This window comes from Dipteris shenzhenensis, chromosome 26 (assembly GCF_047967505.1).
Source record: "Dipteris shenzhenensis isolate YYH24624 ecotype China chromosome 26, Dip_SZ_1.0, whole genome shotgun sequence".
In the NCBI taxonomy this organism is placed as follows: Eukaryota; Viridiplantae; Streptophyta; class Polypodiopsida; order Gleicheniales; family Dipteridaceae; genus Dipteris; species Dipteris shenzhenensis.
In genome coordinates, this window is record NC_141621.1 from 13,825,326 (window position 1) to 13,886,273 (window position 60,948).

The window sequence follows — 60,948 nt, forward strand, 5'->3', positions numbered from 1 at the left end:
GATGAGATATTCTCTCCGGTTGTGAAGATGACCACACTTAGATGCATGCTTGGACTAGTGGCAGTAGAGGATATGGAGCTTATGCAGATGGATGTCAAGACAGCTTTCTTGCATGGGGATTTGCATGAGGAAATTTACATGGTGCAACTGGAAGGCTTTGAAGAAAAGGGCAAAGAGCATTTAGTTTGCAAGCTGAAGAAGAGTCTCTATGGTCTTAAGCAAGCGCCTAGAGAATGGTATCAGAAGTTTGATGCTTTCATTCGGTCCCAGGGTTTTAGGAGTGAAATTGATCACTGCCTCTACATTAAAAGGGCTAAGGATAATAGCCTGATAATCTTGGCACTATATGTGGATGATATGCTATTGGCTAGCAAGAATACTTATGAGCTAGATGCATTAAATGCCAAGTTGCATGAGGCCTTTGATATGAAGGATTTGGGACTTGCAGGTCATATTCTTGGTATGCGCATCATGCGTGATTGGAGTAGGAAACTCCTTTGGCTTTCACAAAAAGAGTATGTTACAAAAGTATTGCAACGTTTCAATATGGAGGGGGGGAAGGCAGTGAGTACTCCATTGCCTCCATATGTGAAACTGAGTCATACAGATAGTCCCAAATCAAATGAGGAAAGGGCCATGATGGCCAAGGTTCCTTATGCATCAGTAGTTGGGAGTCTTATGTATGCTATGATAGCTACTAGACCAGACATTGCATTTGTAGTGGGAGTTGTTAGCCGGTATATGGCTAATCCAGGAAAGAGGCATTGGGAGGCAGTTAAGTGCATCATGAGGTACATGAAGGGTACTAAGGAGATGTGCATCTGCTTTGGTAGAGGAGACATGCATGTACTTGGGTACACAGATTCAGACTATGCAGGGCATGTGGATAGTAGGAGATCCACTTCTGGTTATGTGTTCACCTTTGCAGGTGGTGCAGTGCCGTGGATGTCTCGCGCACAGAAGTACGTTGCTTTGTCTATCACAAAGGCTAAGTATGTTGCAACCACAGAGGGTTACAAGGAGGCTATATGGCTTGATCGGCTAGTGGGATATTTGGGGATTCATACAGGTGTACCGACATTGCATATGATTCCATGAGTGCTATTCAGCTAGCATGGAATCCGGTCTTTCATGCAAAGACCAAACACATTGAGGTCAGGTACCATTTCATCAAGGAGGTACTTGAGGACAAGCGCATGGAGCTTGTCAAGGTTCATACAGATGATAACCCTACAGATATGCTGACGAAGAGTCTACCTAGTCAGCGATTTGAGTATTGTCATGTACTAATGGGCATTGGTAGTATGCTCACTGGTTGTTCTCCCTTAAAGGCACATTGTCCTTTAAGTGGGAGGTTGTGGGGGTTAAAGGTCATTGTGCCTTTACCCCGGTTATGTACAATACTCAAACACATATATAAATGAATGAAAAAGAAGATTAGGGTGGTTCTGCACCCACCAAAACTTGTGTGGCTCTCTATTTCTCTCTCTCCTTCTTCCGTTCTTGCTTCCGTTGAGAGCACTCTCAGGTCCATTATGACAGGGGATTTAAAATTCAAGGCCTTACGGGTTGTTTATGAATAGGATGGGTTTGAAAAAATAGTTATCTAATGTAGCTATGATATGTACGTGTAAGGAGGGGACTTTTAAATCAAAATTACAACATGCATATGTATGGAAGAAGGGTATTCTCTCTAAATATTAGGGTTTTAATATAGGGTTGTTTAAATATGTGCTTCTTTGCACATGTTTTATGGACTTTCACATAGTGACCACCCCGAGAGAGAGTCACACAATCACCTCTTTTTTGTTGAATCTCTCTAGTCGACATGCTCTCTCTGGCTGATGTGCACTTGTCTTCTGTCTAGAAAAAATAAAAGCTTGAATTGATGTGCACTCTCTACTAAAAACAAAAGCTTGAACCATTATTAGAACTTCACAAGACTAAGAAGCATCAAAACTTGTATCGATTTTACCCTTCAAATGAAAAGATTTGGTTTTAAAAGTATTTGAAAAGATGTCTTATGTGTGTTCATGAGGATCTATGCATGCATTAATTTGACTTCCAACTGAAGCAGACTATTAGCATAGTACTACATGCTTACCAATACTACATACACTATAGTGTGCTTAGATCCATACACATGAATTGTTTTTGCAAGTTCTAATACCTTTTCCTTTTAATACTTGAAAGTTCTACCTATTAAAGATCTAAAAGCCTAATCATGTAACTCTTGTAATGAATTGCTATGAGTGATACGACCAAGATGAAATCCCACTTTGACTCCTTCTCTCTGATCAGCGGCTAGCCGTTCATTACAAGAGAGAATGCCATCCTCCCATTGTAAGCCTATGTTTTGCATCCGTTGAGAACACATGCAATACAAGCATGTGAATTGCATCTATATCACAACCATATAAGAAGTTGAGTTTCTTCAAATCACCATCAACATGCCATTCAACTTGAAATGTTCCATGCCTATCCACTAATAATGTTTACACTCTCTCTTGCATTTGAATAATTTGTGGGATGCATGTTCTCTCTGGAGCCCCCTTCAATGTCTCATGGCACTCTTTTGGAGTCTCAAATGCTACAAGCAAAAATATGTGCTCAAATTGGACTAAGAAATCTTGCACATTTTCTCATCCCCTTGAACAAAGGGTAAGTTTTTGTTCATAATACAAATGCTCACCCTCTCTAGCTTGTGCTCTTTAACCAATTGAGCTTCATCCATTTTGATAACAAATACTAGCTAGCTATTACACTTTATACAATGAATGAGGAAAATAGTTAGGATATAGAAAGTGAGACTATAGAAAATTAGGATATAGAAAATGAGACTAATTAAAGTGCAATGCAAAGATGGAGTTCTTCTTACCATCTCTCATCGATGGCTCTCTATAGATTCTCAAATGTAAGTTAACATTATTGAAATCATTCATCTCAAATGATTGGATACAAGATTTATTTTGACTCTTCCAATTCATTGTGCCGCTTACACAATTGTATCCTCCAAGCAATTCTCTAGAATATCGATTTGTTTCTTGCCATGCAAGCTTTACAACCAAGGTGTTGGTAGTGGCACTACAACTTTCCTATACTCTCCCACAATATCAAAAAATAGATATATAAGCTTCATGACTTACACAACCAACATCACAAGCTCAAAGCATCTCCTTTGCATCCATGGTATAAAGAGTCGATGTCATCTGTGTCCATTGTTCACATTACATCCTCTATAAAGTTTCTTAAGAGAGCACAACTAAATCTTAGCAAAAAAAAATGTAGCACCATGGATATTCCAAAGTAACAAATTTCTTTGAAACATTGGGGAATCAGCCTTGTAGCCCAAATCCTTCTCTTTCAAGCACCACTAGGGGTGTCAATGCATCCATGGATTGTAAGCATCTTTTTCTATCCTTCAATTACAAAGGTGTTTCCTTTGAACTCGTTCTCATAATGTAAGATTGTGAGATGTGTTGGGTGATCAAATCAATGGGTTGAATATGATTTTTCAAACAAGACATCCCCAAGGCCCATTTCTTTACTTTGAAACACTAGGTAACTAGCTTTGTAGCCCAAGTCCTTCTCTTTCAAGCATCACTAGGTGTGTCAATGCACTATCATGGGACATGTATACATACATATGTGCATGCATATACATACATAAATATATGTATATTGTTGAATATGCATGTGTGCATGTGTGTGTGCATGTGCACGTGTATACGTACATATGTATGTATGTATGTATGTGTTTTCTAAAATTTTCTCAAAGTTTGAGATTTTTAAATGAAGCCTTAAATTTTATTCCTCTAAACTAAAGGCAGTCTATGATCCCAACTTTGAGACACAATAAAGTGGGTCTCTAACCTGTCGTAGAGGGGCGATGTTACTTGCTTATACAAAAGAGAAAGATTGTGGTCCTTATCCTTAACTTTGTACACCCTTATCTCATTGGCTAGTCCTTCACACATTTATCTATTCTCCCACCCATGCATTTTTCTTGCTTAGGTTACATGGAGATGTACCAACATCCCATCTCAATGCCAACATGTGGCAAAAGCATGATAGGCATTGCACTTGCCTTCAATCTTGCAAGATTACATTGCATGCGTACACGTGTTCCAATGCCAAATGATTCAAGATTACATTCTTCTCTTTCCACTTAGAGAAGTTCATGTACATTATCTTGTGAAACAAAGTTCAAAATACATAAGGGATTTTATTATCCCCTCTTGCTACCTGAATAACCCTCTTCCAATTAGAAGATTTTGACTCTCTTATTTCTTTGCTATGCATGACAAAAATCTCTTTATCATGAAGAGATTCTGAATACATATTTGCCATGCTTGGAAAAAGCATTTGCCAATAAGAATTTCCTAGGACTTGAAAACCAAAGGACAAAAGAACAATAGTACCAAAAAGTGCCATAAATCTAGTTGCCTTTGGACTAAAGCAATCAAGAATGGCTAAAAGTTAGTGAACTTCAAGGTTCACCTGCACATGTCAATCTTTGAAAGAGAAGATAATGTTATCCAAAACCAATTTCCCATATTAGAAAGTTCACTTGGGAGATTCACAAGGGGAAACTTATGATATCATGTGAGTGTACAATAGGGGAGTTTTTTGAGATGAGGCATAAGCTTATACATTAGGGGTATGGGGGCTTTTTACTTTTTCCCAATCTTAAATTTAAGTTAGGGGGGCCTTGACATTTTGGGGGGGTGGGGAGAGGGAGGGATGTATTTTTTACCCCCTAAACATAAAAAGTACACACACATACACACTTGACTAGTGGCAATTGGTCATGTACCAAGTGTGCATGAACTAACCCTGAGCTATGGCTAGTTTTAGGCCATGGTAGGGAAACAAATGAATAATACCCATTGGTGAATATTTGAAGATAGTCCAATCTATATCATTTAAATTTTCTTATGATCTAATCTAAGTAATTGAGAAAGATTATAGATTTAAGGAAAGGGGGGACATAGTGCACTTTTGGTGGTATCCTTATAAGCTTAAACAGGGGTGCTTAATTATGCTACATGGACTGTATATATGGGGTTTTCTTGAAGTTCATGCATGCAGGTGACGCCCCCATTGTATTAAGAGTGAATCCTCTGAGAAAGTTCATAGAACCTTAGCCCAAACAATGGAAAATGTGCAAATTTGAGAAGGGAAACGAGTCATCGATGTCCCAAATCTACAGAGTAGCATCACAGAAATGAATGTTGCTCTTCAAACTTATATTTTGAGAGAAGTCGATTCTGAAAAGTGTATCAACACTATTTGCAACCTATGGCTATTGCGAGAGTCCCCTCTTTCTATGTAAATGTATCATTGATATCACAGCCAGTAGCGGCCAATTTGTGGGAGAGAAACGTTCCAAGCTTTAGTAATCAAAAGACCACGACATACGCCTTTGGATTATCACTCACCAACGAGATGAACTATTCCAATTGACACGTAACTAAAAAACAAGCTTTTTTTATAGGCAAGGAGGCATGGTGTCATTTCTTCACATCAGTGTGATCAGATCTTTTGTGGGGAGAAACATAGTTGGTGTTTACACAAATCTTAGACTCCTTCAAAGCCTTGGGTGTGAATCAATGGATGTGGAATCGACACGCAAATTAGAGATAATTGCATCCGATTCTCTAAGAAAGTCACCAAAATGGATGGAGGGATATTACTAGCTACCCAAAATTCGTATCTATCAATCTAATCATGATTCTGAGCTCCAATCACTTCGATCTGATTCCTAATTTAGTGAACAAAATTCTGTGAGGTTCAACTGAGAGCCTATGTGAGAAGTTTAAGTGGGAATGCATGGCAACAAGACGGCCAATTAATTTATGCTCAATTAACATAAGTAATTTAAAACCAATTGATTTCTCCCCTCCCTACCTACCTTCATCCTCCTTCCTTCCGTTGATCCATCTCCTTCCTGCCTTCGTCCTGCCTGCCTTCCTGCCTGCCTGCTTCCTTCCTGCCTTCCGCTGATTCGTCTCCTCCTACCTTCTTCATGTCTGCCTTTCATTGATTTGTTTTTTTTGCTTTGACATAAATCCCCTTCTTTAATCTCTCCGTCAATGGCTGGGGTCGGCACAGCAGCGATCCTGGCCGTCGAATCTTCCATCTTTTTGAATAGGAATCTGCAGACTGCTGCAAACTGGCAGAATATCTACCACCCGATCAAAAGTTACCGGATAGTTATTATGCACTGTACCATAGGCGGGCGCTCGATTCCAAATCGTTGGATGGAATCCCAATCGAAGGGTCATAATTTATCACGATTATAGACCATTAGATCTTGATCTCGATTGTAGGGTCAAGAAAAGGTGCTTTTCGTGAGCCGTTCGATCATCTTCTTGATCTTACGGTGTATGCGCGATGATACTTGTGTGACCTTCAATTAGCTTTCTCATCCTACAAATGAAATGTGGCACTGCTCGTGTGCCCTTGGATCATCTCTCGCTTCAAATCTAACATCCCATATCAATCCACGTGTCGTCGACTGCACCTCCCACGCCATTGACGTTCGAAAATCGTCGACGGCCATCCTTTATCGGTTGAAAACCAGGCCTTTATTGGTAATCCTAAACTTCAATTTCTTGGAAAAGTTTGTGAAGCATGTTATTATGGTAAAGAATCAAGAGCTAGCTTTGAACACTATTGTGTATTAAATGAGAACTATTGCGCATTACCCACTTTCAAGATTCCCTCGATTAGTACTAGATTTTAACTAAATTTTAAAATTGTGATGAAATTTAAATACATTTAAAGGCATAATCGTTTTATGTAGATTTTTGTTTTGGGGATAATTTTAGAAATCCTAAAATTAAAAAAATCATTGCTTTTTAATATGGGAGATTTATAATCTTAAATTCCTTGATAATTTATCAACCAATTTTTTAGAGAAGATGTACTTTGTGATGCATAATTATTTATTGTAGATCAATATTTATGACTTTGGGTAGACGGTAAGATTGTTTTTTCAAGTATTCCTATTTTCATTAATTGGATGACCTAGTATAATGAACATTTTAATGAAGATAGGACTACATAATGAGATAATATACAAATACTCTCAAGGGGAAGCTCTTTTTGAATAAGAAGCAATATATGATTCAAAGTTATTTTCATTGAATTTACAGTAAGTGCTACTTCAGTCTCTTTTCTCTCCTACAGAGTGAGTTGATTATATTACTCTACTTTAACCTTTCATAATTGCAAACTTTACAGACTTTATATGTGGAACTTTCATCAGTTAGATATTTTAAGTATGAGTTTAAACCCAAAGCATCAATTAGGGTCAAACAGGAGACATCTTACCTAAAAATGATAGAATAAAGATGAATATGAAAGTTTGAAGACAAACATTCTTATTTAAATAAAATATTTTTAAATAATAAATTAGAGTGTTATTTATTGATATATTATTAAGAAAGTACATAAAACATTATTATTTTTATCTAAGCAAAATAAAAAATATTCAATAATCAAGATTTGTAAAAAACTTGATTATAATGACACATAGACAATATAAAAGAAAGGAAAAGGAAGTATTATCTAAAAAATTAAAGCATATAAACTTAATACATTTATGGATAGACGCTAATTTATTATCTTCAACTTATTAAGAACAAAGTGAAATAATAATAATTGAGCAAGAATCTCAAAAATTTAATTTCCATGACAATTGAATACTATGAAAGAAAGAAAAGAGAGATCATATCAAATAAAAGTGTATACTATCATTACATCAAATATCTGTACAAAATTTATGACTTTGGGTACACGCTAAGATTGTTTACTGAAGAATTCCTATTTTCATTAAATGCATAATGAATATAGAACTACATAATAAGATAATATACAAATACTCTCAAGGGGAGACTCTCTTCGAAGTGAGAAGCTATTATGTTTCAAAGTTATTCATCCTTAACTTTGGAGTAAGTGCTACTTTAGTCTATGTCCCTCCTACAAATAGTGAGTTGATTATATTACTCTACTTCAACCTTTCAGAATTGCAAACTTTACAGACTTTATGAGTGGAACTATCTAATTAATCCCCCGAATAAAACTCATCGGGGGCCCCTACTAGCTCAACATTGTGCAAGCGTCAAGCTAATCATGCTATAACCTGCGTTCCCATCACAAGCGTTGCAAGGGAATATGATGACTAATGCATGAATTTATAGATTTGCTTGTAATAAGGCAAACGAGATCGGTGTAATAAAGAAGCAGTTTGATCTACGAAGGCGTTCTCTAATTGATTACTCATATCCACGCTATTCCAAAGGAGAAAAGCCAAGGCGATGGAAAGGGGATCGTATGATTTAGTAGCAGGGCAACAACTTGATTTCAATACAATACTTACAATATCCCACCGCATTGCAACAAGGGCAGAGAACGTTGTGAAATAGGCATAGCAGAGGTTGTGGAATAGCCCATTCAAAGGCTTGAGTTTCCCGCAGCTCTTGTGGAAATGTGCAAGAACAGAGATTCTACACAGCCTTCATCGACCCCGGATAGCCTACTATCAGTAGCTTACTGTTGCGAGGACAACCCACTATCAATAGTTTGCTGCATGATTTACTGGAAGAAGCATTGGATTCGCGACGTAATTTACGCAGGCAAACCAGAATGACCATGTCATCCTAAGGTCCAACGACCTTAGTAAAAGACACATCAGCAAGGCTTCTACCCCTCTCCAAATTTTAAAGCCCCCTCTCTTTCCAAAGGTCCTAAGGTCCTTTTCACTCACTCTCTCTCTCCAAAGTTAATTATATTGGAAACTACACAGAACTATGACTTCCTACAAAAGCATGTACAGAGAATTGTATATACGAAAGTTGACACAGAAAGCTTCAAGCTATATTCCATGAACTGAAAGGACTACATCGATAAAAGATTGCACACAAAATAGCATTGAGCCATCGAGCAATATAGTGTAGGCATCAAGTGACACTGGCATGTACAAAATCAGCTGCAAGAACTACTCCAATCATCTCGCCTTGAATCACGATCAAACCACCATGAGACAGAGCTAGAACCTTGTTACATGGTGTGATTGTAGTTGAACTCTTGCATTCTTGAGACATGGCAAAGTCTTACCATCCACCTGGCCCCATCAAAGCTTTTTACCCTAACACATTACCCATAACCTTTCCAACTCTTAGCCTCGCCAACCTAAAAGAAAAGGACTGGAGAGTGGAATTATGGAGATCAAGGTGGAAGGAAGCGAATTCAAAAGCGGAACTAAAAGACAAGATCGTGAAGTAAAAGAGCAATCCGACTTTAAAGACAAACTCAAGGCCTCGAACAAATACCTAGGGAAGTGGGCATCGCATTTTTCTCTCTGTTATAAAGCTCTTTGCTTATATTTCCAAAAAAACCTCATTTTAAAATGACAACTCTAAAAAGAGATAAAATGATTAGCGACAAGTTAAGTGCAAGAAAAGGAAAGGCTATAGTCAAAGAAGTACATGAGGAAACACAAGAGGAAGCTCACAAGGATACTATGGATTTGAAAGACGTGCATTATAATGGTTATGGAATTCCGTATTTGAAATTCACAAAACTATTTAAAAACATAGAATTAGTCGCTCATTAAAGACTCTAATTGAAGTCGATTCCAAATTATCCGTTACTCAATTGGTACTTCTTGTAGTAAAATCACCAACTCCTCCAAGTCAAATGAAGGCAACTACCTCTCATCTAAATGAAACCTCAAATATTCATAAAGGACTTTAAACCACCAATCTTCAACATGAAAGAAAAAGAAAGAAACAAGGATTCCATAAACACACGCAAGACTTCCATCGACTGAAAGATACCCCTCCTGAAAATCAAGTCGTGAAGCACGCCTTTCCCTTGGAAACAAAGCATATAATAATAGTGGATGAGCCTCATAGAATTCCAAAGTATTAGGCTACAAGATTTTCTAAAAAAATTCTTACCTAAGAATGAGCTAGAAAGGCATGGGAACCATAGGATAATTGTAGTATGGACAAAAATACTTTAGTCTAGTACATAGCAAATTATAGGAAGGCATTCCTTAAGTTGAAGGGAATTGATGAATTCCAAAATATAAAGGGTTTCATAAGGGATCGAATATATACGTACAAGGTTGAGATTCTTCCAAGACGTTTGACAAAGCCATCAAACATGCCCAGATATATGACAATATTATGGGAAAATTCAGAGCTGGAACTTTGAAACAAACTAGTTTTGTTCCTCAAGCAATTGAAGAAGGAGGTTTCTCAGGCGCCATCCAAGAAACCTCAAACACAAAAATATTCCCCTTTTTAAAAAAGAGGATTATAAGAAGGCCAAGCAGGTAAATCTTTGCTTTAAATGTTTAGGCAAAGATCATGATACTTTGAATTGCCCTAGAAACAAACAGCCGAGAGCTAAAGCCCCAATTCAACCTCCACAAAAACAAATACATGCAATGCAAGTTTTACCGCTTAAAGGTACTAAAAAGTACACCGAGGTAGAGGTTTATCATGAGGATAGCACCCAAATCTGTTGCCTATCATTGGCACTATGGCAGCTCACTTTTGGTCCTCATGATTTAATGAGGATGCATGGAGAAATTAAGGGGCAATTATGGTCGATGATAGTGCCACACACAATTTCATTTATTATTAATTAGTTAAGAATTTGAAGTTGCAAGTGCCCATAAATATGTGGTCTCTCTGGCAAAGGGCAATGAGAAAAGGTTTAGGACACCATGATTCATGATGTGGAGGTGGACATTTAAGGCTATCATGATATCGGATTCCAAATGCGAAATTATTTAAGGCTATCAGGATATCGGACTTCCAAATGCGAAGTTAAGGTTTGATCCATGATGTGGAGGTAGACATTTAAGGCTATCACGACACCGGACTTCCAAATGCGAAGTTATTTAAATAACTCCATCATTTTGGAAAAAGATAATAGAGTCCTCCAGATTCATGGAGAACATGATGTATTTTTTGGATGGAATTGGAACGGCTTACGAAAAATACGAAGTATATCTCTGTGAGCTTACTTTTATTAATGATTTTATTTTTGTTACATCTAAAAAGAGTAAATTTTCTCTTGATGTTATTAAAAAGCATAAATCTTCTTTTCATGATTTAATGATTTAATTTAAAGACGTTTTTTTGTTTGATTTGCCTGATGATTTACCCCACGAGAGAGAAGTAGATCATAAGATAGACATAATTCCTAGATCTACCTCTATTCGTAAACCTCCATATAGACTTAGTCAAACAGAAAAACATGACTTTAAGAAACTAATAAATGAGTATCTTAGAAAGGGCCAAATTCAACCTTAGCCTTCAACGATTTTATCAATAAAGAAAAAAGATGGTACTATGTCTTTATGCATAGACTACCGAGCATCACAATAGATTACCGAGCATTAAATATCACACAAAAAAATAAGTATCCTATGCCTCGCATCGATGAGCTCTTTGATCAGTTGCAAGGAGAAAAATATTTATCTAAATTTGACTTAAGATCGGGATATCATCAAGTATGAATTAGAAAAGAGGATGTCCCTAAGACATCATTTCATACTAGGTACGGGCATTACCAATTTACAATAATGTCATTTGGTTTAACAATAATTCAAGTTACTGTAAAAGGTTTCTTTTAGAATAGTCTGAGGCTTTCAACTTCTTGCAAACATGTATGACAATTGGTGTTTGGACTAAGGAGTGTTCTTAGGCTTTCATATCATTCTGTATGTTCTAATTGGTTAGAGATAACTCTATTTTTCTAAAAGAATCCAAGTGTAAATTCTTTGCAAAAGAATTAAAGTACTTGGGACATATTATATCCAAAGAAGGGATTCGTATGGATCTCGATAAGATAAAACCCATATTAGAATAGCCACATCCTACAAACCTACAAGAGTCGAAGACATTCTTAGGTTTGTTTGGATATTATAGGAGATTCATCCAAGACTATGCTAAAATTGTTGTTTTGATTATGAGTCAGCTTAAAAGGAAAAGAGAAGTACCTTCATATGAGATTAATCTCAAAAGAAAAGCTTTGAGAAGTTAAAATTAGCTATAGCATCCGCTTGTATCTTAAAGGGAGTGGATCCCAATGAACCATTCGTGGTTGAAACAAACACCAGTGATTTTTTCGTTGGGATGGTACTTTTACGAAAGTATCAAGCAATGGCTTTTGAAGGCAAAACGTTAGACGGTGCCCAACAAAATTACTTGGCATATGAGGAGGAGTTGTATGCTATAGTCTATGCCTTGAAGAAACGGAGGCACAATTTGTATGGTGTCGAATTTGAGATCATTTTTTATCAAGAAAGCATCAAGTGGATTTGCAATCAATAAGAGCTTAAAGGATGAAAAGCTAAGTAGACTAAAATAATGCAAGAGTTTGATATCCAATTGACATATCGAAAGGGAAAGTTTAATGTGGGAGCACATTCCCTAAGCCGAATGCATGAATGAAGCTTTACTCACTTCAAAATGATCCTACGAAAATGTAAGTTTGATCCTCAATTTTTTGAAATATGGAAAGCAATTATTATAAGGGATCCAACAAATCGAGGGGCTTTACAAAGGAGTCACATGGAAGTGGTGACACACCACAAGTTGGTAATAAAGGACTCAAGTGAAAAAATTAAAGTATTAAAGATGGTGATAAAGGACTCAAGTGAAAAAATTGAAGTATTAAAGATGACTACCTACTCTACAAGGGTAGAATATGTGTCCCAGATCATAATGACACTAGGCGCCAAATTGAAATAGTCCGAGTGCTCGATACCCAGAGGCAATTCTTTTTTCCTAAAATAGTTAAGGATGTCAAAGACTATGTATAGAAGTGCCAAAAATGCCATGTCAATAAGATTGAACACCTTAAGGTAGGAGGTCTCCTACATCCATTGAAGATCCATCTAGCAAATGAGAGAGTATCTCCAAGGAGTTTATTGTTATATTACCTAGGAACAAAGGGAGACATGACTCTTTGTGGGTAATTTTGGATTGGTTGACCAAGACCGCTCACTTTATTCCAATCAATGAAGAGACTAAAACTCCATAATTAGCTAGGCTATTTATCGAGAAAACCTATAAAGTGTGTGGACTACCAACAAATATTGTTAGTAATTGGGATAGCAAATTCAACAACCATTTTAAGAGGACTGTGTTTATGAAGTTGAAAGCTACGATAAATATGAGCACCGCAGAGCATCCATAGAGTGATGGTCAAACTAAAAGGATCAATCAAGTCATTGAGGATTTGCTTCAAGCATATGTAAGTAAACGACAAACTAATTGAAATCAGTACTTGCCCATATTAGAATTTACATATAACAGTGTCAAGCATTTAGCTACAAGCTATAGTCCATTCATAATGATGAATCTAGAGCCCCAATTGCAATGGGACTCCAGAACGAGAAGGTTCACACGGCCAAAGGCTTTCTTAAGGATGTGAATAAAATGCTTAAATTAGCTAAAGATAGTATCAGAAGGACTCAAGATAGAGCAAGAAGTTATGCAAACCCTCACCGTAGAAGGTTGTAGTTTGAAGAAAATCAGAAAGTCTATCTCAGGATACCTAAATCTTCAAAATCCCTAAAGACAAGTAAATGTCCAAAGTTCTCTACTAGGTATTATGCACCATTCATAATACTTAAAAGAATTGGAGAACTTGCTTATAAATTATCCTTACTAGAGTAATATATAGTACATCCAATTTTTCATGAAAATAGGCTAAAAAGAAAGTTAAGAGATGATATCTCCTTGGAAATGAAGTCCTAGTTAAACTCATTGAACCTGGCACTTTCCCACATGAACCAAATATATATAGAGAGAGAGACACACAAGAAAAACGACAAGACGTACCGTGTATCAAGAATGTCTGGTTATGTGAAAAGATAGACCTAAAGAGAGTTCCAACATGGAAAAGCATAAGCAATCTCGAAAGGAGGTTTCCAATTTTGTTTTTAAGAATAAACCATTCTTAAGAGGAAGGGAATGTTACGTCCGCCATAATCGTGAAGCCTTGCAATTCTATTATGGTGAGGCGGGCAACCTGAGGGCTCGACAACACTTGCATTGTAGTGGGACCACAAGGCTTGGGTCTACGTTCATGCCTATGATTAGGCATGAATGAGAAATGCTAAGGAGAGCCCATCAGAGGGCTTAAATTGTAAGGTACCTTTGCGACACATGGCACCAAGAATCAAGACATTCGGCAACTCCAGAGAGCTCCACATCCCTCAAGGGAACACGAGCAAAGAGACTTTTCATGAGAGATGCAAGATGCGGAGCAGGAGAGTCCAGCTTGGCTGGGTGGAGAACTAATTTGGATCCCTCTTTCTATGTAAATGTATCACTTTGCCCATTGCAATACAATTTGAGTTACACTCAAAAAGGCCCATATAAAGGCTTTAATCAAATTCAAAAAACCATATATATCTTTGTGAATACGTTCAGTATTTAGTAATGTACAAAACAAAGAAAAGCAGAGGATCAGTGCTGCAATTGGGGTTCAAATTGGAGGCACAGTTATTGGCGTGTCACATCCTCCTAGGGTGGCCTTAAGATGCTGTGAAGGTAAAAATACACCATCTGTAACTTTTCCAACACACTGTCAGGATGAATCTAGAAAGACATCATTTGTAACATCTCCAACACATTATGCATAGCAATAACTAGATACTATCACCCTCACTAGGTTCGTTGCATCATGTAGGCATACAAGCATTTAGATGCTATCAATTTTTGCAAGTTTTCCTACATGCAGGGTAGACTGGAACATCACAAGGCTAGCATAAAGGAGAAGGCTAATCATCAATCAGCAAACACTTTGTTCATCCTAGCCTATAACTAATTATGAAATTACAGTTATTTAGAAATTCAAAGCAGCTCCAGGAATTCAGGTATTCCACTAACGATAAGATTGTCCGAGCAGGCCATTCAATACAGTGAAGTGACCTAGTCAACAAAATGCTACACTAGGGTTTCTTTGAGGAATGTGTGGTAGTGCCAGTGCATGAATGCTAAAAGGTTACCATGGCATAGTCACTGAACTGTAAGGCACCAAACAAGGGTGAACTCTCTAAGCCAAATGGGCTGAACTCTGCATGGCCATTGGCAAGATTTATAACCACCACAAAACGTCTCAAAATCAAATTAAAATCACTGAAATATAAACATTGCATTTCATTTTTGCACCCTGGCAAAATGCTCAGGGGCTAAACATTTCCAAAACCTCCCAAGAGATTCCACAATGTATGTGACTTATAATTAACAAAAAGAATTAGAAAAGCTTTGAAGTCAGTAAAAGGCCTCCAGGAGGAAGTAATTCATGTCACTTGGGGGCAGATGGACAGGAAGACAATGTGTTTTCTTTAAAAATAATCAACCTGCAGGCAATCCTGAATTATAAACACATTTTAGTACCGGTAACTGTGTCACCATGACTAACAGTTTAAAAACAGCATAATATGTTCTGCTTCTCAACACCAGCATGGTCATACATAAATTGCTATCCTTTGTAGCTAATCACGACAGCATCCAGTACATAATTATAGCTCAACTCACATACTAGATGTGGCATGTCTCTTCTTATCCACAGGAAGGGTAAAACTGGCCCTCAACTGTCCTCGCCTGCATAGGAGTGGGTAGGCTATGGGTTCAAAGTAGAGGTTGGGCATCACACACACACACACACACACACACACACACATTACATGCAGGTTACCGGCCAGAGGCAACAGATATATTCGCATATTAAATTGTCTAATGAACATCCTTAAGACAGTTGAATGTCAAATTCCATTTCATATGATGGAATCTAACAAAGACCGTCTTCCTTTGGAATTACCTTGGTATTTACAAGAATCAACCCAATCAAGGAAACAAGGAACCAGAAAATGCTGGTGAGAACCTTGTTATGGTACTCAAGAATGATAAGCACACCACTAACATTAACAGGAACACTGATCTTTGATGCAAGGCCCATCTAGAGATATGGGTTAAGTCAATTGATAATGAGTAAGTTTATTAATGAGGTTGTCTCCCGAATAAAAAGGGCTAAAAATGTTACAATTGATTTACCACCATTTCTGTCGAGATGTTCTGCACTCTTTCCATAATACCTGTCTTTTTGGTTACCATTACCCGAGCAGCCTTTACCAACTCTTCTTTAATCATAAAGAGGACAGCTGCCGCAAAAACACTCTGCAAGATCTTGGTACCCATGCCCTTGTAAAATCCAGCAAAGCCTTCAAAACGAATCATCTTTATTATAGCATCCAAGGTACCTGCCCAAATCAATGAACTCCTCAACACAACAATCATGATACTCCTCCATGGCATCAAAAAATTACTTATAATACCAAGAATATCTCAGAAGCATAAAACAACTGTGGAGAAGTTTATATGGATCTGGGATAGCGGTCAAAAAGGTGTACCTCCTAGCCTGCTTCAGCTCACTAGAAACCCCTTCCTGCCCCATCATTTCTCCCTCAGTCCCTTCACCTTTTCCTTGCTACTCTCTTTTCTAATCCTACCCACTGGGAAGGAGGAATGATGCACCCTCTTCTCTCATACCTCCTTGCTACCCTCCCTCCCTATCCTCCATTATCGCCCCTCCCCTTTCATAGGTTATGTGCTCTTATAAGCTATGTGAGAAGTTGGGTAGGTGTCCAATTCAGATAAGAGGCAGATATCACGGTCCTTTTACAAAGACACTTCTGTTACATGCCACCTCCATTACATATCTAGACTCAGGCGTCTTGCACTGTTCAGCACACAAGACTGACAAGCACTCATACAGTCCAGCAGGAGATGCTGCCTAAGGACAGTGACTAGACTGCTTTCATTGACAGTCCAGCGGACAGCAAGGTGGAACAACAGAACCAGAGGAGCTGGCAGGATGCATCCACTTTCATCATATACATCTCAAGGGTTACTCAGGAAATTCACTGTCATTCAGGCACATCAAAGACCTGATCTTAAGTTACAACACCTTCTCTACCACAAATGTTATGAAGGATCCAAAGCCACCAGTATTCAATGAGGAAGAGCAGAAAATAAATCAAGATGCCATTAATATGTTTATCCAATATGGTAAGACCTACATCAATTGAAAAATACCGTATCAGGATAACCAATTGCTTGAGGCTAGTTTGTCTCTTGGAAGTGAAAACATCAAAACTCCTAGGAAGTTTGAACAAGCTCTTCCTCAAAAGAATCGAGAATCGAGAATGGGAACAAATTATATCCAAAGATGGAATCTGTGTGGATCTTAATTAAGTCTGGGCCATATTAGAATAGCCACATGCTAATAGCTTAGAGCAATTGCAGATTCTTACCGGTGATTCATTATGGATTATGCTAAACCAGTTGTTCCAATGATGGATCAGCTCAAGGGAAAGGGAAAGACCTTCATTTTGGAAAGAAGCCTTAAGAAAAGGTAGCTGTAGCTCCAGTGTTAATAGTAGTGGATCCTACTGAATTGCTTGAGACAAACTCACCCAGATCTCTCAACATGGTATTAAAGCCCATGGTTGTTGGAAATACTGTAATATTTAAGGCAGCAGCAAATGTAATAATTACTAAGAAGGATCAGGGGCACTTTTTCCTTCTCTAAGATTTTTCCTCCTGACCATAGTTAGTGGTTGAGTTACGGTGTGTGGATTCTAACCCTAGTTTGGGTTGCCCTAGGGTTTTGTCATGTTGACAACCCTTCAACTTTTTCATTCTTGCAACTTCAAATCTGTTTTTCTTCACAACTGCTCACTCCACTCTCGAGGCTGCCCCCGTTTCTCACATTTGATATCAAAGCAGGCTGCTCTAGCCTCCCCCATCTACCCAAACCCCTCTCCAAGCTTTGGGAAGTAAAGTTGCATGAAACGTCTCCATGCAGGAAACGTGGTAGTTTTGAAATGTTTCTGAAACGCCATTTGAATTAATGGAAAACAGCGAGGGTAGGGTGAATAAACTATATTTTGCTCACATACAGAAGCTAGCAACTTAAAAAAACATGCACCATATAAGCTAGACATGTGTGCGAGGCGAGCGTGCATAAGCAATCATAGAAAGCACATGCCATCCAATTGTTGATGGATTGAAACGGGCAATCTATTAGAAAATCCCAGCAAATGGGCTGCAAAATGCTTCCAAAAAGAGCTCCAAGATGAACTGAAAATGATCTCCCACGAACTATAAGTGCTTTCCTTCAAGAATGCTTGCCCTAGAAGGCAATAAATGACCAGCTTTTATCCCTATTTTGAAAAGAACAGCAAGTCCCCAACTGTATGGACTGACAATGCACCTAAGGGTGCAAAATATGAGCTGTCCTTGCACACCACTGCGTGAGACATATTCAAAACAACAAGGAGAAGTTTCTGGAAGCTCCAAAACAGTCGCGAGAGTGGTAGAAAGCTGCAAAACAGTCCTGAAAAACACCTCGAAAAGCGTGTCCAGCCCTGAAAAGCACCTTGAAAAGTGTGTCCACCTCTCCAGAAATAGGCGCCCAGCCTAGGAATGATTGCTGCATTCTAAAAACAGCAACAAATCCCACAAAGAACAGGTTCAGCTGGTCGTTTTTGTCAAAAACAGGTTCAAAATGAGATCGTCCAGCCCAGAAGAAGCTCCTAAAGTGCTCAAAAAGAGACGCCCAGCCTTGGACTTGCAGTAGGAGGCGGTGCCTGGTCCAAACCAGCTCGAAATCAACAAAAAAACCTCCAAAAACTGGTCACCCAGGTCTAGAACAGCGCTAGAACTTCTCCAGAAATGGCACCCAAGCAAGAGGACCCTATAGGAGGTGGTGTATAGCAAAAACGAACTGTTTTGGCCAAGTTCTTCACGACAAAAGTGAAGTTTTTCGCGACAAAATCGAAGCTAGAGGGCCCTACTCTGATACCAAATGTTGCAAATGGAAGTGAGAGGACGCCAGAGAATGAGCTGAAGCAAGTTGGAATGAAATTGTAGCAACGACAATGAACTACAAAGCTAGGGTAGTCATAGAGATGAAGCCCTAGAATGAACCCTAACTAGGATTAAAAGATGTGGGGTAGACTCAACCTCTAACTGAGGTTAGGGGTTAAAAACCTTAATAAAGGAAAAAAAAGCCCCTAGCCCTACATAATATTGGTCACTGCCTTAAGAAATATAAATATTTCTAACAAATGTCACAATGTATAAGATAAACATCATTCACCAAACAGATATAAGCTCAAACCTTTGCGAAAAGCCTCAAACGTTGGACGAGGTAGTGCTTTGCTGAAGAGATCCACCACATTCTATTGTGTAGGACAAAAGACCAACCTCATATCCCATGCATGTAGCCGCTCGCGAACATAGTGATAATGAATTTCAATGTGTTTCATACAAGCATGAAACACAGGCTTATGCGCCACTCTAATGGCACTCCGACTGTTAATGAGAATTTGAAGGCTCCTCCAATGATGCCTGAAGATCGGCCAACAAATGCCTCCGCCAAATAGACTCGTTTGTGGTTGTGAAGCAATGCTGCCCTATACTTAGCCTCACAGGATGAGGTAGCCACCATAGACTGCTTCTTGCTTAGCCAAGAAATGAATTGAGTGTCCAAGAAAGAAACAGTTACCATTGGTTGGCTGCCGAACATCAAAGTCACCAGCCCAATCCGAATCATTGTAAGCATATAAATGAAAGTCGCCCCCTTGGGAAAGAGCAAACCAAGAGATCGGGTGCCCTGCAAATATCGGAGGACACGCTTTACAGCCTGCCAATGAGAAGTCTTAGGGGTATGCTCACAACAAGCTCGAAATCACTCAGGCATCTCTGCCAGACCTATCAAGACCTTCCAACAATTATCAGGCTCTCAATCGACCCACTCTGATACCATATGTAGGAATTTAATACTCCGTGTTAACGTAAAATGTCCCAAAATATAGACTATTATCTTTATTACACCGAGATACAGATAATCACTATTATCTTCAACCTTCTTCTTGCTTTATCACATGAATTCAACTAGAAGATGTGGCACTGAAAATCAACAAAACAACCTCTTTATTGGTGGTTTACAAAGGTAAGGTGGACGAAAGGGACTTGACTATGTAATGACTGCACCTCTACGAGCAACTGCCCTTACAAATCTACAACCAGAAGATGGGTTGCCAAAAGCCGACTCTCACTGAGGCATCATCTAGTATTTCTGAACAAGCCCGAGGCCAAAAAGAAGGAACGTCAACCGCCCTCCATACAATTATATAGGAGCCATCAACGTTGCTTTGCTCTACCACGCAAGTGTTCACCATGCTTTAGTTGACCAACCACAAGCGAACAACCACCATGCACACTGGAACCCTCACAAGTATCACGAGCCACAAAGAAACCGTGTCAACCAACCAATCACACCTCCAAGTCACAAGGTCCTATCACACTCTCAAACCTTAGTCATGTACCAAGCCCCCAATGAGGCTTACTGCCAACAAATACTGGCAACATTTCATGGGTGAGCAAGAAGAAAAATACTTGGCGATTTTGGCAAAGCACAGAATGCAATTTCTAAGAATCAAGCCAAACTCCTACAACTATTTTGCATTATGGGGGGGGATTGTTGGGCTTGTGCTCTTCATGGATAGAATAATGCCCTCATGGGTTGTAAACAAGTTCAGATAAAGAATCGAAGTCCAATTCAGTAGGTTACCGGCGAGAATGGTGCAATAATGACATTTTGCAACGTACTATAGGACTTAATCTAAATCTAGGGTTTAGGGTTTTCTACAAAACCCACTATTTCTTTGTGTTCTAAAGTTATGTGCAATTCATTTCAGCTTCTCAAGCTTTCTCCAATGTTGTGTGTCTTCTCCCTACTAACACTCACTTCACAGTGCAAAGCCTAGCCCATAGTAGACTATGGTAGAAAATGCACATGAAACAAAATGCAGGAAAAAGAAAGATACAGGAGCATGCAACCCGACATACCAGAATATTGATGTGCCTTATCTCCCCCAATTTCTTGTTTTGCTTGAAGTCGTGACTGCAAATAGCACAAGACCATATTAAAAGGAGAGAGGCATAATTCTATACAAAAAATTACCACTTGACATGGAAAAACATACCTAAAGATTAAAAATGATCTAGTATGCCACAAAGGAACAAAACCACATTGTGTCTAATCCATCACCATTGAAGATGTAGGTAATAAACGAGATACTATCATCATAGAATAATCATCTTAATATTTTGCAAATATAGTAATATAATATCTTAAGAATCAAAACCAACCACTTTGCAGCTGACCTATGGTGGCTGGCATCAACATTGTCAATTAACGTACACTGTACTTATCATAATACACATACTAAAATTATACAACTCCAAACATGCTAATTGGTCGCGTTTCAATATTGCAACAAAGCATAATAGATAGAGACAGCAGTGGTGACTGTGTTCATGGCTCTAGAATTCGGGATGAAGGGTGAGCAAGAAAGTAAGATGCAAATCATCTTCCAAGCAACTCGGGCTCAGGTGTTCCTCATGCCATCCGACCCTACCCATAAGAAATTGCGCACCAAGTGCGTAAGCTGCCCTATACAACCTCGGTGAAAACACCGCAGGAGGCTATATACCAGGCCGTAGCGAGAAGGACCTAGTTTGCCACTAGAACACGGCCTGCTAGGGAGAGTTTGGCAAAGCTCCAGTAGAGAAGCTTGTGCCGAACACTCTCTAGAACCAGAGCAATCTGTTGCTTTGCTGTGATATCAATACCCACCTGACATCCAAGGTACATCGCTATCTATCCCTGCAATATCCAGTGAAAGCCAAAGGCACTCCCCCAATCTCGTATCTCCTATGTCTCCTCAACCCTTGTGAAGAAGCCCATAGACTTGGCCTAGTTGATTCTTGTGCCAAAGGCCTCACAGTAAATAGCCAAGGCCACTCTGACTGTCTCTAGGCTCGTTGTGGTTCCCTCCACATACATGACCGTATCATCTACAAACTCTGAATCAAGTAGCTCCTCGTCCTGCCTGATTGGGAGCCTCATCCCTGTGACACCTGCGGCTTGCGACCTCAAGAAGTATCCCAACGCCTCTGCCACGACTAGGAAGAGGAAGGGTGCAAGAGGGCAACCCTGCCAAACTGAGCGGGAAAGAGTGAAAGTCGCGCATGCATGGCCTCCGCTGAGAACCTGGCTATCGCTCCCTGATAAAATGCAAAGACCCCTCTGTTCCATATGTCTAAGAAGCAACTCCTTCCATGTTAATAGAGACTAGTCTCTAGGAAGGGTTTCATTCGGCATCAAAGCACCTCTATGTGTTACGCGTTGATACAAGATTGTGTTTGCTTGGAAACAGCCGCGTAATAAAAGGGGCATCAATGCAGTAGGATCGAGCACCCACCCGGTTCAAATCCTCCATTTTGGCTCCACAAGGGTGGAGAAGTGGACACCAAAGCTCTTTGACGCGATGATGGAGCACCAGATTTACCAGATGATGGATGAGTGGATGGGACCTCAGGGCACGGACCTCTAGCTTGCTCACGGAGGTTCAACGTACTTCCATCTTGGCTTCTCTCCAGCGAAGCCAAGGTAAGGCTTGGCTATAATAGTGATCCGCCCGCCACCAGAGACGGTTCTCTCACAGCCTACTACTGGACCCTTCAGCACTGCATGGACCTCTTCAGCGTAATGTCTCCTTCATGCAGTATTGGGCATGTAGGGTAGGGATCGAGCCAGTGGCGACTCTAGTCCGTTGGCGCAAGGACACAGATTACTCTCCCTCCAAACCCCCGGCGAAGTCGCTGAAATCAAGTTTCTTAGAGCAAGCTCCCACGCACAAGCGAGCCTTGTTTACTGCCACTCCTTCCCCATGAGTTTGACCGGGGTGAGATGGAATGTGCATGGCCTTCATGACCGTGCGCGCACTCAGCCGCAGCACCTCATTCTCCGTAAGGAACTGCAGCGGGCTCTAGTAGGTGGACCAGTTGATTTTCTCTTGATTCAAGAGCACATGTTTTCCGCAGCAAACATCACCCGCCGTCACCGTCTTCTCCATGGGAGGGACCCAGAGGTTTGGTCCCTAGCAGTTGATAGGAGCGAAGGGGTCTACTTCTCAGTATCCCAAGCGGTAGCCCCATACATTTTTGCACATGGCGAGCTCATCCTAGGCCGCGCAGTATGGGTGGGCCTTCAGATGGGAGAGGCTCCGATTGGTGTCTTGAGCCTGTACGCACCCAATTTCAGACAGCACTGCCCGGCTTTTTCGCAACAGCTCACGGACTGCCTCCCTGAGGCGGACTCATGGATTGTTGGAGGGGACTTCAATAATCTTGAGTTCTTGGAGGATAAGCAGGGAGGAGCCTCTTTCATAGAGATGCCAGCAGGAGGGCTGCCCACTGGCCCCTTATCTTTTCCTTTTTGTGGCAGAGGCCTTAGGTTACTTCCTGCGCTCCCAGACACTTCGCATTACAGAGATGCAGCTTCCGATCAGGCAAGAGGAGAAGCTCCTTGACTCTGAGTTCGCAGATGACACAATGCCCCATGTGGATGGCTCTGCAGCCAGCCTAGAGAGGGTCAGAGGGGCCTTAGCCATTTATTGCGAGGCTTCCGGAGCTCGCATAAATTGGACCAAATCCGTTGGTTTATGCATAGGCTTGGACGATACCCAGGAGGTTCGAGATTGGGGAGTGATTTTGGCTTTCGTTGGATCCTGAGAGGGGAGACGGCGCATTACCTGGGCTGCCAGGTAGGCATTGACATTTCAGCAAAGCAACAGTTCAGCCCATTCCTAGAGAGTGTTAGGCGGAAGCTCTTATACTGGAGCTCTACCAAACACTCACGTGCGGGACGTGCACTAGTGGTGAACCAAGTACTCCTAGCCACAACCTGGTACATCACCTCGTGTTGGTGTTTTCATCAAGGCAGCATGAAGCAGCTACTACGCTTAGTACGAAACTTCCTTTGGTCGGGTTCGGATGGCATGTACAACATCAGATCCAAGGTGGCCTGGCAGACAGTGATTTTGCCACAGATGCAAGGGGGACTTGGTATTATTGACCTAGAGATGTAGAGCAGAGCCCTCTTGGGCAAGTTGGTGGTGAGAGGCCTTACCCCGACTGCGGAACCCTGGAAGCTCCTACTCCAACAGGGGCTTCTTGGGAGCACGCCTCGCACTCGAGGATAGTGGCAGCAGTCCTACAAGTGGATCTTCTCCGAGGCTCAGTTGACAGGGAGGGGCTCTCTATTGATGCGGAGTCTTTACAAAGTATGGCAGAGATTGGCAGGAGGACTCATACGAGCTAGGCCGTCTTGCAGAGAGGAATTTGAGAGGCAGCCTCTATTCAAGCACCCAGATGTCAGAGACCTGGAGGGGCACACGCAGGAGTAGTAGACTCAATAGGATGGGCGCAGTGGGATAGGGGACCGGCCAGATCCTTTGGGACATGGAGACGACTTCCTAGGGAGACAAAGGCCCGCAGGCAGGCCCTCTATCACCTCTGAGGAGCAAGTATCAGGATGCAGGAGATTGAGGAGGCGACCCCGGACTCCTGGTGGGAGGGACTACAGAGCCCCTGGACCCCCCATTGATGGTCAGGACAGTTCTCACAGACAGGGGTACGGCTCCGGATAAGCTTTTTTAGGGAGTCTTTTGGTGCCCCCCAGTCTTGTTTCTATCGGGTGGGATCGAGAGGCTCATTGCATGATGAGTCGGAGATGGGGGAGGAGACAGAGTTGGACCTAGAGGACCTGGAGTGGCAAAGGGTCAGGATTGTGGGTCGCTTGGGCAGGACTTGGTACATTGGTCCATCCATCATCTTATCGACCCCAGAGGGGGCGATGTGGCGCCTTTGGATTTGGGAGGGCAGACCCTTATGTGACATTCAATGGGACCTAAGGGAATGGTTTTGGCCCGCTCGAATAAGGTCTCCTCGTATACCACGCGCATCGAGCGTCGTCTACAACTGGAGGCAACAAGATGGTCCCCTTCGAGGAAGCGTCACTGACTAGAACAGGATGTCCCGAGAGAGGTCATAGGCCTATTTTGGCCAACCTCTGGACGAGTTTGCGCTCGCAAAAGATCTCGTACTTCTTTTGGCTGTTGGTGCATGGGGGTCCGCCCATCGGCCCCTTAGCTAGAGCAGATGCGGATTAATGGCAGATGCACTCCTTGTGGGGATGGAGTTTTGGAGACCATCCCGCATTGTCTTTAGGGCCTCGCTGCATAGAGGATTTGGCTGGCGGCCCTCAAGATTTTTGCTAGCATCCAGAGTCTGAGCAGGGACTTCACGTGGGGGATGCCAGCCTGGCTCACGGAGGGGGGCCACGCCTTTGCGATCGACCATATCACGCCGGCTTACAGGATACATGGCCAGCAAGTTTCCCCAATTGAGATCCATGATGCAGCTCAGCCCACCCGCTCATGCCTTCCAGCTCTCTCGGAAAATAGTGTTTGGGAGACCGTCTCTAGCATCACGGCCTAGAATATCTGGGTGGCCAGATGCAGCAATCGATCTCTCCAACAGCTACTCTAGATGTCATCTTCACATTGCGCGCCATTTGGGAGTGCGAAACTCCAGCCTCGAGAGCAACCGTCGAGAGGCGGGAGCGCTTCTGCCAGACATGGCTGGTAGGAGTTTTCTACACCCTTTCCGAGAAGGGTATTCGCTCGGCATATAGACCACTAGCATGGTCGCTAGCTCCCGTTTCGGAGTCTCTATAGGCGATGAGCCATGAGTTCCGGAAACGGATGGTTGTTCTTGTAGTTGGCAACCATTCGACAGCTCCTATTGGAAGCTAGTTGTATGGTTTTCTCAAGCATTAATAGAATTTACTTCTTCTCCACATTTTTTTTTTTTAACTTCTCTTACTTTATCTTCTGCTTGAAATCAGCTGCCACCTAGAATATGTCAATCTCTCCTACAAGAAAAATTTGTATTTCCATCAGCCGAGATTCAACGTCCTGTGGAAGCTGGTCTTTCACCTATAGGTCTTTGGGTCAACAGCTATTCGGTACCTTACTTAGGTTGGTTTGAATTTGGTTTCAACCTGTACCTCTGTATATACCTAGATGAATCCAGGAACATTCCCAAACTCATCCTCTAAAAACACAACATAGTGCAGTTTCAATCTCATGATAGTCACTCACAAGGTTGAAAACCATAAACTCCATCATGCATAGCAGGGACTAGCTACTATGACATCCCCACTGACGTCATCAGCGCCCAATAGTGGGTGTAGACCATAGTATAAAAATATGCTCACACACATACAAATCCACACACCCACTTTGAGCATCCATTTATACAAAGTCTTCGTACTGAGTTTCTATCGGCACTCCGGAGGTGAAGGGCAGACTCAGCCATGATGAAGGCTAGCACTAAAGGAGAAGGCTAATCAAAAGGTAGTCCAAAATCTCTTCATTCAAGCTGCAACTGCTTGTGAAGTCTAAACATTTTCATTTTAGTCTCTACAATCTTGATAGTCATTATCTCAATACCCCCATCACGCAATACTTTGACACTTTTCAATCACAATCTACCGAATAGCAAAGGGCAGGCATTTTCTTCCATCGGAATAACAATTAGACTGACTGTATAATGCCCCCAATAGTGATTACAACATCTGGAAGCATACATGTTGGCTCGACTGATCTTTGATCCGCCATGGGTACTTGGAATGGAGCCGCCATCTACTCCAGAGACATTCTGCCTCTTAATCTTGATGGTGATGACTAGAACTTTCTCATCCATCATCATTGTGTCTATGATGCATATAGTTACAAGAGCGTCCACTTCCTTGGTGGGCTTCTGCTTAGCTCGAAGTTGCTATAAGAAGAATTATCTACAATACGGGGCAGTCTGAGGCAATTCTGCAATTGTAAGGCTAACCTTCATAGCACGAAAGGTTTCCCATGCTTTGTTCACTTATGCACTCAGGTACTCGGTGGCACTCAGCATAGTCTGAGACTGGGTTGTTGAAGCTTCACCTGGCACAGTAGACTGCAGAACCAAAGGTGGTGCTATCGGGAAGTCCATTGCACGAGGTTTTCCTTTTAATGCTTTGGCCAATTTCACAGCCACTTGTTTTTATGCCCTCCAATCAATGTCCTTTGTTGGGGGACTCATGTCTTACAGCCTTCTACTAGACCTTGGGATCTAGTGGCTGCATCAGCATCGATCGAGTCTGCTATTCCTACCAGAGCAACTCGGCACTTGGGATCACCTTCCCTTCGCGCAGCATTGTTCTTGAGCATCTTGAGATGTTCCTGCCATAATTTGCACTCAGCTTTTTGCTGTGATTCTCACCACAAAAATAACCGGATCTGTAATGGTCCTTGACTTTTGCCGTTATCATTCTTACCTTTGCCTTTGCCTTGCTGGGCCTCGGTGGGCATCCGTCTTTAGGCTTCACTTCGTGTGTCACCTAATGAACATCTGCGGTGCGGTTTTTATTACAAAATCGTCATGCTCAATTTTACTACAGGTGTTGCAGTGCTTAGTTCGACACTCATCCTCAAATGTGTCCTTGCCTCGAACATTTATTGAACCGTTTTTCTTTCTAATCTGGCTTACCTCAGAAACCTAGTTCTTTCAAGGCATTCTTGAGCGTGGACTTTAACTTGTCCGGTTTGGAAAAAGCATCTTCCTCATCACTCTCTTCAATCTTTTTCTTTGACTTCCTCTTGGCAGGTCCACTCTTCTCCAAGGCTATGCGGGATTATGAGTCAATCTGAGTACAACCCGTGATCAGCCAAGCACTAGAGACGTATCGCCTAGTGGCGTGTAGAGTTGGTTCATAAGCGTCCCCGTTCTTAAGACAAAATCTTAAATGGATTCATTTTCTTTTTGCTTCAAGTCACTAAGCTTTGTACAGACATCCTCTTCATTTATTTCTTGTCTGAACGGCCTGAGAAAGGCCTCTGACATTTGCTGCCACTCTGTGAAGTAATCGATTGGGAATTGGTTAAACGAACGATGTGCTTTTTTGTCAGGGTACAAGGGAGGTAATCCATGTACTCATCATTGTCACGGTACAAGGGAAGTAATTCATATACTCTTGCTTAGTCATGACAACATTTATATGGCATACCCACTAAAAACTCTGCAGATGATTGTATGGGTCTTCATCATCAATACCCTTCAATTCCTGAAACTTGACTTTAATAGTTGCTCGCTCGAGCACTACATCTGTTGGATCAAGGTTTGCAAATTGAGTGGCCTCAGTCCCAATCACTCGGTTCTAGTCCTGTAATCAAAAGGTGCAGCAGGACCAGTCAGTGATGGAATTCTTGTTTTAGGCCTTCGTACTGCAACCTGACTAGGTGACGTATGCCGTCTTGCTACCGTTGGACTCCCTTATTTCTAACTTCTTACTCCAACTGGCCTTCTTAATTTAACTCTCCTTACCCCAACTAGGCTCTTCAATTTGGGTCATCGTGTTCCAACCAGACTTTTTTATTTATGCTTTCTTACTCGAATACAGTGATCCAGTAGGCTTACGACCTTGTGGCTGGGGGACGTGCTGCTCCAATCCGGATAAGACTCAGTGCGCTTATTTTAGCAACTCGACGACCAATTGGAGCTGATTATCCACATGCTCCACGCCGGCAACTATCTCCGCAAATATAACATGGCCTATGTGTTCTACGATGATCGGAGCACTACGTGGCCAAACTAGCACAGATGATTACTTGGACACTGATGTATTTTGTTGACGAGCTCGTCTTCCATCAACCAGTTCGGTTGATGCATATCTCTCAAAATGTGGTCCATGCTCAGTCTCCGCCTCATGGGCTGGTTATTTCTAATTCCGAGGCTCATCTGGCCTCTGGACTTGATTCACACCTTCCAAGTCGATCACCGTGACTCATGGCTCGGCTCATGGATGGTTTCGTCAAACGACTCAAAATCCTAGCTCTCTGTGAAAGAATGCTCGGTTTCTTCAAATGAATGCCTTGAGAATTCGCCAATCTCACGTTTCTTGGGTCGTCTTGGATAAATCTCAGAAACAAGCTCCCTTCAAGCGTCGGTGTAGTAGTTCGTAACCATCTCCCCATGCACGTGGCCACGTCTTCTCCATCCTTTGAGCTCTCTGTAGCTGCTGATGGTCCCCTACTACATTCACTCATTCCCATCGATTGGCCACGTACCTTTGGCATCTCTCTGATCGTGTCTCAGACATTTGTCAAGGCCTGAATTATCCTGCTAGCTGCTTGTGTCCACACACCGGTTGTCAGACAAGTCTTCAAACACCTCAACTCGTCCACAAACACTCGGATGAATCTTTTATCGTAATATGCCAATCCAAGCGACTACCGTAGCTCATTCCCTGTCCGCATGAACTGCTGCTCTCAATGTCTGCGCACCCGGTTCAAAAGACCACTAAGCTCAATCCACTCAACTCTTCACTACATCTTTTCCCCAGCGAGATCGCCAAATGTTAGTGGTATTTTCCCTTCACCTCTCGATTGAGCAATGAACCTTGTGCCCAATGCTCGGTGTAAGCGCACAACGTTAGACAAGAAGATGTCCTCTCTTACACTCCTATGATTGCTTTGCAAGCATTGCCTAATCGTTGCTCCGGATGCAGAGTTAAGACATCAGGAGAAAACTAACTTGGGGTTTTGTGCTGCATGGGCGAGTCCGTAAGAAGATGGTAGCCGACTGTGTGCAGAAATGACACAAGTGTTGCAGAAACAGAATGAAATTGAGATGCAAACCCAACACACTTGTCTTATCAATAAAACTCACTCGGAATAAGAACACAAACTTCTCTCTGAGGGCCTTAGTAGTAGATAGTAATTAGTCTGACAAACACCTCATCACAGTGCAGTAAATGGAGCAAAGAATAATTTTATCATCAAATTGAGAAAGGAAGGATGTCACATACATAGAGGTGCATGTATGAATGAATCAATTTCGAAATGTAACACTACACAAGATGTAGCCACAGCTAGAAGATTTCCATTACACCCTTTACATAAGTAAGCAAGGTGTAAACCAGAACAATATTAACTGATTGTCAGGGAAAAGTAGCTGAGAAAGATTGAGCATGTCAAGTATAAAAACATTCTTAGATAAGGATGAAGACATCAAACAGACCAGTAATTGTTCCTAGAAATAGTGATGAGAAGCTGATCAGGACTGACTTAACTGTTAGAATTAGTGACTGTTTGAACAGCAACCCTAGCAGTGCGGAATAAACTCAACCCTAACCTCCCTCAGCAAAGACTGACTCAACTCTCACAGAGAATACAACATGTAGGGAAGGAATAGAAGTCAGTTATTCATCCGCCAGCCAACAGTGCTGGGAAAATTCACAGTCAAGAGAGACTGCTCAGACCGAGATCTACAGAAAGAGAGATCAGCCACACTCTCTGCTGTTCACAAACACCTTCCCTACATAAGTGGCAATCAGCCCCTACAATGGGAATCAGCCCCTACATCAGTGGGACTGGCCTAAATCAAAGGAACCTCCCGTGTGGGGGCCTTTGGCTTACATCATTACTTAGGTCACACACTAGACACATCATAGCACTTGATGTGCCTTTACAACACACACAAACACACATGTGACTCCCCTAGATGCACACATGCACCATAGAGCAAGCCCTTGATCATACTTATCCCAACAGCAGGTGAGCAGATCTGATGCTGGAAAAGCTGCGCTGTCTGCGTGGCTGTTTGCATGGCAAGCAGCACAAGAAATTGGCAGTAAATCAGCGGTCTGCAGCCCCGGCAGCAGGTGCCTGTATCTGGTCATCAAATGGAGCATATTTGGTCATGTTCCGGTCGGGTTTTCCAGACTTGCCAGTCGGCTGGTACAGACCACCAAGTGGGCTGATGCTGGGTAGACATCGGGCCCCTTCAATCCCTATAAATAGGCAGGCATTTTGGCCAATTCTACTTCTGCAAACTGAAGCCTTTCAAGGCCCACCTTCTCCCCCTTTCTATAAGAGAGAGTCCTCTCTCTCACAATCCATAATAGAGAACTACATTTTGGTTTCATTGTGCTCTCACTCCTCTTTCAAGATGCATCTATTCTATCCTACGGGATTCTACACTTGGTATCAGAGCTTTAGGTTCTAGATCTAGCCTAGCCTAGCATTAGATGCTCTCTCTAGCATAAACTACTAGTTTTTTGAAAGCTTCTTCATCTTCTCCATTTTCCTCTTTCTTCCCCAAATCTGTGAGAGCTCAGTTCTTACATTATATGCAATCATTGCTTAAACCCTTTGAGCTGTAGACTCCTCGTGTACGGGCGACCTTCCAGCTACAAGCAATTAGAGAGATTTCCTCTGTACGTACAACGCCAACACGAAGACTGCTCGCCGATTTGTCACGTAATGCCGCCTCTGCACTTACCCTTTGCTGATTCCTCTGAGCCCGAGCTGGACGACACTACAAGCAAGCTGCTGATGAAATCTGAGCCCGTTTGGTCAAGAATTGGAGGAGAAAACGCCAAAAAACCAGTCGATTTTCTCAAGCTTGGCTATGGCGACCTAGCGCAACATTGCGCTCTTCCTTGGTGGAGGACCTTCTCTGGTATAAGGCCTTTCTTCCTGCATAAAAATCCCCTTGAATAGAGCTATGAGCTATGAGAATTGCACCCTCCAATCTACTCTGATCTCTGTTGACAGAATTCTCCATATTTTGGTCAAAGGGTGTTGAGTAATCACCATAAGTTTGGGGCTTTCATTATTAACTGCAGACTTTCATTGCTTTGATTATACTTGAGTAGTAGAACTCAGTCATGGAGCTCATAAGTATCCTTATACTTTGCATTTAGAATTATGACTATGTGATTCTCTTTATGAGTACTTGAATTGTAAAGATGACTAAGCCCAAGCAAGTAGAGAAGTTGGATGGAACTAGTTTCCATACTTGGCAAACAAAAGCTGAGTTTATGCTTATTAAAAAGAAGATATGGAATGTTGTGAATGGAAAGAAGTCTACAAAAGAAAAAGCTAATTGGTTGATCAAAGACAAGAAGGCCCTTGCTATCATTGCTTTGGGATTAAGTGACTCATACATTCACCACATTGATGGCTTTGAAACTTCACATGAAGCTCGGCATCATCATCTCACAGTATTTGGTGCACAAGGAAAATGCTTCAAATATATCTTGCTTATTAAGTTCCTTTACCTACAATTGGAAAAGGGAATGTGTTATTCCATGAAGAACAACAAAGAGAATCAAGCATTTCTTATGAAGAAGGACTACTTCAACAACAAAGCAAATCTGGCTGAAGGAAGAACTCCATCAGCAAATGAAGAAAATAAAGACTGCTTTTTAAGCACTTTGTCTTTTGAATTTTTGTTTATCATCACTTGGTCAAATTTTGAGATTCTCTGCCTGGAGTAGTACTCCAAAAAGAATATCATATGTTATGTCTTTTGTAAATCACCTCTGGTCACCATATGATGTAGACCATGTGATATGTGTTTTGTCTATCCCATTTCTGTGAACCTCACACCCTTGGGAACCCTTGCTAGCATGAGATCCTAGCCATAGATTTATCCTTGACCACCATGAGATGGCATGAGAAACTATGAGACTAAATGTATCCTTGACACTGCAAGAGGCAAACCCTTGAGGGAGGGTATGTTGGGATAAGTATGATCAAGGGCTTGCTCTATGGTGCATGTGTGCATCTAGGGGAGTCACATGTGTGTTTGTGTGTGTTGTAAAGGCACATCAAGTGCTATGATGTGTCTAGTGTGTGACCTAAGTGATGATGTAAGCCAAAGGCCCCCACATGGGAGGTTCCTTTGACTTAGGCCAGTCCCACTGATGAAGGGGCTGATTCCCACTGATCTAGGGGCTGATTCCCACTGATGTAGGGAAGGTGTTACCTTCTCCCCCTTTCTATAAGAGAGAGTCCTCTCTCTCACAATCCATAATAGAGAACTACATTTTGGTTTCGCTCTCACTCCTCTTTCAAGATGCATCTATTCTATCCTACGGGATTCTACACCTGCTCCAGCCAGAGGCTGCCACATGGACCCGCAACAGTTCCAGCATGCATTCCAGCCTTTACCAGTCCTCTGAACTTGCTGACTCTGCGCAATCCTCCTGTCCAGGCATGCATCCTATCTATAGCACCCTGACCCCTTGTCCTGCCATTCAGGGGCTCACACGTGGGTCAGTGACCCTCCAACATTAACTGCACCAGCACATAACATCACCCTGCACAGTGATTCAGCAGAAAATTTTGATTCTATTTCATGTCTTGTTGACTATATTCATACCCATGTCATCGTTACAAATGGCTTCTACATACATTTCAAAGGTTGCTACAGGCATCTATCACAAGTGAAAGAGGGTGATTGATTGAAGAAAGTAGTATCTCACCTTTACTACTAGCAAAGGATACGTTGCAACTGTTGCTCCGAGCTTTGCAATTGCTCCTAACAAGAATACCTGAGTCCCATATCAGGAAGGCTTAGAAGTTTACAAACTTGAAAAACCAGTTCTACACTTTTCGAATCACATTTGTTCCTTTTGAAAAACCAAAGCACATGGGAGCACATGCAGCAACAAAAGAAAACTACAATCTCCATAGCCACAATTACAGAAAGGAACAAGAACACAAAACTCCCATACAAAGAAGCATACATGGCATAAAATAAAATCATTTCTCATGGAATATGCTTATTCTATCACCCAAAGAAATACAAAAGGCTTGAGCCAAAATATGCAAGATAGCCTGCTAGCTCCCCATCTGCTGCTCCCCCACCACCTATGACATCCCTTGCTCCTTGTTCCACACTTCTTCCCACTGCCTTCATCCTCTAGTTTCCAACCTGCCTTCCGCTCCTTCCTGTTCACATCCTTTGCGCTTTGTTTTGCCTGTTCCCCCTGCCTTTCAGCTCATTTTTCCCTGTGGCCCACACCCGTTCTTTCCCTGTCTACTGTATCTCCCCTTTTGCCAGCCCATGGGCAGCCTTAGAGACGGTTTGAGCAGCCCTGAGGCTGCATATTAAGGCCCTACCCCTACTGAGCCATCCTTGGGTTGGTTGTGGCCTCTACCGGACTCCTTTCCATCCTTCTTTCCTGCTCACAGCCCCTCAAAGGAGTCTTCCACCCTCTCCTGTCCATAGCCCTTCCGGGGCATGTCTTTGGTGTCTCAACTGCCCATTGGCAGACCGAGGTGGCTAAAGGGTGTTTGCAGTCCCCCCACGCCGTTGCTTCCACACCCCACCCCCCTTCCTTTCCTCTCCCGTGGGCTTGCTTCCCATTCCAACCACTCCTTCCCTTTCCCCCTGCCACCCTTCTTTAGCATTCCCCCTCATCCTTTCCCTTTCTCCCCTCGTGTTGCCTCCTTTTCCCTCCTTTCTTCTGCTTTCTTCTCACACAGCCAGCAGATTCAAATGGTTAAATATAAAAGGGACTTTCACCAAAGGACAAGCAACAAGTAGAGCTCACGGTCACAAGCTTCAAGGCAAGGTCATGCTTGAGTGCATTCTTGCCTTGGGGGACCACATTTACAACTTCACCATCTATGCAAGGAGTCTGCTTCTCCAGCTTATCTCAAAAAACCACTCAGCTCCAATGACATCAAAGCCTAATTTACCTAAGGTCGCACTCCTAGGTACCATGGGTTCATGGTGGATAAGATGGAGATTGGTCACTCTACAATTCCCAAATACAAGAACATCCTCCCCTTGGTTGGTGGATGTCTTGGCATTTCCCTAGAGACATTTACGTAAGCAGCTCCAATACTCATGGATGATGGAGTACCAAGCATACGCCTCATGTTAGAGGACCTGAACTCCCTCCATCCAAAAATCTTGTGGAGACTGTAATGGAGGAGAGCTTTGCAAGAAGGGGGAGAAGTTTTTCTGGGTAGTATTTAGGTTACACAAGATTTGACCACTTGGCCAAGGACCGCCCCTTATCCTCCTACAAGGAAAGGGGTCCCCCCCATGTGTGTTTTTTTAAGGCGAATGTTAGAAAGTTGGGCGCTCATTTGTGTTTGGGGCAACAAGCAAGGCAACCATGGCATTCAAATTTTTTTGTAAGAATCTATGTTGATCGCCAAAACTGCTGAACTTTGACGACTACTATCTTTTGATTGACAAATCGAAATGCGGTCATGTAGCATATCAAATCAAATAGCAAGGCATGATTTAGATATTTGTTGCACCATTAATAAAGTTACATGCATCAAAAAGAGCATTTTATGAACTTAATGGCTAATTTTCTCCACCAAATTTAGAGCATGATCGTCCATTTTAGGCTATCCTTTCTCAAGGGTGAGGATGGTAGGATAGCCCAATTAGGCACTCCATTCCCAAGAAGGGCCTTTGAAAAAAACCACTGCCCCCCCCCCCCCCCCAACCACGAGTTCCCCAACTGGCTCCGAACAAAGCGGCCGCCTCTCGAGCATGGTTTGAAGCAAGGTGCAAGGCAAGAATAAGAGCAAGTACCTGGTCAAGGATGTGAGGAAGAGAGTTTGAAGGCAACACAAGGATCAAATGGTTACGCATCTGCAAATGATCCTCGCTAGGATCAGAGTGCAGCAAATTCTCAACCCCTCAATCCATACTAGCCATGGAGGAGGGAATTCCTCCCTTGCCCCCTTGAGTTGGAGCTCACAAAGCTATCTCAATCCTCCAATGGAGGCTCTTATGCAGCCGCCATCGGACCTGCCTTTGGAGGTGGCAACTTACCCGCCACCATCCCTTCCTCCCTTTGGCTCCTACAACCTCAATCACCCCTCCCTTACCCCTCAATCCAATACTTCCTCAAATTGACCCTTCTCACTCTCAAATACCTAAGCAGTCACACCACTCCCTCCCCTGACGCCCCTCCCCACCCACCACCACCACCACCACACTACCCTCCCACCTTCCCCCTCCTATCAAGCCTACCGCCTGACAACCTTCTCCAATCAAGGCTCACTTTCAAACCCTTCTCACCAGACCTCCCTACACTCTCCTCGCCCCCCTCCCTAGACTCTCCTCCCTGCCTCTACCACCCAAGATAGAATCTCCCTGCAAAGCTTGCTCATAAGTACATGCAAATTCTTAAGCCCCCAAGACTACCCCCACAACCTCTAGGTCATCGTGACCCTTCTCTGGTTTTGAGAAAGGTGATATGCGACCTTGGAAGTAGTAGAGGCACTGGACAATCCCCTCTGCTTGGTCGAGTCATGTTTGTTGCTGCAAAAACAAAGGAGTGGACCACAAAGCAATTTCATTTCATGTTAAAAGATCAAGGCAAATACTAGGACATTGGTGGGGGGGCCCACGCTAAGCCTTATGGTGATGCTTGGCAAAGAGGCTAAGCATGGCTTGATGCTGCACCAGATATGTTGGGAGCTAGACACTATTGATCTCACTAAGATTGGATGCAACCCTCCTACAAGATGGGGTCACCTTTTGGTTGCTGAACCAAATAGCTCAAAGGTTAAGGCCTTGTTCACTACTCCCTCCTTCCTAGTGAGCTAGGTTTCAAGACCATGCAAGACAGAAACCTAAGAAGTTGATCCTTCGATAGGCGTTATAATGAGCACCGGTTGGCAGCCTTAGGAAGCCGCAAGAGTCGTTGCCTTCTCCTAAGGCATGGCCTAGAGAAATGGTCGCTAGCAACCGGAGGGACCGTCTGTTCTTTCCCCCCCCGAAAAAGGTAAATTCTATTAATGAGCTATCAATGAAAACATAGAAAAGACACAGGTTGCATAGCATCCCATTAGTGCTTCTGGAAAGGATGCATGGGACAGATGTGACAGCAAGTTATGGTGACACGAGAGAGACTAGAACTCGAGTGGTAAACAGTTATTCTCCACCAATCAAGGGGGAACTAAGCCCTCCTCACTCCAAACTCAAAGCATTGGAAAAGCTTCTCCTACGACATGCTCTCCTCACGCACACCACACAAAGTCTTTCCACAAGTGCATCTTTACTAAGACCCCCTTGGTTGGGAAGGTCCCCCAACAATGCAAAAGTTTGGAGGTGCCGTCATGCAAGGCTCACCGAGGTTGCAAAGAGAGTTTGAGCAGCAGCTACTCATTTGGCACCCTATAGTCCAAGACTCGGTAGGTACGCAATGGAATAGTGGCCCAGCCCCATCCCTAGGGTATTGGAACACGTGCCTGAGAAAAAATTGATTGGAACTCTGTCACGCTTGAGAGGGGCAAGATGCAAAATGAGGAGATTGATGCAACCATCCCAAGAACTTAGCTGGAGGAACTACATGCAGATGAGGATCCTTCAACATGCTAACTAGACAATTCTCCCAAATTAGAGTCAAACTGAGTCCGCTTTATGCCAGCATTTAGTGGTGTTTTACAATACAAGCAAGGCATGTGTGCACCACCTACAACCCCATTCTACACCGAAAGACCACACACGAGGGCTATCTTAATTATGTAGGTAGAGGATTACAGTAATCAAGTGGTGGGAGAAGCAATGGTTTATTGACCCTAGTCAGTTCAACCACAAGAGCATTCATAGCGGCCAATATGGTTGTGCGAGAGTCAGCCACATCGAGAGGCACAATCGAACCATGCAGAGTGGCTATGGCCCTCCTAGCCCAGGAGGCAATGCTCATGCCCTTCTCCTACAACACCTGCATTGGCAAGTGATTCTCCATGGACACCCTCATGAGAGAAGCAATGGCTTGAGCAACTAGTTCCACACACAATCCTCTACACGGTTGGTTACGACTTGGACGAATCCTCAACCGCAGAAGATCTCTCCTACTTCTTTCAGCTTGAGCAAATGAGGAGAGAATAACACATCACTGTTGCACGATAGGGGCTCAAGAGAATTTACACTACTTAGCCTCTTGGCTCAAGGGATCTAGCAATATACCATCTCACGTGTACTGGTTATTGGCACTTGCTTCTAGGTTACCTTATCAACCATTCATCTATGAGAACGAGAAAATTGGCCACTTGAAGGAAGCAGTTTCCATTAGTTGACACTTGTGAAGTTATATAAAAAGTAGGCAGTAGTACAGTACAAACATTAATTATATATTCTCAACAACAAATCAATAACATTTCAGACTTCCACCTGGATATTTTAACCATTGTTAAATTCTTTATTGATGGCTCACTAGAAAACTGTAGAAAGGGCACACAGCTGGTACCACAGGTCACCGCTCTTGTTGAGCGACATGAAAAGTAGCACAGCCATTGAAGACTAGCAGTTCACTAGATTGACAAGCAACAGCTGCGTACAATCGTTCTTTCACCCATCCATAGATAGACTGTGAAAAGAGAGGCTTAAATAGAGCCCAATTTCATTTTGGAATGCTGAGACATTTTCAAGGCAGTAAACTAGAAGTATATTTCATGTAAGCAGCATTTTTCAGTAAAAAAGCCAGGAACTATGAACATTAGCATTCTACTTTTCTGTGTGTAATACCTCCAAAGCCCCCAATGCAATACCCAAAAAAAAATCCACAAGGGATTACAAACACTTTTAACAGGATGAAACCCACAAAGGGTGTGGAAAGGGGAAAGACAAAGACCATACAAACCATACAAACTTGGTTAAAGTATAGTAGGGCAATACCTCCACAGCAGTCACACTAGTTAGCCCTTCTTGGTTTAAAGATCGCCTTAATCTCAACTGTTTGAGCATGCCCTCATATAGCATAAACTGTATTGATGGATTGCTCACCTGCCTCAACAAACCATAGCTGCTACATTAACTCCCATTTCTTATCTTTGGACTACATTACATGCAGTGTCATCTACACCAACTTATAGAAATGTATTAGCTCAGTCATCTTGATTGAATTCCATAATGCATATAGCAAAAATGAGTTCCACCTGCAAATAGCAAAAAGAGATTCCGAATCTGACTTGCCTAGCTGGAAAAGGCATAGTCATGCAAAAGAATCTTCTCACCATGATCAGTGTTGGAAAGACGCCCTTCCAAAATCCCAAAAGCCCTGCCTCTTTATAGAGATCTTGCACCTACAACAAATGAAGAAAATACAAATGACACTGAACTTGGCCCAGGCTAAACACACAGTAAGAGCACTTGCAAATGGAGGAACAACTGGGTTAGTCCTAACACAGCACCCACCATTGTGCAAGCCCCAAAGGGGTCTACCAGAAAAGTAAATGCACTAATGTGCCTGCGTAGCATACTATGATATAAACATGGTGAAACAAAGCCATTAAGCATAGAAAATTTGCAGTCAGAAATCTCTCTCTCTCTCTCTCTCTCTCTCTCTCTCTCAACCCCTCGCCACCCCTCAACCCCTGCCATCCCTCAGCTCTTATCCACGCACCCTCAGCCTTTCTCTGCGCATCTTCAAGCAGGCCCACAGGTCATGAGACCCATCGGGACTCCCGCCAGGGCACAACGCACCTCCAGCCCTTCTCCGCACACCTCACGGGTCACGGGACCCTCTGGAGAGCTCCCATCAAAAGTTAAAGAGATATGCAAAATGCAAGATGCTGAGATTGAGTTCCTACAAAAGAAGCTAAGAGAAACCAGGAAAGATGAGCTCTCGAACCTCCGTGCCCAAATGCAAGATGACATGAAGAGATGGCAAGGAGAGATGCAAACCAAATGGGCAAAGGATATGGATCGAATTGTGGACGAGAAAACCAGCTCTCTTGCTTCCCAAATTGAAACACTAGAAGCCCAAGTTACTTCCCTCAAAGAGGAGAATGAGATGCGGGCACATAGGGATGAAGGAGAGCTTCAATCACCACTAAAAGAGGAGCTGACAATAACCAAAGAGAAAATGAAACAACTCAAGGATGTAAAGGGAAAATCATAGATACCTTGTAAGACTAGAATATATCCAATCATACAAATTTAGATTTTTTGTTGATCCAGCACTTTCTACCCCGTTGAGCTCTTACTCCACTTACCATGATATACGCTTTGATCGCGATCACTCACCTACTTACTCTGGCCGCCTGTACATACTTCTCGCATACATTGACTTTATACCCTTACTAAAGGACCGTGCTGCCCTAGTCACTCGCGAGGCTGCTCTTCACGCCTTTCCCCACACCACCCGCCTACCACCTCTTGGGACCGTACCCTATAATAGCTAGTACGATGATGAGTGTAAGGCTTTACGCCGTCAGCTTAGATTCGAAACAAAAAACAGCCTTACGAGCGAACCAGAGATGCTACACGAGTACTGCCGTCTGGTACACAGGAAGAAACTTGACTTCGTGCGTCAGAACGAGGAGGAGCTACTGAATATTCTGTTCAGTTACAACTCTAAGGACTTCTGACGGAGATTTCTAGAGGGACGGTCCCCCACACCACTCACTAACACTCAGGTGTGGTCTGATTATGCACGCACGCTCTATGATATCCCAAATCAGCCAGCCCTTAACCTATCACATCTGCCACGCCCCACATCCTGCACCCTCTTCACTATGGGGGGGGGGGGGGGGGGGGGGGTAAAGGATGTCGTAATGAAACTTCATAACGGCCGAGCAAAGGATCATGAGGGACTATGCACTGAGTTCATTGCATATGGGATTAACCTCCTAGCCCCAATCTTAGCCAAGCTATTTAATGAATCCGTTTTCTTGGGGTTTCCACGCACCTGGACCATCAACACTATCTCACCCATCCACAAGGCAAGGGATCCCACGAACCCGGAGAACTATAGGACCATTATGATTGGACATGTCATGTCCAAGATTTATGCATCAGTACTTGATTCTGCGGTCAAAAGATTTGCGGAGTGTCGAGGACTCAGAGCAGTGGGACAGGCCGGGATCATGGGATCATGGACCACATTCTCGCACTCAGATGTATCATCGAGGAGGCGAGGGCGCACGGAAGCAGAGGGTTTACTGTTGCTTTGTGGACTTCCGCAAGGATGGGCTGTCATGGCACTTTATGAGTGAGTTTCAAGCAGAGTCCGGACAGGAGCTGGATGGACAGACGAGATCATGAGCACTATCGGGGTCAAACAAGGGTGCCCATTATCACCTACCTTGTTTGGCCTCTACATCGACGAGCTCAAGACAGTGATGCAAGCACACGGTGGGGTAGGCTGCTCTCTCGCGGGCATGCTGATCCGGATATTACTTTACGCAGATGACGTGGCTCTCTTGTCTTCCTCAACAGAGAGGCTCTAGAGACACCTTGGCGCACTACAGCCCTTTTGTGAGTCTCATGATTTGAAGGTCAACTTGGGTAAAACCAAGGTTATGATCTTCAATACATCTCGAGTCGTCATGCGCAATGAGCATTTCACATTTGATGGGTCCCCTGTTGAGATAGTTTCATCATACACTTATCTGGGGGTCGTCTTTTCCGAACCCATCTTCACCATGAGACCCGCGATGCAAGCGTGCCTGAGCAGAGGATATGCTTCATTGGCTAGACTGGAGAGACAGTGCTTCCGCTCTCACTTTCAGGATCCACGGACCAAAGCATTGCTTTTTGACTCCTTGGTCCGCTCAGCAGGGATGTATGCCAACCCATGCTAGGGGCCAAATTTATCAGATACAGAGCGGGCCAGGGTGGAGCGGCTATAGGTTCTCATGTTATCACACATGATTCGTGGTAAGCCATTCGTCCCTCACCAGATCATTCGGGCGGAGTTTGGGTCACCTCCATTACAGCTAGATGTTGCATTTCAAGTCATTGCATATCTGAACCAAGTCAGGGAGTATGGGGATTACACATCCGGACGTAGCAGGATACCATGGCTAGCACTGCCCTCTTCTATGGCACTTGCAGCAGAGAGAGATCAGAGGTGTTGGTATGCACGCACAAAGAGATGGTTTGTAGGACTAGGGCTCCACATGGACAGACTACCTCCTTTCCAATACAACATGGATGCTCCTTTCTCTCCCCTCCTATCACACGAGGTCAACCAGGTTATCCATGAGGATCTACTACAGCTGCACACATTCCGGACTTGGTTGGGCCCGAGAGATCTTCCAGTGAAGCTAGGCTTCTACAGAGATCACTTCTTACATATCACAGCGGAGGGTTTCATTGATCCACCAGGACACACGCATATTCACCTACCCACTCACTGAGGATCTCCCTTGGGCAGTTCCGGGTCTCTTCACATAGACTTCGTATCGAGAGCAGCCGAGCAGAGCGGTTACCAAGGGAGAGGCGCATATGCACACTGTGTGACATGCAAGAGGTCGAGATAGAGGAGCATTTCATCTTCAGGTGTCATGTTTACTATGAGATCTGAGGGCATCTCTACTGCCTCTTCAGAGATAGTTATGGGATGTTGGCCCGTGTCCTCTCCTACCCAGACCAGCGATGTTTGGCTGGTTTCATTCATGGGATGCTCAGACACCGCGACAGGATACTCCGAGCACGGAGACAGGAGAATACTTCTCCCTTGACTGATACCTCTCAGAGCTCTATCACGGATTTCTTTCAACCAGATCTCATAGACCCTTACGAGGCGAGACATCGACATGACCGTGACCCAGAGCCTGTGACCCAACAGCTCAGACAGAGGTTTGACTCACAGATCATACTTGGGGACATCCCCTCCTTGTTTAGGGTCGGAGCCCGACCGACGGGGGTCACAGTAGCCTTGGTTAGACGCAGAGCTACGACCAGGAGACATACCAAGACTGCACCCTTGAGGGGGCGACAACGTTCTATTGCTGACCTCATGCCTCCACTTCCACAACCTCATCCATCTTGATGTCCTGCTGCTGCTGATGATGATGATGATGACGGTTATGATGATGCCGACGATGCTGCCGAGATTGATATATATAGTCGGGATATGACTATGTTGTACTAAGGACTTAGTACTGCCATTTTGCATTTTTTTACATTCTGCATTGGTGTGGATGCTCGTTTAGTAACTCCCCTACCACAGCTCATTGTGTCAGGTTTTTCACAGTCTCATAGACCCATCGGTCTTCCGAAGACTTTAATAAACTTTCTTTCTTTCTTTCTTTCTTTCTCCGCCATGCTACGCCTTGCTCGCCATGAGGCCTCCCCGCCATGTTGCTCCTTGCTCGCTCCCCGCCATGCTAGCTAACCACCCTGGTTGGTCGCCCTGCTGCCTACACGGTGCTTTGCCTGCCATGCCTAGGCATTGCTGCCCGCACTACCCCACCTTCCTTGCTGCTGTCGCCTAGCTCCCCTAGCCCACCCGCCCAGCTCCCAGCCTCTCGCCTAGCTCCTAGCCTCCCACCTAGTGCCTAGCACCCCTCACCTAATCAACCACCTAGCCCCTAGTCCCCCCTGCCTAGCTTCACCTCACCTACATGCTCTGCTCGCCAATCCTGCCCTCGGCACATAGGCCACGAACAAGCAGGACCCCGCATAGGCCTGCAAGAACAGACAGGGGGGGCTGTTACTAGCCTCGGCACCCTCTATACCTCGAGGCCCCGGGCTGCCAATACCAGACCAGAAAACGAGGGGCGAGAAGGACCAGATGTATAGCCTCATTTGGACGAAGGTGGAGAAGATAGAAGACCCGAATGTCAAGGCTTGCATATCAACACTCTAGGAAGTATGTAAGATGCAAGACACTGAAATTGAATGCCTACACAAAAAGCTGAGAGAGACTAGAGAAGACGAGCTCTCAAACCTTCATGCCCAAATGCAAGATGAAATGAAGAAATGGCAAGGGGAGACACAAACCAAATGGACATGTGAAAAAGGTAAAATGCTGCAAGACATGACTCGTGTTCTAGGTGAGAAAACCAGTCATTTGGCCTCTCAGATTTAGACATTGGAGCCCATGTTGCTGCCCTTAAAGATGAGAATGACAAATTGACGGCAGGCGCACATTGGGAGGAAGGGGAGTTTCAGCCACCTTTAAATGAGGAGCTGAGCACCATTAAAGAACAAATGAAACAGCTCAAAGATGCAAAGGGGAAGGATGCAAGATCATTGATGTGCTGAAATCAGAGAACGAACAGCTCAAAAAGGAAATGGCAGCTTTGCAAACAACGGTACAAGGGAAACATGCTGAGTTCATACAGCAAATCACGAAAGGGAAGCCAAATATGCTTGCATGGAAAGATGCAACACCAAAGAAAAGGGAGCTCATCTCTGAAACACTTGAAGAAGAAAAACGGCGGGGCAGCAAGAATCTGAATGTGCTGGTTAGAGACCTAACAATAGGTGATAGCCCCATGTCAGATGCCAAAACCCTTTTTGACAAGATGGGAGTCAACCTTACCTGTGAATCAGCCTGGAGAGTGGGTAAAGTAGATGCACCGACGAGGCCCTTGGTAGTAAAGCTACAAAGAGCCACAGACAGATCCACCTTCATGAGTACGGGGGCAACACTGAAGGGAACCAGAATCTTTCTGAATGCAGATCTCACACTCCCACAGCAGGAGCATAGAAGGGAAGGAATGGTGCGGGTGATGGCTGCAAGACAAGAGGGGAAATGGGCAGTTTACAGAGATGGCAAGGTGATCATCCGAGAGAGGGCAAAAAGAGAAGTACAAGATGAAGGAGAAGGGGAGAAGGGGACAGCACATGACGGTGTATGAACAATGGGACGAGTATGAAAACAAAATGAAGATGGCAGTGTGGAATTGTAATGGCACCCTCTGGTCTGATCCGAGGGGGTTCTTGGAGACATACAGTGACAGAGACACGATCTTCTACACCGAGACACATGAGAGTCCAGAGAGAGGGCTACCCACAGTTACAAAAAACGCATGATTCCAGTCATAGGAAGGAACTGAGGAGGGATAGTGGGGTACGAGCATCTGGAGGTGTGGTTGTTCTCTTCAGATCACATCCGAGGCCACTCCTCTCTGTGATAGGAAGGGAGGAGCATACACGGCACATGTGGATTCGAGTTCAGCTACCAGATGCACGGCATGTGTTGCATTCCCCCAAACACATCATTTTCTGCACAAGAGGTCACCACTGACGGGCACAGCCCATATGAGACTATCCATGATGAAATCACAGAGTTCACCAGACACGGGGACACTCTCCTCCTTGGTGACTTCAATGCACGTACTGGGAACAGACACGTGGGCTTGTTAGATTTCGATGAGGATTCCCCCATAGTACCGGAAATGGATGCAGCAGAGCTAGGGATCATGAGGCAATCGGCAAATGCAAATGCACCAGTGACAGCATATGGGACGCATCTACTCGAGTTGGGGGCTATCCATGACTTTATCATATATAGCGGCCTCAGAAGATGGCCATCATCTGGCGGGCTTAATTGTTTCCCACATGGAGGAGGGAGTAGTACGGTGGACTACCTGCTCGGTCCACTAGCCTTTGCCCTATGGAAACATGATGTTATTGTGCCGCCTCCTCCACTCAGGGCCGACCACTCATACCTTGCCTTTTGTATATCGGTCACCGTGCCAACCATGAAGAGGGCCCCCCCATCACCCACTCACGTTCAAATTCATTTTTACCGTGCTGTTGACCCGATGTGCGTGAGCCACTTGGCTTCTGAGCTTCTAGTATTACTTGGAGAGGGGATGGACCTCGCACATGCATCAGATACCCTTATCTTAGTGATACAAGATGTTGCCACCAGATCCTTTCCCACGACACGATCTTCACATGTCCCAGATGGGAAGATGCCCCAAAACCCCTGATTCGACGATGAGTGCAGAGAGATGAGAGCCCCCCTTACACGTGAGCGAGCACTGGGACACTTGACTTCACCAAAGGCACAGTGGATCTCACGCCGAGTGAGACGGCGTAAGAAGCGGCCTTTCCTCATGCACAGAATAGATAAGGTGATCAACTTCTTTCGCAGAGGCGACCCTACTACGGGATGGGGGCTCTTGTCGGAGGGGAAGTCGCCCATCCCCATCACAGATCCAGCAGTCTGGTGTACATATGCATGCTCTCTATATGATGTCCCAGGTCAGGCACCACCTGATATGTCCTCTATACCCAGACCCAGTACGTGTCATTTGTTTACTGCGCAGAATGTACAGGCTGCCTTCTCCGGCTTCATAGCCGCAGATCACCAGATCATGAGAGACTATACACTAAGCACTTTGCACATGGGTAAGAGATCTTGACCCCAATCCTAGCACAGTTGTTCAACCATGCTGTATGCCATGGCTTCCGCTTACCTAGAGCACCACCACCACAGTACCGATACACAAGGCAAGTGATCCCATGGACACTCGGAACTACCGCACTCTTATGATTGGCCACACTTTGGCTACGATATATGGGTCAGTACTAAAGAGGCAGAGGAGATCAGCAGCAGCAACCACACAAAGGGTCACGGGCAGCGAGCTCTTGGGCAGGCACGTTTTCGGAGATAGCACTCCACCCTTGACCACATTTTCACCTTGAGGGCTATTATTGAGGAGGCGAAGTCAAGGCATCAGAAAGTCACATTGGCTTTGTAGACTTTCGTAAGGCTTTGATACTATACCATGTTCTCGCCTGATCAAGAGGTTACAAGAGCTGCAGCTCCCAGAGATCATGATTTGGGGGGTCACGAGTCTATATGAGTTTGTCAGAGAGAAGGTACAAGCCCCAGTAGGCCTATCAGACTAGGTTGAGAGCACTATCGGAGTGAAACAAGGCTACCCCCTCTCACCGACTCTTTTCGGGCTCTGTATCAACGAGATCACTTCGTTTGTCGATCGCCTAGGTGGAGAGGGTTCACTTCTTGCTGACCTGATGATGCAACTACTGTTGTACGCAGATGACATAGTCCTCATATCATCCTCAACAGAGGGATTGCAGAAACATCTAGAGGCTCTGGAGATGTTCTGCAGGGAGAGACTTGACAGTTAACCTTGGAAAAACTAAGGTTATGATCTTCAATACCTCAGGAGTCGCCATAGCTTCACATATCGTGATGAGCCAATGGAGACAGTGCAGTTTTACACATATGTGGGGATAGTGTTCACCGGACCATGTTTCACGATGGGTACAGCGCGACTCACACGAGGACGGGGTGCTTTGGCCCAACTAGGTGGCGATGCTTCCAGGGATAGTTCCAGGACCCTTTGACGAAGGGTTGGCTTTTTGACACACTAGTGAGACTGACTGCCATGTATGCAGCACCTTTCTGGGAGAGTGATATTTCAGTGACAGAGCGGAGGAGATTTGAGAGGCTACAGGTGATTATGGAATCCAGGATGATTCAAAGTAAGCCCTCAGTCCCCCATCAGATTACGTAGGCCTTGTTCGCCATGACCCCTCTCCAAGTTGATGCCATCTTTCAAACAGTGATGTTCCTCCACAGAGTCTGGAGATTACCCCAGTGGAGATTACCGAGGCTAGCATTGGAGTCCTCCAGGCACCTAGTAGAGAGCGGTGTTGATACAACATGGTATGCAATCGAGAGACAGCTCGACAGACACAGATACGAGAGCTCCTCACATCTCATCAGAGAGCCCTCAAAACACTGGAATCTTCACCATGAGGAAACACAAAAAAAAAACACCAAGATCCAACTAATATCCCAAACAAGATCCCACAGAGCCTTAGTATACCAAGACCAACTTATTATGCATAACCACTTGTTGAAAACCCTCCACAATGTGATCCTCAACAAGATCTTCAAAAATAAGTGACCAACCAGCACCATGAAAACATTGTGTATACATGCATTCAAGAATCACCCTTCTCACAATTGGAAGTACACATAACTGCTTCAAGGTATTGTACTCTTCATCATTTGCATAGCAGAAGAAGTTGAAAGCATTGAGAATCACCACTCCACTCTTATAGTCAAAAACTACCCAAAGACTCAACTCCACAAAACTAGGCCCCTTCAGGGCCATTTGCAGGGCCGACCTGCCACGTGGCATTGCGCCACTGGCCAGGGCCCTACTGCCCTAGATTCAGGACCTTTTGCAGGCCTCACACCTGCCCATAGCCTCCGCCATCTGCCCCGCATCTTTCTTCATGCAGGCGCCTTCCTGCTGCACCATCCTTGCCTCCTGCCAGGCCTTCACCAGCTCCGTACAGCCACATATGCATACCGTACCCTTCCGTACTGCTGCACCATCTGTTCTTGCTGGAAAACCCTACAATCAGGCTGCTGCAGGTCCCTGATGTCCACGTGTCTGCTCCACGACTTGCCAGGTACCCTTCTTGTTAGCCCATTGGCCCTGTTTGGATAGCTGCCCATGTGGCAGCCTCTACCTTTTGCTGTGTGCTGCCCACGTGGCAGCTCATGTGCTGCCCATGTGGCAGCCCCAATATCCCCTGGTCTACCTCCCCCATGGGTGCTTACAGATAGGGAGGTGACCTTTCCAATAGTGAGACCGCGGATGAGACCAACTTGTCCAAGAGGGCTCTGCTCTGCATCTCTAGATCAATGATACCCAAACCTCCTCATACCTGCAGTAGGATCACTGTTTGCCAGGCGACTCTGGCTCTGGTGTTGCTTGTGCCATCCAAACCTGCTCAAACAAAGTTTCGCACCAAGCGGCACAGCTGCCCCATGCACCAGCAGGAGGCAATGTACCAGGCCGTGGCGAGGAGGACCTAATTAACTACCAGTGCTCTACCTGGAAGAGAGAGTTTAGCTGAGCTCCAGTATAGGAGCTTTCACCACACACTCTCTAGCACCAGGGCAATCTGCTGCTCTACTGTAATATCTAACCCAACCTGGCAGCCAAGGTACCTCACAATACGCCCCCGCAGAATCCACCAAAAGCCAAAGTCCAAACCCCAATCCTGAACCTCTTGGACTGCCTCTGATCCAGTGAAGAAGCCAACGGATTTAGTCCAATTGATTCTAGCCCCGGATCCTTCGCAGTAAATGGCTAGAGCGACCTTGACCGCCTCTAGGCTCGCTGTGGTACCCTCAACAAAAAGGGATGTGTACTTTGCGAACTCTGAGTCTAGAAGCTCCTCCTCTTGTTTGATGGGGAGCCGCATCCCTGTGAGGCATACCGTCTCAAAGCGCAGGAAATATCCCATCCCTACCCAATCCACTGCCTCCCAAAAAGCGAAAATGTTGTGTAGGATGCTCCGCTCTTTCAAAAAACATGTCTACATGTCACGGATAATGTCTAGGAGGTGGGGCCACACCCGCAAGCTCAAGACCTTGGCTAAAATCTTGTATGCGGTATCCAAGCCTAGCTAACAAGGGTCTAGGACTAGACTTGGGTGTCAACATAGAATCTGTCCTGAGGTTAGGACTAACCTAGGGCTATGACCTAAGCTAGCAGATGAGGTCTAGATCACTAGGAGTGAGCTAGGCTGCTATACTTGGCATGGAGTGCTAGCCAAGTCAGGGTAAGCCTAATTGGGCTGAGGCTTAGAATAGGCTAGCTAAGAAAATGGCTAAAGCCAATAAAGCAAGATACCTAGCCTATAAGTATAGGCTAGAGGCTCATTATCGAGGGGTCCTCAGGATACGATCCTCAGTGACCAAGACCTACTGGCCAGAGAGCAACAGCTAGGGGAAAGGGCTTGTGATATGGGACGCAAGTCTGGATCCTCTAAGGCTAACTGGCTCTCGTATCCAAGTGGTTTAGACCTCTAGCTTGAGGGTGGCTCAGATGAGTCTACGGCTGAGAGGTAAGCTGCTAGCGTCAACCCTTATGGGTTGTGCCTATGGTGGATGCCTGACCCAGATGAGTTGCAAGCTTGGCCTGTGTTCTATTAGGGTTTTTGGTTATGGAACTGACGAGGATACCCCACCAAGGTCTAGGGTTGATCAGACTTGGCGAGGGTTGTTACACAAAGCCAACAGCCACTTTTCACAAGTCCCGGGCACTCACGCTACCAACTCCGCCATTCAGTTCGCCTTCCACGCAAGGGCTCTAAGGTTGCAGCAAATCCTAACCCCTAGCATGGAATGGCTAAGCTCTCTTCTTAGAAATCCCCATCAACCCCAACAACCTCAACCAGTAAGACTCGATATGCTACAGTGGCAACCATGAAACCCTCTACGTATGCAGAATCGACCCATTATTGCGCAAAAAACCCTTTCAATCGACCCATTGTTGGGCACCATGAGCGGATTTTGTATCTACAAAAACGGGTAAGAGACTTGGCGATTCAACTAGCAAATGCAGGAAATAATTGATGAGATGGTGCAAATTTGCAAGGCCGTCTCCCCCTACCCCCCCTCAACTAGTCTCTATAGTTAAAGACCTAGTTCAGACTGAAGTATAAACAATTAAGAAGGAAGTGACCATGAAGGTTGATGCAAAGGCAAGTAAAGTTGACAATCAAGAAGAGATCAAGGAACACAAAGCCAGACGTGAGAATGCACTAAAGATTAGAATGGGGGGCTCCCTAAAGACTGGTACAAAGAAGAGGATTCTTTCAGTGAGGCTTTAGCACATGTCAAAGCAGCTATGCCCGACATTGAATAGAAGGTTGACGATGAGGGTGATGATGGAGCAACTAATATCCGACACTCTCAGGGACGTGCTATTATACGATTAGCTCACAGGGTTTACGAATCAGCCTTCTCCGACAATCAGCCAAGCTAAAAGGGACCAAGGTATGGATAGCCGAGGAACTCACATGAGCCCAATTGAAGAATAAGGCAACGGAATTAGCCAAGGTCAAGAATGTTAGGAAAGAAGGAAAATGGGCACTATACCGTGAAAGCATAGCACTCGTCAACAAATTATGAAAACTAAAAGACTCTCAGTCTTAAACTTATGTACGGCCAATTAAGTTTTTCAGATGTTATGAAGGTACTCTGCATCGCAAGGTTTCAAACTCTTTGGGAGTTGCTATGGGCCCTCCCCAAGAAGATGTACTAGATGGGCTTTCTTCCTGTCCCATAGACCTATTGGTCTCCCGTGGACATTAATAGAGTCTCTCTCTCTCTCTCTCTGTCTCTCTCTCTCTCTCTCTCTCTCTCTCTCTCTAAGCAAGAAAAAGGCCACAGATTGAATGGGATGAAAACACCATAAGCGGTATTATTCAAAAGGTTTACTTCAATGAGACAACAGAAAGAGTTAATATTCTCAGACAGACACACAAACTGAAGGGTACAAGAATTTGGGTATCTAAAGAGCTCTCTCCCAATCAGCTTAAACAAAGAAATACCTAACTCAATAAAGGTGAAGGAAGCACATAAAGAAGGCAAATGGGGTGTTTTTTGGGATGGGAAAGCACTTATTCGAGACTTCAAATCTAAACCCAAACACTCTGTCTTAAACTGATGTTATTGAGGCCACTACATGATAATCCTAGAATTTTGTAATGCATCATCCACTTCCCAGGCAGTTTGGGCTTCACTCCTCAGCAGCCTCCATAGGGATCAACAGCGATTGAGGACCAGGATAGTCAGCAGCACATATGCCCCCGTCCTGGGCATCTACATGTTCCATCTACAGACCTGGTTTAGTCCCAACAGCAGCAGCAATTAGAATTCTACATCATAGCAGTCCCTCTCCTACTTCAGGACTCAGTTAAGCAGTGAGGGTTTGGTCCCTCTATACAGTAGCTCCACTCCTCTTTTGTAGTGAGGGTTCATCCCCTCCATATAGTACTTGTCCTTTCAGTTCTTAACAGTTGTATTCAGCACTCTGAACCAGACATTATTTCAATTATTATTTTCCTCTTCAAAGGCCCGTTAAATTTCCTCCCTCTAATTCTCACACTCACTCTACAGTTCCACTTGTGTTTTGAGCGCATTATTCTGGCTCAATCAGTTTGAAAGTTATTTTTCCGTTGTGCCTACGAATGATGACGAGCGGTGCATTCTAGCATCAATGCACCTCATAGGCGAGGCAATCCAATCATCAAGTCAGACATTCTCCCATGAGATACAAATCACAGAGCAACAACAGGATCATAGCTGTGCATCAAGGGGGATGGACCATACATTGATAGGATGGGTCATGGGGCTGCCACATGGGCAGCAGATGGGCTACCATGTGTCATGTGCATGGTGTACCTAGGGTTGGATAGCAGGTGAACGTGGGTTATGGGATAGCATAGGGCTAGATGGCTATAGCCGAGATTGCTATATATAGAGATTGATTCATATACAGTGCTCGCTTTATATGGAGGGAGCTATTCATAGCTTGTGTTATCTATAGCAAGTTTCCTTCTATATAGAGGGAGGGCCAGTGCTATTGTGGAGTTCAGTTGATCACCCCTCAACTGATGGATGGGCCTTGGACCTAGGCCGGCAGGACTTGGGCCATCTACAAGGCGGATCATAGGTGGTGTATCGAAGGTCCTCTGGACGGGCTCAGGTGGTATGGGACGCCTGGGTTAAATACGGGCCTATGGATGAGTCGAGTTGTAGCCCATGTGCTCGGGGGTGCGGGAGGATCGAGGCACCTGCGCTATGATTCTGGTTGGATTGAGGACGAGATTCTAGGTCAGTGATAGGGTCAAATCCTGTGGGGTCGTGTCATTTGGTATCAGAGCCGTCCAATCACAATTGAATCCAACGCAAGGTATGCAGAAAATATGTCTTCCAGATACGTTTTTTGTGATTGCTCTTGCAAATCTGAATTTCTGCTCATGTATGGGCTGAATCGTTGGCTGATGATGCGCGCTCATGATTGGGAGAGTTGTGGAAGAAATAGACGTCCATAGGCTGTGTGCTCTCTCTCGGTTGCTACGTGCTTGGAAATCCAGATTCCCTGAGAAGGGTAGGCGATGAGAAGACTTGATGTTTCAGCAAGAGATATGAGTATGTGTTGTTTCTGACCTATAACTTCCCACGCTTGGGTTGTTGATGTGATTGGCTGTGTGGGGAAGAGTGGGCTGGTTAGGGAAAGACCCTAGAGACCTAGATTTGCTACAGTTGAGAAGCAGGAGGAAAGAGAGGGCGTTCATAAGCCAGAGAATGGCTTGTGTAGGAGATTCGGGGCGATATGATTGGGGCAGGTGCTTAGCTTTGGGAAGGAGTGTATGGCCTGATTTTAGCGCATTTTGGCTATTTTTGGCTGGCTGGAGAAAAGCGGGACCAGATCTATTAAAAGCGAGACTGGTTTTTTGTCAAAAAAGCAGGTTGCTTTTTTGTTTTTCTCTAGCAAGGAAAGCACTTGCTCTAAATCAAGCACCCACCCTAAATTCGCCCAGCTTTTGATGGCCCTTCTTGGCTATTTATATACCCAAGATTCCTCTCTCTCTCTCACTTCAGCACTTCAGCGCATGAAGGCAAATTTCCCACCCTCTTTCCATCCGAGATCAGCCATCAGATTCCGCCATCTTTTTTGCTGTCCTCTACCCGCCTTCTTCCTTGATTCCATGCAGCACCAGATTCTCTTTTGCTAGTGTGAAAAGCACATGTTTGGACGCAGCTGTTTTTCTTCTAGTCCCTTGTGAGATATTTTCTAGCCATGGAAGGACATCAAGATAATGAGACACCTATGTTGGATTATTGTTTTATCGAGATGAAGGACGAGGCTACATCAGAGATTATTCCTCGTAGACCTCATGACCTGCTACAAGAGATGGATTCCTTGATGGATGAACTCTCGGCAGAACTCTAGGCAGCTCTTCACTACTATAAAACCCCTCAATACCTGAAATATATTGAAAAAAATTTGTGTTGTTCTAAATGTAGACAGCTTGTTTGAGAGTCTTTGTACCGCTTCCGAGTTATTGAGAAGCGATGAAGAAGTTGAAATCCTGAGTTTTGACCGACACCTATAAATATTACAACATTTCCAACACCATGTACATGCTAGAGATATTTATTGATGCCCTGGCAAATGTCTTCACAAAGGTAAGGAGGTGCACATGTCTACCTTACCTAATTGACAATTGTGCACCACATGTGTCACATCGTACTTATTTACAACTTGTGGTCCCCTCAACTGTTGTATGCAAAGGCGACTAAACTTATTGTCCTTTGTAAGCACTCCTTTCAAGAAATGCATGTGTCCAATTGGTTTCTAAAAAGAGGCAATGTATGCCTTAACCAATTGCCTCCTTTCTCTTAGAAAGAATCCGTGATGCTTTTGGGAGAACCACTTTTGGGCCATGCATTTGCGACCACAAGTGAGACATCCTATCCATGGCTTGCAAGCATTCTCGAAATCATCTTGTGTCTTTGTCACCAACCAAGTGCGCCCAAATAGAATCCCCTAGATTCTTCAAGATAAGAATGGGATTCAACAGATGATTGATTTGCAACTACCTCAAATATGGAACCTCATGAAATAGTGATAGCCTATTCATACCATGACGAGGCTCCCCTGCATTCTCCCTCCAAGCTTGAATCTAGTCACTTGCCTTCAAAGAGGATGATGGTGGATCAACTTGACCTTCATGTGTAGGATGGTCAAGAGGAAGGTATCAAGCATGACCTTTCATAAACCATTTTCCTCATATGTTTGGAGTGTCATGCAAGTGCATTCACAACCCACCACAGATAAGACAAACATGGCAGCATAGCACAATCACCCACATGACTCTAAAGGGGAACTCAGAGCAAGCAATGTATGCATTACAATTGGACTTCTTGATCGACAACTAGAAGGTAAGCACCAAAAGTGGTCTTAACCATCCGTCCCCATGTGCCCACCATGTATGCACATGAAAGTATCAGCCGTGACCCGTGGAGGGCGGCGGAGTTCTCTAGACTCCCAACAATTTTTCAGTCAGCAGGACATGAGGGTCTGCTAGAGAGACTTGATAAGTTCTTTCTAGGAGATCGGACGATGAATAGCAGGGGAGCCACGTGCAGCATCATCATCCAATGTATGTATCAATGGCACTTCAGGAACTGCCAATGCCATCTCATGAGCAAGGTCTTCTGCAGAATTGCCTCATAATTGGCAAATCTCCTACCGGTAGTTTCACATATACATGCTACAGCTGTATCACTATAGCTGGCTGCCCATCTCCAACTACTGGGTGATCCCCTGTAGGCTGTGATGCCAATCAATGATGAGATAAACAAATTAAAATACTAAACATTACATGAAACTGCTTAAATACACATCCTCATAAGAGAGATGTCACATTTGGATAAGCTTCGAAAGAGCTTACAGGAAAAACCACATAATGGAAAGGGAAAATAGAAAGAGCTTACAGGAAAAACCACATAATGGAAAGGGAAAATAGATGCCTGCATAGTTTTATGCCAATGTACTTCCACCACAGGTGCAGGAGTCACTTACTGCAAGGCGAGTCCCATATGGTTTTACAATAGGGAACCTGTGGGATAAGGATGCTTGTACAGCATCTGGCACTTCTGATTCAATTGATCCCTTCTCTTCATCTTTTGACTTTGCAAGTTTGCGTTGTGCTTGCGTATGTGTCTGGTCAGAAAAAGTAATCAAAGTAAGTAGACAGACTTAAAGTCACACAAAAACTAACAGCAGGAAAAAATATGCCTTTACAATGTTGATGCATTGCTTGTACAGATGCTCATCAATCCAAGTACAGAAAAGTGGGTCCTTGGACTTCCAGTCAATAAGTAAAAATCCTACCATGCTATAGCCCTCACAGACTATCTAGACAATCAATCTGACTTCACTAATCACAGCATGCCAAATGACTACACTACATGACAGTTTATAAAAGCATGTGAAATGAACTGCAAGAGATCAGGAAACGCATGTTGCAATTTCTAAAGGATTTAGTCAATATTGGGTAACAAATACGAGGGAGCAGGCATGCACATCATGTTTTAAAGAGGTTACTGTAGCCATGTACATGGCAATAAGAAGGTGTAGACCAGTATGTACTGCCATTGGACAAGTCGTGATAAAAAATGGAGCCCCAAGAATGGAACACCTTTACAATGCACAGGGTTCACAATCTTAACCAAATAAAAATTAAGCGAGCTCATTACAACCCCTAAAACCCTTAAAACATCCACAATCTTAACCGAATAAAAAACAAACGAGCTCATTATACTACTAATCTGCTGAAAATATTAAAATGGAAACAGTGGAAATTCCATCCATCTTGCTAACGTACCTGCATGCGTGTGACCACCACCCAGATGGGATTTGTCAACAAAACGTTCAGACACCTGCATCTCCAATCCATTACAGCACTTTCTCATGTCTCTGCTTCTAATAAAAGAGCATGGCTAAGCCAACTATGATCTGAATGAGGTACCATCTTCTGCTTATATAGTTCAAAATCTGACAAATTCCAACCCAAGATATCCTTAATGATTCCCACAACCCACCCTGCAAGTGCCGCAACAATCAATGAGGAGAACATTCCAACTGTTCCATCACCAGTGCCTTTCTTTCGCTTTCTTAAGGCAATAGCTTCAGCTTTATTTCTGAAGACTTGATAGAAATAATAATATACCCCCTGGAATGAGACAAATAGAGGTATTAAAAGGAATCGTTGCAGTTGCAAAGTTTCTAGTCCATTTGTCCATCAATACATGAACTTCCTTCCCAATCAACCTCTCATAAACCCATTGTAGGCACTCCTGAACATTATATGCACTTCAAAAGAAAATTGACAATTGACAGTTTCCCTTATTAGACAGAAAGTTATCACATACACTAGGCTACCTGTGCAGTAGAACAGACGGTTACAGCAGTCAACAATAAGATTCTCTATACAAAACTCAATTTTAAAACTGCTTGCACACGAGCAGCAAGGCTCTGAAACAACTTCGACTTATCACCTGAGAAGCGGCTGTCCCCACTAAAGAAGGTGTTAGCCCTCTGAAGAGTCCTCCCCAACCTTCCTCTCCAATAACCTGTAAACACAGAGCAAATGTCAGCTGCAAAAAACATGGACCTATTCACTATGACCATAGTGTGTTTCTTTGTCTTAAGCAATGTGTCCCAATGGCTTGCCTTACACAACTCTTGATATGTGCCCAGTGATTTCTTTAATCGCTGTTCATTAGGCAGGTTCCTTTCAGTGTTGGAAGCTTGTAGGGTTGAGCTTTTCGCCTTCCTTTCAGTTTGCTGTCGAGTGTTGACCTGCCAAAACAAGCACACAGCATTTTAAATTTTGAAATTGCTCCAATGCTTTTACACGTAAATAGAAGCAATCCCTGAAACTAGCAAGTCATGTTTCCATTTACAACAATAGAATTGAAAATTTCATTCCATTGGCCTTAGGAAAGGAATTGAGAGTCCCGTTCAACGAAGTTACTCTTTATATGAATTTCAACCCATGGGAAGGTCCTAGAAGATTGTGCCAAACATAGAACCAACTTAAGCATGCACATCTTGATTTATACCTATCTGAATCCAGGAACATGCCCAAATTCACCATATAAGAAAGTGCAGTTTACAATATCGTGGTTGTCATCCACAAGACAATAAACCATAACTCCATCATGCATAGTAGGGACTAGCTACTATGGCATCCCCACTAACGTAATCAGTGCCCAATAGTGGGTGTCGAACTATGTAGAATATATGCTCATATGCACGCATGCATCCACACAAGAGCAGACATTCATACAAAGGTCTGCATACTGAGTTTCTGTCAAAGCCCTGGACATGCAGGGAAAGCTAAGGGAGAAGGCTAAAACAATAGTCCACAATCTCTTCGTCCAAGCTACAATAGCTTGTGAAGGAACAGCATGATTATTTCATTTTAGTCTCTACCAAATGAAAAGCATACAAGTTAGAAGTACTATTACAACAATAAGGGTAGTTGAAAGGGCATACGTACCACTAAAGATAGAAAGAATTATCACAATATCAGCTGTCCACAAAGTGAAATTGACATGTCCGCTAATATGGCAAAAAGACATACCTAGGTGAATCTAAAAACATGCCAAAATCACCATATAACACTGCAGTTTACAACCTCGACGTAGTCATCCACAAGACAATAAACCATCAACTCCATCATGCATAGTAGGGACTAGCTACTAGGACATCCCCACTAACGTCATCAGCCCCCAATAGTGGGGGCAGAGCTATGTATTAATATATGCTCACACACACGCGCCCGCGTGCACACACTCTCACCACGCGCACACACACCCCCACCACACCACACCGCATCCACACAAGAGCATACATTTATATAAAGGTATGCGTACTGAGTTCCTGTCCAAGCTCCGAAGATGCAGGGCAAATCAGCCATAATGACGCCTAGCACTTAGGGAGAAGGCTAATCAAACAATATTTCACAATCTCTTTATCCAAGCTAGAATGGCTTGTGAAGGAACAGTTGCATGATTATTTCATTTTAGTCTCTCCCAAATGAAAAGCATAAATGATAGAAAGAATTATTACAACAATAAGGGTGGCTGATAGGACATACACACCACTAAAGATAGCACAATATCAGCTGGCTGCAACTTGGACAAAAATTTCACAAAGCGAAATTTGCATGTCCACTAATACGGCACCTAGATGAATCCAGGAACCAACCCAGATTCACCACATAAGGGAATGCAGTTTACATCTCGTGGTAGTCATCCACAAGACAATAAACCATCAACTCCATCATGCATAGTAGGGACTAGCTACTATGACATCCCCATTAACGTCATCAATGCCCAAGGGTGGGTGTAGAACTATGTGTCAATATATGCACATCTTGATTGACCATGAACACTCTTGATTGACCTATTGAACATGAACACATCTTGGTTGACATTGATTGACCTGTTGACCATGAACATATCTTGATTGACCTATTGAACATGAACACATCTTGGTTGACATTGATTGAATGAACACATCTTGATTGACCTATTGAACATGAACACATCTTGGTTGACATTGATTGACCTATTGAACATGAACACACCTTGATTGAGCTATTGAACATGAACACATTGAATTCTTTCATAATACAGGATAACATATTACAGAAAGAATCTTAGCATGACCCGTTTCCACTGTCTCAATTAATGTCCAAAAGCCTTGGATTTAGGATATTTAGCCACTGCTCCCTTCCCTATTAGAGTTAGTTCCCCTGGTATGACTTTGTAGGCTAGTCCTAGTGATTTTGGGACATTTAAGGCCTATTTAGGCGAGCAGGGTGGTTTCCAAACCACCCTGTCCTTTTCATGGCTGACCAAAAACTGGTTTTTCTGCTGGCCCCTACTCCAGAGCAGGGGCACAGGCAGCAACCACGTTTTCCGTCCAAAACCATTACACGTGAACCTAATTTGATATTTGACATTCACCTACCCCCTTCACGTGACCAGGCTCTTAGTCTAATTGGGAGACTTAGTCCTCGTATGACTTCCAAGACTTAGTAAGTCATAGGACTTAAGCCTAACCCTAGTCCTAGGGTTATAATTATGTTGTACTTTCATTTCGTGGTTGTACTGTAATACACACACATTTAGTTTTGCCTCTCCACTACTGTTGATTTCTTGCTGTTACTTTCCTGCTTCCGTTACTCTAAAGTGGTATCGGAGCAGCAATAACACTGGTACGACCCTGTCGCTGCTCCCGCCATCACAAACCAGGTTAACGAGGCCATTGGCTGCTGTGAAGTTCGCTGGCCAGGCCCGTGTTCAGCAGGCGCTTGTGTTCTACGGCAGCATGGCTGTTGTGTGGCTGCACTTCTAATGCTACACCTATGTCTAAACCGGTCAAACCTGTCCCAAGCAACAAAAAGTAACCTTGTCAGTCCTCAGGTCGTATGATGCTACGGATAGACGTCCAACTTTTTTGGAAAAGTCCTGTATTTGACATTCAAGCTAGGTTCGATCAAAGAAAACAATCTGCGCAGCTTTACAGCGTCAACTCTGAGAGTGCTCTTAGAATGTTTCCACACAAAGAACAAGTATATCATCGTCAAATTCCTTATTCTGTGGCTCGACAAAAGTCAAGCGGTGTGGATGAATCAGAATCTTCCTTTCGGGATGACTTCTCAATATAAAACGAGACGCCCGACTGCCAACGTGTACTGCCATCCAACCTCGTTCCACCGAGACAGACTATAAAAAGAACCCCCCACCGTTTGTGACGTATTCTTCCAATCCGCTCATGGAAGAGGCGATTCGAGTTGAGTTGAAGGAAATATGATGAAGCAAACAGCGGAACAAAACTGTTTGAAGAGAAGATCACGTACTGCCTGTAAGGGATACGTCAAAATCTGAGCAATGATGCCACCTCCAGCTCCGGCCAGGCCGTTGACGACTGCGTCCGACATGCTGTCTGTGAAGGCGGACGGATCTGTGAACCGGGGCAGGGAGGGGATGGGGAGGGAGAAAGGGAGTGGGGAGCAGAGGATTTTCGGAGATGGAATACCAAATGCAAGGAATGGGTTGTAAACATTAGAGTGAGGGAAGAATTGTTTGAGAAAGGAAGAAATTGGAAGGATGGAGATGCAAAATTGATGCGAAGATGGAGCAGATCGGCGGATGGAACAAAGTGAAGTTTAGCTGCAGTTCTTCCGAAACAAGCGTACGGGTTTGGTATCTATTTATAGTTTGCCTACTCTTCAGATCCTTAAAGCACGTTTTGGAATATCCTTCCCAGGCTCTTGGACTCTCCTCCCCCCCTCCCAACTCTAGAGGCCCCGCTCTTGGACTCTCCTCCCCTCTGCCCGTGCCTAGTGCCTCTGCAGCAGCCATCGTGGCACGTTCACACAATGTCACTCTCACGCACCTGCGTACTGCGTACGCGCACCCGATATTTGTGGGAATCGCCTCTTGTCGGTGAACAGACTTGTTCGTCCCAAGAGTGCGTGTGCTGCGCTCGATCCGATGCTCGCCTTGCCTTGTTCAAAAATTCTTCTTTGTTGTCGTCTTAGTTGGCCCAACAGGAGGGAGAAGCCCAGACACTGACACAAAAGATTTGTGTCCATCCCATGAAGGCTGTCCACTCCATGGCCAACTCCTCCAATCACTCCATGATTGGCCCATTCCATCTCCTCTAACCGCTACACCAATCACATGTTAGTGACATAAATTAGTAGCCTGATAACCGCCAAGTGGTATGAACCACCACAACCGACGGCCATCCTCCAACTCTATTTCCCCCTCCATGGGTGGGAGGGTGGTGTGAACCCACAGCGAGGTTCTATGCAGTGACATCATGGCCATGACACCTTCAACGCTCCATAATCACATAACATTGATGTCAAACTTCGTGGGCAACTATAGAACAATATGAGATGGTCATCTGCATTTGAATCCCCCCTGTTGCATGTCACCGTGGGTGGATGTGCCCCTCAAAGTTGGCCATCTGTGTGTGAGTGGAAAAGAATTGTAGAT

The 60,948-nt window shown here is 43.9% G+C and overlaps 1 protein-coding gene across 1 annotated transcript; it reads right to left on the reverse strand.

Moving 5' to 3' along the window:
• Nucleotides 1–15,334: 15,334 nt before the first annotated feature.
• Nucleotides 15,335–60,137, reverse strand: PXN (Mitochondrial substrate carrier family protein). Its single transcript, XM_087397317.1, has 11 exons — nucleotides 59,802–60,137; nucleotides 56,600–56,728; nucleotides 56,425–56,499; nucleotides 55,969–56,099; nucleotides 55,752–55,806; nucleotides 54,947–55,087; nucleotides 38,840–38,908; nucleotides 38,502–38,609; nucleotides 33,328–33,396; nucleotides 20,958–21,012; nucleotides 15,335–16,300 (listed from the first exon to the last, which is right to left on the reverse strand). The coding sequence occupies exons 1-11, from the start codon at nucleotides 59,880–59,882 to the stop codon at nucleotides 16,080–16,082; spliced, it is 1,134 nt and encodes a 377-aa protein (XP_087253443.1). The 5' UTR covers nucleotides 59,883–60,137; the 3' UTR covers nucleotides 15,335–16,079.
• Between the last annotated feature and the right edge of the window lie 811 nt (nucleotides 60,138–60,948).

Coding starts and splice junctions, on each gene's coding strand:
- PXN (XM_087397317.1), bottom strand. CDS start 59,882: ATGTCGGACGCAGTCGTCAACGGCCTGGCCGGAGCTGGAGGTGGCATC. Junction 56,729..59,801: donor TGACGTATCCCTTACAGGCA/GTACGTGATCTT, acceptor TTGTTTTGGCAG/GTCAACACTCGACAGCAAAC. Junction 55,807..55,968: donor ATTGTTGCGGCACTTGCAGG/GTGGGTTGTGGG, acceptor TTGGAGATGCAG/GTGTCTGAACGTTTTGTTGA.